Raw genomic sequence first — 72,089 nt, forward strand, 5'->3', positions numbered from 1 at the left:
AATATAAAGAAGAGATGAGATGTATAATCTATTGCAAAAGATTTTAAATCATTCTATAGATTTTATATTGAATTATACAAGTCAAAAGAGAAGTAGGTTAGATTAGATATAAGTTAAGATTTGATTGATAATTTAGTAAAAAATTAATGCAAGTGAAGATTTGGTTGATAATTTAGTACAAATAAGTGCAAAAGAAAAGATAAAATCTTATTAAGACATACATTAACAACAAAGATCTCCACAAGAAGAAACTTTGTGCTTTCTTGGACCAACAAAAAACTTCTTGACATCGTGATCTATACAATCATTATCCTTTTTTTTTTTCTTTGAATATAAAATTTTCATATTTAATATTATTTTTACTTGTAATATCCAATGTTTGAGTATTATCTAAATTAACAATAAAATAGGTTTTACCCACATTCTCAATGATATTCTTATTGAGATCTCCTAACATGAAGCTACAATAAAGTTCTCTAAAGTGATACACAATAGACTTGTTGATGTATTCTTCTTTGTGCAAGGTGCACTATAACTTCTTTATCTGTAATCAAACAACAATGTTGTATTTTTTTATGAGTTTTTGAACTTAATAGATAGTGATTTTCAATAAATTCAAGTTACTATCTATATCTTTGTAATAAGCTCTATATTTACTTATCAACTTAATGATTAAATCTTGTGCTAGTAATTCTAAAAAGAAATAGAAAAATTTATGCTAATTTTGCACAAATAAAGAAATTTAATCAACAACTCATTATGTACACAAACAATTCTAAGGCAAGTTTTGCAATTATAATCCTTGCATACTTTTATGTTGCATCTTCTATACTTGAAGTATTGAATCCTTTGAAGTGATTTGGATGCCATACTTTCTATAAATTTTAAGTATAACTTCTATTAATAAACTACCTTTTAATTATTAGCCTTATATTTTTATTAAATTAGATACAAAAATTAAAACATAGCCTTAGTATGGATATATTTTTGATTATTTATAGTAGCATTATTTTCTATCCATATCAATACTTCAATGTACTTTCTCAATAATACAATTGGTTAAAAATTCTTTTTGTAAGATGCATCACTTGTAACTTCTATCTCATCTTTTGCAATCCATTCTTCTTCTATAAATTTTTCTACTACTTAATTAGTCTCTTTCTTCTTATTATTAGTATTACAATGATTACATGAAAATATTGCCATGATGGATAATATTAATAAAAAATTATATATCATTAAACTTGGAAAAAATATTGTAAGATTATTGTGTTAAAAAGTATCAAAGAGCCTAAATTTAGTCTTAATTTTATGCTTTAAGATATTATCTTAAACCTTGCTTAGAAGGTATTTTTTTAAATGCTATGGCACTTCTTTAAAAATCCTTTAGCTTCTATTCTTAAAGCCTTCATTTAAAACTTTGCTATAATATAAGAATTATAATATAAAGTACATATATTAAGAGATTGTTTTTTTTTATATATTGTTAAATATCACTCTATATGACAAGCTAAATTATAGTGCATAGAGAATGATAATAGCTATTATAAAGATGATTGCCTATTTTTTATGGATATACATATTTACTTTAATAATTACATAAATAATATGAATAGATATAAATAGATAAAAATAAATAAATTTGATAATATCCAATAGATAAGCTTCTAAGCAGCTTCATAGATGAGGTTTTGCTTTTATATGTATCTATGAGTAATTGAAAGATTGAAAATTTAGTCAACAAGTTTGCTAGTTGTACAAGTTAGACATGTGGAGTAGATATAGAAAGCTTGCCTTATAAGTTAGACATGTATCTTATAATTTAGACATGTATTAGAGGTCCTATAGAATATTGCCACAGAGCTCTTAGTTAAATAGTATCTATAAAGGTGAGAGTAAGGCCTTCCTTACTCTTGTCAATCCTCTCTTGCTTTTAGTCTAGTTTCAAGAGCTTCTAATTTCTTAATCTTTGACAATAGTCATTTCAATTTCTTCATAAAGGTACATATTTATTTATTCATTATTTATTTTACTTTTGCTATATTTTTTTTGACAAATGTCTCACTTGTTTATTTACATACTTTGAGTTATTATAATTGATACTATTATAAATTGCATCTAATTGACTTCACTATCCATAAGTTAGTACAGACCAAATTATTTGACTTAGCTATACAAAAATTAGTGGGAGTTGTATTATTTAATTTTTTTTAATCTATAATAATTATAGTTGTTGAAATAGCAAGATGAAGTTAAAGAAGGATTTTAGTTTTTGATTTTTTTTAATTTTGAATGTGATTTTGCAACTTATTTTTTACAAATATTTTTAATATTATAAGTGGTTATAAAATTTTAATCTATAAAAGTATCCTAGTTATTAAAAGCATTTGAGTTGCAATTAGGAGTCTTAATTTTGTCTAAAAACATATATATATATATATATATATATATATATATATATATATATATATATATATATATATTCTGTTCTTTTCTTTTCTTTTGATAATATTTTTATTTAAGAATTTTATTTTATAGATTTCTTTATTATGCATCTTATTAGGTATTATTTTTTAATTCTAAAGTATAAAGGATATAATTTTTTTTTATTAAATTTATAAGATTTTAATATAAATATTTTTTATTTTATTAAAATAAGGCTATCAATATAATTATTTAGCTACTATAATTTGACATAATAAGTTTATTATTTTTATTTCATTATTTTTTAATGCTTTATCATCTATTATAAATTAATCATAGTTTTGATGGTGTTTTATTTGTATTATTTTATATTTAAATCCTAAATTTTTAAAATATATTTTAATTATTATTAAAATAATTTCGTTTTTTAAAATATAAATAAATAAATAATTAAAAAAATATCTTCATGTTAATATGTCAATTTTCTCAAGTCTATCAAAAAAATTACTCTAATTATAATAAAGCCATAAATCATATAAGATAGTAAAATCCAATTAAGACCATTAAAGTGAATTTGAACTAAAATATATTATTAGTAGTTTTTTTTGTCTATTTATAATGATTTGTTACAATAAATTATATGCATATATATAATTCAATTAATTTTTAAAATTTTTGCCATCATATTTTGAATAATGTTTTCTAATTTTTTTTATATTATTTTATGTTATTTTAATATTATATTGTTAAGACATCATATAGAATTGTAATTTACGATCACTAATTTTTAAAATAATTTATTGAATTTTTTTCTACTAAGTACACTTCTTTTATGATTTTCAAACTGATAAGCATTTTATTTGGTTCACATGTTTTATATTAAACTTAAAAACTTGATGTTGGTAGTGAATTTTTTTATTCTTTATCTTTCATATTTTACAACTATAGCTTTTTTCTTAAAAAAATTAAAGTTTTAAAGTAACTTTAAGTCTAATAATAAATTATTTTCACTTTAAGATTTTAACTTTTATTTTGTTTTTTTTTTAATACTTATATTCTTTGTCTTTTTATTTCAAAATTCAATCTTTTGCCTTTTAGTATTATATATATATATATATATATATATATATACGCTTATTTTTGTATTGCAACAAATAATTTATTAAATTTTTTGATAAAATTCACAAAATATAAATAGACAATCTAATTAGTTTGCATTTTTTATGAGGCAAGTGCAACTATGTTGTTAGATATTGTTAAAAAAATTGGAATTAAGTTGAATTCCCTAAGTTAACCACCTGAATAGTAAAAATTCAAGAGTACCTTCACCAATTTCAACTTTTTTGATGCAATTAAGAGTTTTAAACGTTTTCTGAGACAACAAAAATTTAGTTTCACTTTATATTTGAGGCAAGTGATAAACATCACCTGCTTAAATTGCTGGGATATAGTTTATTCATTTCTGGATAAGTAATCACGTAGATTATGATCTCAAATTCTGATCACCAGAAATCTGTATCTGTTATCATAATGAAATGTGTGTGTAGACAATCAATGAGGTTTGGCTTGAAAGAAGCCTTATTGGATGATGCTCTAGGAAGAAGATACCCTGCTCACCTGAAATACACATATTATCCTGAGTTAATTAGAGAGAAACACAATAATCAATTGAGTTTTCATGTACTTTTGAAGTATAATAAACCCAATTCTATCCATTTCATCATCACCTTTTAGAAAAAGGTTAAGAGTGGTTAGATTAAAATAAGAACGGCAAGATTCCAAAACAACAAAACCGTGTTGTTTTTGTGTTTGTTTACCAATTATAGTAGTAAATGTGTCTACAGTTGATGCTGCTGTGACTACAGCGGTGCAGCAAATCAGAGTCCAGCTATTATTGTTTATGACAAGCAAATCCAGCATTGGGGTCAAGGTCCACGCAATCCAAGGGGGTTTCTAGGAGGCATAGCTGGCTTTGCTATTATGTAAATGTTTGTTTCCTCTGACACGCAACAAAGTGAACCTCTTTGCGGTAGAATTGTTTTAGGTGATTTTAATATATTCCAAAGCCTTCGTCTAAAGTCTGGAAGGGAGCATGTAGTACAAACCTTTTGAGGTGTAGAGTAGTTTCATCTCATTCGCTCTCTCTGATCCACATGTCTGCAAACTCCTCAAAATATTGCTCCCCTTTCAGAGGTTGTGTGGATTTTTCCTGTTATTTTATACCAACGGGCTTTATTCGGTAAAACATTGCCAGATCAATTGTTCAACTTTAAAGTCAGACCAAATTTCCTCTTAAATTTTGGCTGCTGACGATAATATTTTCATTAATAAAATTGGTGTCGGAGGATGTTTTGATGTGGTGGGCATCTGCACCTCTACAGCTCAAGCCTATGTTGCGTTTTCTGTACTGGAAGTCCATCAGTGAAGCTTTCCAGGTCCGAGCATGGAGCGCTGACGTGATGTACCAGGGAGTCGATGGGTGTGCTTGGGTTTGTACATGGGCTTCTTTGATGCAGCGGGAGGGCACCACCATGGTTATCGTCATGTTGGCTGTCATCGCCGTGATTGAAGGACATCTTGCTAGAACAGGCAAGAATAAAAAACTGAGTACCTCGGTGATGAGGTTGTATGATTCTCCTACTCCAAATGTGGAGCGTGCTATTCTGACCTTCTTCCAGGTAGTGGTAAGAACTTCAGCTTGAGTTACCGAACAAGCAGTTTCCTCAGTCGAGTGAAATGGTAACTGGTGTTTAATTTGTATCCAAATTGGAGTCTATATACGTTGCAGTAACTATCTGTATACGTTGAATCTGTTTTAAATGATGGCATTTTTGTGGAGGTTTTGAAGGCCGATGAACAACTAGAGCTGGTGGCAGTGGACTTGATGTCTCAGCAACACAAGCAACCCAACCAACCTATGTACACTTTGAAGCATGTAAGCTTGATTGCCTACTTTACTGTTAACAATAACCCCACTCTTGAGGTTCTGTATTTGAAGTACTAAGGAACATTACTTTGAAATGTATACAAGAGGTTCACATGTTAAGAATGAACAAGTGTCTTTTTGTGACAATGAACTATTATTGGATGACATCCATTGATGGTGAGAGCACAAAGCCAACACCTCTTCTTACTCTTGACATCATTTTTCTATCCAACAATGTCATAAGTACAACTTTTGTTGACTAATTTTTTCAACAAATTGTGTGTGCAAATTCATGTGTTTATACTAGCATATACACATATCAACCTAATATTTTAATTTGATTTGATTATATGTAATTATCTCCAATATTCTAACATGTTGCCATATTGATTTAAGTATGAGGTTGCATTGTTGGATCTATGGTTACTTGTAACTATTGTACAAGCTTCTAGGAAGTTCTACTATAAAATATTATCAAATCTATTTACATTTACCTTCTACATTATACTTTTTATCTACATAATCATATAAGTCTGTGACATTACTCCCTCCATCTAAATACAAGTTCTACAAGGAATAATGTTCACATGTTGGAAAAATCTAAGATGTAATAAATTTTATTTATAACATATTCTTATCTTTATTTTCTTTGAAGATAGTTGATATGTTTTCTCAACTATTGATAGTATCTTATATCAAGCTATTAAGACCACCATAATATTTGATTATTATTAAAACATTTGTAATTTCTTCAAATAAAATATTACAATCACCATCAAAGGTGGTTCTTATTTCAAATAATATTCAATAATATTAAAAGTCTCTTCTAAGATTATAATATCAAATGCATTGCATCTTACCATTTATTTGAAGAAGAATATGTTATTCTTGAGGATCTTCATCTTTATCACATTGTTTTAAATGCTGCAATAATCTCAATATGTTATATAATAACATAGCAAACAATAGCTCTTCAGTTGAATCTATTGATTGTTAATTTTCCATCTTCTAAGTGAAAAAATACCATAGACAAAGATAAAAAAAAATAGAATGTAATTTTCACTAAACCTTATTTTTTTTATGGCAAAGAATTCTTTGATTCTTCATGTTAGTTTTAAATAATATTTTTGATAAAAAGAATCAACCTTCTTTGCTACATTTGCAAGATTATTGGCTAGTTTTCATATACATTTATTAATATCATATTTGTATCAATATTCAAGATATTTCAATCTATTTAGGCATTGCCTTAAGTCTTAGACTTCTTTGATTTAAAATTCTTGGTTATTGTTTACTTCTTTAAAAAGAGGTGATATTTATTTTTTCTAATATATCTATTGTCTTGTATGGCTCAAGAAGAGATATTTTTAATACAAGATAAATCTTCATAGACTTTGGTAGGTATAATCAATAAGTAACTGGATTAATTTATTCACAAATAAGAAATGGTTGAAATCTACAATAATTTAACTTATTATAAAAGTAGCTAGTTTTGATATTACAACAAAAGAATTATATCTTATTGCCAATATAAAATTGAGATTATTTTATTTATAGGCATCTTTATTAATCTGTTGTTTTTTTTAGGTTCTTTTAATTACGTCTTTATTATTGCATATAGCCTTAATAAATAATTTATCAAATTTTAGCCATAAGATTATTAACTTTTAAAAAGTCTAAAGTATGAAGTTATGGATGATAATTAATAAAAAAATATATTTTTTGAGTAGAAAAATAAACCATATTATTATTATCAAACTTTGCTAATGGAAAAAAGAATTTTTAAATCATCTTAATGATACTTGATGGTATATCTCAAATACTACTTTAAAACTTGATTTATTTGTTTTGTTTGTCTATTTATCTAAGGATGAAAAGTTGAAGATATTTTTATGTCTACTTTCAAAATCTCAAAAAGGATTCTATAAAATCTTCATACAAATTGAATTCTTCTATTTAATATAATATTTCTTAAAAATCCATGGTAGCAATAAGTATTATTAAAAAAAATATTAATTTATTTACATGTGATTTTTTTATATATAGTACAAAATATATATATATATTGATGAAATTATTTATTATCATAAATATAGAATTATAAAAACTTAAGATAAAAAAAATCCATCATAAAATCCATAGAAACAAAATACCATAGTTGATTTAATATAGATAATGGTTGAAAAAATCCATAGGATTGATGATGTAGATTTTTTAATCTTGAAATTTTTTTACATAACTATACAAAGTCTTTAATTGCCTTCTATATTTGAGACCACTAAGAATCTCTAAATATTAGATCAAAATTTTTATTTTATCTAAAATATCATATAATTGAGAAGTCCTAGTAAGCTTTAAGAGTACATAATTATGCTTTATTTTTTAGAATATATTAGCATCTCTCAAAATAGAATAGATTATTTCAAAACTTAAAGGTAGAAATATCATAAGATTTTGATATATTATTCTTAATATCATGAATAAAAAGATCTAAAGACATATTTAAATAAAGTTGGTTAAGAAAAATAAAATAAATAGCTAATGCTAATTTTATTATTCAAATTTAGAAGTACTTTAGCTTCAAAAGAATCAATTTTTGTTGATCAAAACTTACATTTTTTTCTTTTAATAAAAGATAAAAATATCTAAAAATAATATGAGTGTCAAATTCACTCTTCAATCTAAATTACAAGATGGCCTCAATTAAAAGCTACTTGTTATTGGTGGTGTGAAGCAGAAGTAATAAGAATTTAAGAGATCAAGAATTTGAGCCTCACCAAGGCTTACAAGTAGTGTATATGGATCTCTAAGAGAGGCCACGGGGCCTTAGTCTTATCCTCCTAACTACCTTCAAGATGCTACAATCCATATAGAACTTGTGTACCTTCCTTTTTACAAGGACTATACTAATTACTAATCCTCCTATTTTCTATTAGTAAAAACAATAATTTTATATTTTTGAATTTACCATGGTATTTAAAAACACCTTATTAGCTTAGGGACCTTGTGCGGCCTACAAATCTTACTCCATTTCTTCATAATGGCTTCTAAAGTGATAAAACTCATTTTTACCAAAGTCTTCAAAATTGCTCTAAAAATTCTTAAAATATTCCAAATAAAATCTAATTAAATTCTAAAAATTCTTATAGTATTTTTATAATATTAGAATAAATTATAATATATGCTTTAGTAATTTTTATAGTAATAAAACCAATTTAAATCTATTATAAATCCTACTTTTTATATAATTCATTAAAAAGATATGAAGTTTTTTTTCATATTTCTTCTAACTAATAACAACAATACTGGTTTTTTTTACAAATAAAACTTATAGATATAAGGCCAATGTAAATATTGATATTAATAAATAATCCTTAATAATCAATAATAAGTAAAAATACTAAATCAACTAAAATAATTGTATCAAAGACTTACTAAGATACCATTTCTACAACTAACATTCTAATTTTCTATTTTTCTAACTATTTATATAATACTCAGCATATATTGTGATTTTAAGTACTTTAAATACATCTTTTTATCCTAAAATAACTAGTGAGTCGATTTAATAACTTACAAATATCATTTGATAAACATTTTTTTTTTTTTTGCTAATAAATGAACTTATAATCAAATCTTTATAAATACGTACTTCAAAAGGCTTGAAAATAATTTAAAACATATTCTAATATAAAATATTTGAAATTTTTTTAATCTATATACATGGTGTTGTATAGTAACAAGACTATATGGTAAAAATATAATTAAAAATAATTTCTAATTAATATCTAATTAACTTGATTTAATAATAATTCAAGTTATTTAAACATGACTTCTATAAAATCCTCTTAGTTTGTTTTCTTGTCTTAATAGCTAGTAGATTAAAAGTTGGTTAGTAATTTTATCTTTTAAGCTATATAAATTCTTTTATTGTCTTAGAAATGCCATAAATTAATATAAACAAGATAGATGAGATAAATTATTAATATGGTTGATATTAAGATTAAGTTGAAGGTAGGTTCAAGCTAGAAAATTACTAGAATAGGTTGGATTGATATGCAAGAATCAACCATTGTAAGACAAGGTCGAAATCAAATCTTTAGCCACTAAAATAATTACCTATGACAAAATGTAGAGGCATTTGGAGATTGGCAATTAGAATTAAAGAGTTAACTTCAAGTTTGTTCTAAAAGCATAAGGCTTATTTTTATAGGATTTGAAATGAATTTGTATTTATTATTCAAAGTCAAGGTTTATATTGGAGACTTTGGATTTATGCAATACAATTAGGACTTACACTCTTGACTAGTTTGTGCAATTGGTGTCACATCTATAGTTAAAAATTTGATAATACTTGGTTGAATAGATGTACTAAGTGTGCATAAAATTTTGTATTAATCTAATATTGCAATTGAGAGATATTTAGATTTTGGTACAAGAAGGTATCAAAAATTGGCAATCTAGGATCAGATAGGATTTCTATGATATCTAAAGATTTATTAATTGAAAAAAAAAGTTAAATTTGGCATGGTATTAGAAGACTTAAAGATTAATATATATAAAAATTTCGAATTGAATTTAATGATTAGGGAAGAAGAAATTACTACAAGATCATTTGCATTAACTTTTGGGTTGATAGCCAAGTAACATCAGTGTAAGTTTTTTGAATGTTTTCTCACTCTTTATAAGTTGGATTAAATTGAATTTTTAAAATATATAAAATACATAAAATACTTATAATTGAATTTATATGAATTTTTTTGCATTAAATGGATGGCCAATTAAAAATTATAGCTTATTCACTAGAATTAGGGCTTACAAACAGAAATCAAAATTACATAATTATGAAAGTAATTATATAATTGGAGTTTGTGTATAGTTAAGGTTATTAAAAAGAATATTTTTGAATTCTTTGTATTGGATGTAAGAACTTTTGAATTAAAATTTGAATTGCATTTTTTTTTTATGAATGAAACCTATTAGGATTTCTTGAATACTTATAGAATATAATTTTATTTTTTACAATACATAATATAATATAAATAGTGAATCCAACATAAAATTTTGAGGTAGAAGGTATTAGATTGTATTTGTGATTATTTAGAATTAATGGCGTATTAAGGAAAAAAGATTGAATTTGAAGTTTTTGATGGAATTTGTGATGGAGCGTCAAGTAAATCTTCAAGTGGATTTTCTACTAGTGGACAAGATATATACTTTGATCCAAGTACTACAAATATGTTTCAAGTATTTACATTATTTATGAAACAACAACAAGGCAATGACTGCAAAGAGGCTTTAGCAACCAAAGTATTACAAGCAATGATTAACAAAATTGAACAATTTAGTGGAAGCAATATTTCAAAGTATTTGAGATGTTATGTATAAAAAATAGAATTAAATTTGATTTCCAAGAAGAAGATGATTGAGTTATTTGGACTTGCAACAATATCAAAAATAAAAAAATATGTTAAATCAATTATAGAGCATTTTCGAGATTCATGGAAGACATTTTCACATTCATCAAAAGAAAAATATTTTTTAGAAGATATTGATCAAATTTTCAAGAAATCATTTTTGAAATGGATTGAGCGGCCTAACAAGAATTTATAAGCTATAGAGCTTTTAAAAGAGTTTGAGAGGTAATATTTTTAATTATTAAAGATGAAAAAAATAATTATTAAGCTAAATAAAATTGGATTTTTTTTGAGTAACTAATAGAAAATTATAAGAGAAGTTGGAAATTCTTTTTGAAGATAAAAAAGAAGATAAAGGATTGACAAAAAAATAAAAAGAAGTTGAAGATGCTATAGGATTACTTGCAAAGAGGAAAAATAAAAATGATAGAATTAAAATTTAAAGAATTGGAGAAGTACTTAAAATTCAAGTACCTACTTCAGAATTGACAATACATATTGTCCAACCTCCAATGACTATATCAAAAAAAGAAGATATGGAACTTGAGGAGATTATACATGGGATATAAGATCTTCAAATCAAACTTGCAAGGCTTGAGGAGAAGACTTCTACAATAAGTTCAAAGGTTATTTTTAAGTAAGGATACATGTTAAAATATATTTGATGTAATGATGATTTTTATTCTTAAAAATATTATAGTGAATTCAATGAAATGGTGTAATAAGGTATTATTTTCTAAAAAGATAGAAAGATGGCATTGAAAAATACTGATAATCTTTTTCAAACCAACTTTGATAAAAGAGGTATGAAAGTATTAATTTAAGATTATTTGCTTGCATATGAAGTTGTAGCAATAGAAGTTACAAGTTATGGTACTAAGTTAGATGATGATAGCAAATAAGAATTTTTTGGAAATATTATATTAAGTAGACGTTGATCTTCTATTAATTCTACAATGCAAAAAAAGAAGATGCCGTAGGAAGTATTATTGAGGACTACTACTACAATTTGTGGACCTACAAGTTGAGAGGATTTTATGGAAGTTTTGTTAGTGCATGCCTATATTCCTAAAAATCAACATGAAGCTTTAATAGAAGAAAAGAAAACATAAGATTTTGAAGATTTAAGTAAAATTAGTACTTCTAAGAGATAAATTTGAGCACACAAGGTTTGTGAGATGGTTTCACAAGAATGATCAATGGAAGATGCTTCAATAACATTGAAAAAATAAAATAAAAGACATAAAAGATAAAGTCAGTAACTTATAAATTACTCTGTCATATTGAGTCAGCAACAAATTTAAAGAGAGTGCTTGAAAAATATGTGTTTAATACTAAGGTTGAGTTCACATTGAAGGAAATTTTTAAAATTACCAATAAAGAATTCTATGATTTCATTATTAATAGTATTAAGTAGAAGAGGTAATCAAAAGATGAAGCTAGATTGAATCATGTTATTGATGTATGCATATGTGAAGATAAAGAAGATAAATTTAGTAATTATTGCAAACAATCAACAAGTGAAGGAAGGAGTCATAATCAAAGAATATATTTTAATAATCAAAGTAATAAGGATAAAGAGATTTCAAGTCATTATACTCAAAAACGTTGGGCTAGAATAATTACAAAGGTATTGGTGAAGGTTGGAGATATAGATGAGTTGATTGTTGCTTTGATTGACTATGGTTTAGAGATAAATCTTATATCCAACGATCTTCTCATGAAGTAAAGGTGGCTAATTAATATGGAATATGGATGGATAATATAGGTAGCTAATAATACACAAGGTAAGTTATATAGTACTTATTTAAATATAAAAATTTGAATTGATGATATTACAATGGAGCAAAAATAATTTTGTTCAAGATACAATATCTTATCTTTTTATTTTGGTGCAAACATATATTATTGCAACTTGGATGGAAATAAAGGTACTTAATGATGGTTCAACTTTTGCACAAATTTGTAATGAGGATTAAAAAAAAAAAAAAAAAAAAAAAAAACACTACAATTTTTGGCTGTGCTTCCAAATCATAAGAAAAATTAAGACAAATTGAAAGAAAATCCATTGCCAAGGGTTGTTGAAGAATTCAAGGATTTTTAGAAAATACCACTATAAAGCAAAATTATAGAGATATAAAAGGGGAAGTATTCTTATAAGATGTAGGTGTCCTTGATGCAAGATTTAATGGCATTTTTTACAATAAAAGTATTATATATAAGAGGATTGAAGATTTTAAAATTAAAAATAAATAAATAAATAAATACATATATTGAAAAAGAATTATATGTATTAAAAATATTAAAAGATAATAAAAATATTATTAGTATTTATGAAAAAAATAGATTGAAAGACCTTTTGAAATTAATTGTATGTATTAGATTAAATGACATTGATAAAGTTATATAAACTCATTCAAAAAAAAATTATGATATGATTGAATCTTTTCAAGTATAAGAAGTTATGATTGAAACAAAATAAAAGACAACTCATAAGAAGGTAAAACATATTGTTGGACCTTTGCCAAAAGATTCTAAAGAAAAGATAGAAGAAGTATCAAGAAAAAAGAGCTTTAAGAATCTAAAGAATATTAGGTACAAATTCACTAAAGAAACTTTTGAAGAATTGAAGATTAATTTTGATGGTTCTTTGTTATAAAAAGAAATTATATACTTCAAAGAAATATTTGCAAAACAATATAATCATTTGCTTTTGAATTTCATAAAATTAGATGTATGGATCTAAATATTATAATGCCTATGGTTATTTTCATTGTACCACATGTACCTTGGAATTTGAAGCCAATTTCAATGTGAAAGACACATTTATCAAGCTTCATGGAATTATTAAAAAAGAAGATGAAGATGAAGATTTTGGAGCCCTTTTTTATACTATATTTAAGTCAGTGGTTTAAAATGACTAAAAAAATAGATCATTATAATTTATTTGAAAATATATAGCCAATGAATGTAGTGACTATCAAAAATATAGAAATTAGGCCAATAGTAGATGAATTTGCTGAAGCATTTTTATGAAGGACAATCTATTCAATTGGTGATTTGTATTTAGGCTATCACTAATTTCAACTTGCAAAAGAGAATAGAGATATGACAACAATGAAAAAACTACTTGGGTTGATTAAAATATATATTCTTCTTCAAGGTGTTATTAATTCAATTGCATATATAATGAACAAGATGAATTAGGTGTTAAGAAATTTTATTTTTAAGAAAACTATGGCTTTTTTAAATGATGTTCTTATTAAAGGATCCAAAAAAGTAAATAAGGATGAAACTTTAAATAAGAAGAGGTGTGATAAGTATATTGTTGATGATATATAAGATCGTAACAAAATATTGACTTGGCTTAAGAAAGTTCATCTTACATTATTGAATGCAAAATCTAAATTTGGAATAAAAAATATTGTAATTATAAGATATTTATATGGATTTTATAGAAAAAAAATTAGATTCAACTAAGGTTTATACAATTGAAAGAATGAAAGAGGATTGTAATTTTTTAACAAAAGTGCATAGGTTTTTGGATGCATGTATATTTTATTATATTTGAATTCGTTATTATACTCATATAATAGATTTATTATATAAATTTTTATATAAAGGTTATCAATTTAAATGGAAAAAAAATATATTAAATTAATTCAAAGATTGAAGAAATTATTGACATCACTTCTAGTATTGAAAAAATTTAATTATAAGTGTAATAGACTGATGATTCTTATAGTGGATATTATTTTGATTGCCATTAGATGGGTTGTAGGTCAAGATGTTTCAAATGGATACAAATTTTCAGTTTGATTTAAAGCTAAGGTTTTAAATACTTTCCAATGCTTATATTCATAGATGAAAAAGAAAATTATAGGGAGTTGTTTCAATTATGAAAGCTGAAAAAGATTATTTGATTTGGACAATGGTATTAATTGAAATAGATTGTTTGTCTTTATTTGAAATGATTACTAATTATACAATACCAGATATTTCAATATTGAGATGGATTTCTTATATTAAGTCATTAAATATAAAATTTAGATATATTGCAAGAAAAACCAATTTGATAGCAGATATATTATTTTGAACAAAATATGATGGAAAAAATAAAATGATTGAAGATACTAATGATATGAGTACAAAATTTTATTTGATTTCATAATTAAACAAGAAAGATAAATCATTTCATGAAAAAAATTATATAAAAGAGTTATTGGATAGTGGATATTATTTCAGTACATTAATTAAGCATGTTAATATGGTTAAAGCTTGTAAAGGAAGAGTAAACAAATAGCCTCAACTTCTATCTTATGCATTATGGACTAATCAAATAATACATAGTTCAATAATAGCATTTATGCCAATGGAACTTATAATAAGTCAAAAACCTATTATGCCAATTGAAGAACATGTGCTAACTTAGAATATGCTACCTTGGAAAGATGGATTGACAAGAGAAGAGTTATTGGCTATCAAAATTTGGCAACTTGAACAAAGATCAAAAGATGTGGAGCTAGCATTGAGAAGATTACAAAATATTAGATTAAAGAATAAGGCTTGGTTGAATAAACAACATCAATTGAGGCCTAGAGCAATTGAAAAAGATGATTAGATACTTATTTATGACAACAATTTGGATAACCAATATAGTACTTTGCAGAAGTTTTTTAAAAGTTAATTTGGACTATATATCAAGGACAAGAACTCGATGAAAGCTAAAGAATAAGTGAGACTTTTCTCAAAAAGAAATAGGACAAAATAGAAATATGTATATTAAGAAAGAAACTGGAATGGCTATTGCCAAAATACAAGAAAAACTAGAGACCCTTGAAACTAGACTAGAAGCAAGAAAGGAGTTGACAAGAGTGAAGAGGGCTTCACTCTTGCCTCTATATATACTATCTAACTAGAAGCCACGTGGCGATGTTCTATAAGACCTCCAATATATGTTGACTTTCTAGGCCACATGCCTTTGCTTGCAAGGCAAGTTTTCTATGGATGGACCACGTAGTTAGCTTGTTCTTTAAGCTTCCAACATGTGTGGCACATGGCTAACTTGTTGACCAAGTTTTTAACCTAAAAGTCAACTATAGACTCCTATAAAGTCAAAGCAGCGTCTATGAAGCTTCTAAGAAGCTTCTCTAGAAGATATTACACAATTAACCTACTTTTATCTACTTTTACATACTTTTATCTACTTTTACATACTTTTATCTATTCATATAGGTAATTATATGTATGTCCGTGACATTACCCCCCCTTCTAGGGACGAGTTCCACGAGGAGCGGTGATTATATATTGAGAAGATGTAATATGCGGCGAATTGTATTTGCTACATACTCTGATCTTTGTTCTCTTCGAAGATAGTTGATGGGTCCTCTTAGCCATCGATAGTGTCCCATTCCAGGGCGAGAAGACCACCCTGTTATTTGATCACTGTTGAGGCCTTCATAACTTCCTTCAAATAATACATTTGAAACACCATCAGGAGTCGTTCCTATCTCCAATAATATCACCAAACATCGAGAATCTCTTCCAAGGTCGTGATACCAAACACGTTGTATCTCACCATCTATTCGAGGAAGAACATGTCGTTCTGGAGGGTCTTTATCTCGGTTGCGTCGTCTTGAAGGTTGTGACAATCGCAATGTCTCATCCGGTAAGTCAGCAAACGAAGGTTCTTGAGTTGAATCCGCTGGTTGTTGGCTCTCCATCTAATTAGCGTCACAAAATGCAAAGAAGTTACAAACAAGGATAGGAGATTGAATGTTATCTTGCCTCAATCTGGTCTCTTTTATAAGAGAGGTTTTCATCTTGGTTTTGATGGATGTCATTGATGAAAAACTTTGACTTTAGCTGATGCATTTGCTAGATTCCTGGATGGCTCCCATGTGCGTTCACTAATATCATATCCGCACCAATGAACAAGATATTCCAGCTTATTTTGGCGCCGCCTTGAGTCTAATATCTCTTCCACCTCAAATTCTTCATTATTATCTACTTCTATAGGAGGCGGTGGCATTTGTCTTCTTCCTTGTATATCCACTGTCTTATATGGTTCAAGAAGAGACACGTGGAATACAGGATGGATCTTCATTGACTCCGGTAGATGTAACCGATATGCAACTGGGTTGATCTGTTCAGAAACAGAAAAAGGGCCAAGCCTACGATAGTCCAATTTATCACAAGGTCGAGTGGTCTTGATATTGCGACGAAGTAGCCATACCTTATCACCCACGTTGAGTTGTGGTTGCTCTTTACGATATACATCTGCATTTATCTTTTGTCGTTCTTGAGCTTTCTTCAACTGCGCCTTCATTATTGCATGTAACTCTGACAACCGATTTGCCATATCTTCTGCTGCAGAATTATCAACTTTTGAAAAATCAAAAGTATCAAGTCGTGGATGATAGCCATAATTGGCAAAGAAAGGTGTTTGTTGCGTGGAGGAATGTACCGTATTATTATAAGCAAACTCTGCCAATGGCAGAAGGTTTGTCCAATCATCTTGTTGGTAGTTGATGGTACACCTTAAATACTGTTCCAAGACTTGGTTTACGCGCTCTGTTTGTCCATCAGTTTGAGGATGGAAAGCTGAAGATAGCTTTATGTCCACTTTTAAAATCTTGAAAAGAGTCCTCCAGAATCTCGACACAAATTGAGTTCCCCTATCTGATATGATATCTTTAGGTAATCCATGATAGCGATAGATATTATCAATGAAAAGCTTAGCTGTTTCTTCACCTGTGATAGATTTTGTACATGGCATAAAATGTGCCATCTTGGTGAAACGATCTACTATCACAAATATAGAATCATAAGATCTTGAGTTTGGAAGATCTGTGATGAAATCCATAGAAACAGAAGACCATGGTTGTTCTGGTATAGGTAATGGCTGAAGAAGTCCGTAAGGTCGATGTCGAGGAATTTTTGATCTTGAACAAATATCACATGATTGTACAAAGTCTTTGACTGACTTCCACATTTGTGGCCACCAAAAATCTCTTGATATGAGTTTCAGAGTCTTATTATATCCAAAGTGCCCTGCTGCTGGAAAGTCATGACGTGCTTGAAGAACACGCAAACGTGCTTTTCCTTCTGGAACATATAGGCGTCCTTCAAAATATAATAGATTATTCTTGAACTCGAACTTAGAAGAATCATGAGACTTGAAAGAATTATTCTCGATATCATGAACAAGAGGGTCTGAGGACATACTGGACTGGATTTGCTTGAGAAAAGTTGAATCAACAGTCAATGTTGATTTCATTGCTCGGAGATGAAATTGCTCCGGTTTCAAGAGGACCGTTCTTTGTTGCTCAAAAGCTGCATCTCCTTCTTTTGGTGCAAAATAAGAACGTCTAGATAGGGCATCGGACAAACCTTGTTGTTTTCCTGGCCGATAAGTGATAATGAAGTCGAATCTTGACAAAGACATACTCCAACGAGCTTGACGACGATTCAACACGCGTGCTGACATGAAATACTCGAGGTTCTTGTGATCTGTATATACAGTGACTGGACTAGAAGCACCTTCTAGATAATGACGCCATTCTTGAAAGGAATCCACGATTGCAAGAAGTTCTTTATCGTGGATCTCATAATTGATCTCGGCTGCTGAGAATTTTCTTGAATGAAAAGCTATCGAATGAAGTTTGTCATCTGTTCCCATTTGTGATAAAACTGCACCCAAGGCAAAATCCGATGCGTCTATTTCCATAAAAAATGCCTTGGAAAAGTCAACACGATATAAGACTGGTGCAGAGACAAACGATGTCTTCAAGGCTTCAAATGCTGCTTCCGCTTCTTGATTCCATTGGAATTTATCTTTACTAGTCAAGCGTGTAAGTGGAGCTGCAACTCGTGAGAAGTCTTTGATGAAGATCCGATAGTAATTGGCAAATCCCAAGAAACATTGGACATCTCTTACAGTCTTTGGAATCTTCCAATCCATGATTGTTTGGACTTTCTTAGAATCCATCATAAGACCATCATTTGAAATGATGTATCCTAAAAAGTCAACTTGAGTAGTGTGAAATACACACTTTTCCATCTTGGCGTACAATCCTACATCTCTAAGTTTTTGTAATACTTGACGAACATGTATTTCATGTTCTTCAACATTCTTAGAATAAATCAGGATATCGTCTAGGTAGCAGACGACAAAATTGTCTAAGAATTCACGAAATACATCATTCATGAGATGTTGAAAAGCAGCTGGTGCATTCGTGAGTCCAAAAGGCATGACATTATATTCAAAATGCCCGTACCTGGTTCGAAACGCAGTCTTCTATTCATCTCCTTCTTTGATCCGTACTAGATTATATGCTCCTCTTAGATCTATTTTTGTATAGATCTTAGCTTGATTTAACTGGTCAAGGAGTCCTGATATCAAAGGTAATGGATACCTGTTCTTGATTGTGATCTTGTTGAGTCCTCGATAGTCAACACACATTCGTAAAGATCCATCTTTTTTCTTTACGAATAAAATTGGAGCTCCTGCTGGAGATTTTGAATGGCGTATGAAATTCTTCGCTAAATTCTCGTCAATATATGTCTTGAGTTCAGCCAACTCATCTTGCGATAAACTGTAAATTGGTCCAAATGGTGGCTGAGTTCCTTCCTTGAGATCGATTGAACAATCGTATGGGCGATGCTCAGGAAGAATATCTGCATTCTTTTTCTCAAAAACGTCTTGATAATCCTGATATTGACTTGGAATGCCACTTGAAGTCTTTACGCTTTCAGAAATAGGTGCAGCATAAATAGCAAAAGTTGATCCTTCTTTTGCTGCGTGTATAAATGCTTTTGCACCTATAAGTGCGAGTTTTACTATACTAGACTCATGGTTTTTTACTTGATTAATAGAACCGTTACTAATGCTCTGAGGAAAATCAAGTTTACGAGAAATCCAACCTATTCGAGGATTATACTTTTCTAACCATGATAAGCCTAAAATTACTGGATTAGAGGGAGATCTAATTATATTAAAAATTACGCAACTACTATGACCATTTATTACTACATCTACAGGAAGTGTTTCGTGAGTTACATCTCCAGAAGACAACGGACGACCATCTATGACTTCTACGTGTACAGGTTTAGTTTTTTGTATTAATGATATTCTATGACATCTAGCAAATTCTTCATCTAAAAAACAAGATGAGGCTCCTGAATCTACTAAGGCAGAGGCTTTGTAATTATTAGGTCCTAAACGCACATCTATTATAAAACAAGGAGATGGTTCTGAGGAGAGGATAGGACCTTCATTAGAAGTTGTACAAGATTCCAGCCGCACGATCCCTATTGTAGCTGGACGTACTCGTTTTTCGACATACTGTCTTCTTTGACAGCCGTACTCCTCATTTTGTAGTTATGTCGCTTCTTTGGACAATGTTGAGCAGTGTGCTTAGGTTCTCCACAATATAAGCACAATCCTTCTTGTCGACGACGAGACTTTTCTTGTTCAGTAAGAGGTTTGAAACGTACCGCATCAATTTGCATATCCTCTACTTCTGAAGGTATGTGTTGAGGAGACGTCGGTGTTGCCATTGAATTGTAGTAACGTTGAGGCCCACTTGTGCGACTCTCGGATCGAAATTCAAAAAGTCGATTGGCGCACTTCACAGCAAAGTCAATTGCTTGACTCAATGTTTGAGGATCAGGTAAATTAAGCATCAATTTCTTTACCTCATATTGTAATCCGTAGAGAAATTGACTCACAAGTGCGGCATCATCCCACTTGATATCAGTTGCAAGTTGTCGAAATTGCGAAGCATATAATGTTACTGATCGATTGCCTTGTCGCAAAATATGGATCTTGTTGGTTGCAACACGAATTGCATCATGTTCTCCAAACATGGATCGAAACTCCGCCAAAAAAGCCTCCAGATTATCCAATATTGGATCTCGTCGTTCAAGAAAAGATGAAAACCATGACAATGCTGAACCTGAAAGAAGTGTACCAATGAATCTAACTTGTGACCCTGGAGTTGGATAGCTCTGGGGTTGAAGTTCAATCACTAGTTGGACCTGATTAATGAATCCTCGAAACTTGGATCTGGTACCATCAAACTTCTCGGGCAAGGCAACTCTCGGTTCTCTAACACTCGAAGGGTGTTCCATTCTGGGAGAAGAGACATGGTTTGGTGCAGATGTTGAAGCAGCCCCAATCATCTCTATATCTTCACTTCCTACCATTCTTGTTGCTCCTTGTGGTGGTAAATTGAGTTGATGCATCGCAAGCATTAACTCCCTCAATTGTTCTTGCATCTGTGCCATTGCACTCTTCATTTCAACAAGCTCTGCCATAGTAGCACTTAGAAAAGAGAAGATGTCTAATAACGCTCAAAACAAATAGAAGAGAGGAATTGATAACAAAGAAAATACTAAGAACAATATCAGTTTAAAAGAGGGTAATCCGCAACTTCTAATGCGCTTATGTCTTATCAAGAAAAAAGGGGTAATCCACTCTTAATCAAGAAAAGACAAAGCTCTGATATTGTAAGTGTACTCTTGTCAATCTGTCAAGGACAAGAACTCGATGAAAGCTAAAGAGTAAGTGAGACTTTTCTCAAAAAGAAATAGGACAAAATAGAAATATGTATATTAAGAAAGAAACTGGAATGGCTATTGCCAAAATACAAGAAAAACTAGAGACCCTTGAAACTAGACTAGAAGCAAGAAAGGAGTTGACAAGAGTGAAGAGGGCTTCACTCTTGCCTCTATATATACTATCTAACTAGAAGCCACGTGGCGATGTTCTATAAGACCTCCAATATATGTTGACTTTCTAGGCCACATGCCTTTGCTTGCAAGGCAAGTTTTCTATGGATGGACCACGTAGTTAGCTTGTTCTTTAAGCTTCCAACATGTGTGGCACATGGCTAACTTGTTGACCAAGTTTTTAACCTAAAAGTCAACTATAGACTCCTATAAAGTCAAAGCAGCGTCTATGAAGCTTCTAAGAAGCTTCTCTAGAAGATATTACACAATTAACCTACTTTTATCTACTTTTACATACTTTTATCTATTCATATAGGTAATTATATGTATGTCCGTGACACTATATAGTGATAACAATTTATCATAATGTCACATATTCATTGAAGGAATTAGATGATACAAGATTGAAGATACCTATTGCTGAAAAAGAAGTGAAGTTTTTCAAAAGACAAGATAGAAAATCAATGTAGAGGATCATGTTAAAGATATCAATATTTTTAAAGAAGGTAGTTGTATTGAAATATATGATGGAAATAATAATGAAGGATTTGATATAAAAAATAAAAAAAATGGTGTGATGCCAATTATGACATATGATTCATTTAGCACATATTAGAAGATGTGCAGATTCAAAGGCGGTAGATGTTATATTATAATACGACTATATGATAAAATTATAATCAAAAATAAAATTTTAATTAATAACTAATTATTTTTATTCAATAATAATTTAAGATATTCAAACAAGGCTTCTATAAAAGCTTCTTAGTTTATTTTTTTGTCTTAATAGCTAGTAGATTAAAGATTTGTTAGTAATTTTATTTTTTAGGCTGTAAAAATTCTATTACTGTATTAAAAAGGCCATAAATTTATAAAAATAAATTAAAAGAGATAAATAATTAATATGGTTAATACTAGGATTAAATTGAAAATAGGATTGGGCTAAAAATTTCCTAAGATAGGTTGGATTAATACCTATTTATCGACCATTTGTTTGACAAGATTAAAATTAGATATTCAACTAGTAAAATAATCGCCTACGAAAAAATATGGAAGTATTTGGAGATTGGAAATTAGAATTATAGAGCTAACTTCAAGCTTGTTGTAAAGGCATAAGGCTTATTTTTATAGGATTTGGAATGACTTTGTATTTATTATTGAAAGTTAAGGTTTGTATTGGTGTCTTTGGATTTATGTAATATAATTAGAATTAGTACTCTTAGCTAGTTTGTATAATTGGTGTCACATCTACAATTCAAATTTTGATAATATTTGGTTGATTAGGTATGTTAAGTGTGTGTAAAATTTTATATTAATCAAATAGTGCACTTGAGAGATATCTAATTTTTGATATAAGAAGGTATTAGAAATTGACAATTTGAGATCAAATATAATTTCTAAGACATCTAAAGATCTACTTATCAAAATAAAGTGAAATTTGGCATGGTATTAGAAGACTTGAAGATCAAGCTATATACTAATTTTGAATTAAAATTAATAATTGAAAAAAAAATTGCTATTAGAACATCTACATCAACTTTTGAGTTGGAAGCTAAGTCACATCAATGTAGTTTTTTGAATTTTTTTTCACCATTTGTAAGTTAGATTAGTCTGATTTATTTTAAGAATATAAGAGACTCATAGTGGCATTTTTATGTAAAATTATGCACTAAATGGATAATCAAATTAGGATTTATAGCTTGATGAAGCTTACTAATAAGAATTAGGGCTTATAAATAGAAATCAAAATTACCTAATTATGAAAGTAATAAGGCAATTTGAATTTGTATATAATTGAGGTTACTAAAAAGAGTATTTTTGAGCACTTTATATTGGCTATAAGTACTTTTGAATTGAAATTCGAATTACATTCTTTTTCTTTAGGTAAAATCTAAGTTTTTGTAATATATAAAAAATATAAAATTTATATTTTTATATTTTTAGAGTGACTTTAAAATATCATCTAAATAATAGATAATAAAATAACTTAAAATTTCTTAAAAAATATCATTTATAAATTTTTAAAAATTAACTTATGTATTTGAAAATTCAAAAAAGATGATATTATATTCAAAATGTCTATACTTGATTCAAAATGCACTCCTTAATTCATCTTTTTTTAACATATATTAAATTATATATTCTTTATAAATCTATTTTTTATAGATCTTAGCTTGATTTATTTGATCAAAAAGTCTTGATAGCAAAGATAGAAGATAGCTATTTTTTATAGTGATCTTATTGAGTTTTTAATTATATATATATATATATATATAATAATCCATCTTTTTTTTCATAAATAAAATAAGAACTTTTAGTAGAAATTTTGAATAGAATATAAAGTTCTTAGCTAGATTCTTATCAGTGTATTCTTCTCAAACACATTTTGATGATCTTAATACTACCTTAGAATGCTACGTGAAGTCTTTTCACTATCAAAAATGTGTGTGACATAAATAAAAAAAAATTGAATCTTCTTTTATAACATGTACAAAAGCTCTTACTCCTATCAGTAATGATTTAGTTATATTAGACATATGATTTTTTTATTTCAATAGTAAAAGCCAATGTTATACTATTAAAAAATTAAGATTATAAGAAATTCTATCTATTTAAAGATTATACATCTTTAATTATAATAAATCTAAAATAAATTATTTTAAATAAAAACATCTTAATATTAAATATTACTAAGTTATTATAATTATTAGTTGTTATATCTAAAATAATAATTTCATGGATAACATCTCCAAAAGACAATAAATAACCATCTATAACTTCTACATGCATATATTTAGTTTTCTTGACTAAGTATATTTCTTCTTTTTTTAAAAAAAATGGCTTTTATAAAAACAAGCTAAGACTCTTGAATCTAATTAGAAAAAGGCTTTGTATTTTGTGATCTTATAAAAAAATCTTTTGTAAAGCAAGGTGAAAGATTTCAAGATAAAATAAGATCTTTATTAGGTATTGCACAAGATTTTAATTGCACGATTTCTATTATAACTAAATAAACTTATTTTTTGATATATTATCTTCTTTGGCAACCATACTCCTCATTCTGTAATTGTATTGCTTCTTTAAATAATATTGAGCAATGTATATAGGTTCTCTACAATATAAGTACAATTTGTTTTAATGACATTGGATCTTTTTTTGCTCAATAAGATATTTAAAATATGTTGTATGAATTTGTGTTGATTTTGGCCTTAATATAAAAGTTTCTACAAACTTAGAAGTTGTTGCCATGACTTGATTTATAAGTCTCTAATCAAGACTTTATTCTTAACATCTTTCAAAAAGTTGATTGTAGCATATAATGGCTTGAATAATAAATTATTCTAATAAATCTACTTTTAATATTGTCAACAATAAGTCTTTTATATTATCTTTGAATTCATCTCAATGTTGATTGATAAGGGTTTTATTTTTCTAATCTATTTCACAAGTAAGATTTTGGACTTCAGCAACATATATGGTGGTTAAATATTATTTTTGTTGTAAAGATAGGAATTTGGTCTTTGCTACTCTTTTTGAATTAATTTTTTAAAATATGGCTGTAAATACTTCTAAGAATGTATTTAGATCAAAAAGAAGTTATGAATTATTTTTCATTAAAATTAGATTTTTTTAAAAAAATACTTCCAAATAAAACTACGCTTATGAATTTGACTTAAATAAATCTCTTACAATATTAAGAAACAAAAAAAATAATAAAATAAAATAAAATAAAACTTAAATAAAACTTTACTTATTATTGCAATCCTCAAAATTTTAATCTTGTTCTACCAAACTTCTCTAGTATAATTATCTTTATTTTCTTCATACTTGTAATATTAAGGTTTTTGGGATTTAATTGTAAACTTGATCTACCTACTTCTTTCAATTAAATAATTTCTTGGTATAGATTTTAAACTTCATTGTTAACTTCTTTCAAAGGTGTAGGAATAATACTTCCATAATTGATGTTGCTAATATATGAGATTTCCTCCCTAAAAGTATTGACAAGCTCATGAAGATCTATAATAGTTGTAAATCTATTTTCACTTCCATTGAGTGCAGCATCTATAATTTTTCTTTCATATCTATAACATATGATTTTAATAAATCCATAAATCAAATTAGATGGAAATAATTTGCAACCCCAAATATTAAATGAAAATATCTTTAAAGAAAGATCGTACATTTATTTTTTTAAAATTAATATTAGAAAATAAAAATATATTTATCTAAAAATAGATAATTTATAATCTTTAAAGCACAAAAAAAATAAGATAATCTTTTCACTTTTAAAACAAAAAAAATAATAATTAATATTCTTATAAATTATCAAAAATATGAATTTTGAACAATAAAAACCTCAATATATTCTTGTGTCACTCAAAAAAAGTAATACATTAGAACTAAAATGGCTATTGTAAAAGATTAGAGACTCTTAAAAACAAGACTAAAAACAAGAAAGACGTTGACAAGAATAAAGAAAGCTTTACTTTTACTTCCATATATATATTATTTAACTAAAAATTATGTAGTAATATTCTATAGAATCTCCAATACGTATCTAATCTACAAGATACATATCTAATTTGTAAGAGAAGTTTCCTATATGTGTACTATATGGCCAACTTGTACTACAAGCCTCCATTATATGTAATATATAGCCAAGTTATTGGTCAAGTTTTTAACCTACTAATCAACTATCAATACATTATCTACTATCTAATACTTCTTATTTAGATGAATATGTATATTTATGATAGTATATAATTTTTTAAAAAAAATAATATATATATATATATTATTTTTTAATACTAGAAAATTTAAAATTGATTTTTATAAATTTTATTGAATTAAAAATCCAAATTTTTTTATAAAATTAAAAAAATACATAAGATAAATTTAAATATAAAATTAATATATTTTTAATAATATTATTTAATAAAAATAAATATTTTATTATTAGATTTAAATAGATGACTACCAGAAGTATACATTTATTGTAATTATTACGTAGGTAATATAAATAGATAGAAGTAAATAAAAGTAGATCAATTTCATAATATTTTTTAAGAAAGCTTCCTAGAAGCTTCATAGATAGTGCTTTGACTTTATATGTATTTGTAATTGATTGATAGATTAAAAACTTGGTCAATAAGTTAATCACATACCACACGTATTGATAGCTTGTGGAATGAGCTAAATATGTGGTGCCCATATAGAAAACTTGCCTTGCAAGTTAAGATATGTGTCATTCAAAGTCAACATGTTTTGGAGGTCCTATAGAACATTGCTACGTAGCTCCTAAGTAGATAATATATATAAAGGCAAGAATGAAGCCTTCTTCACTCTTGTCAATTCTTTTCGTGCTTCTAGTGTAGTTTCAAGAAGTTTTTAGTTTTCTTGTCTTTTGGCAATAGCCATTCTAGTTTCTTTTCAATATATATACTTCTTTATTTCTATTTTGTCATACTTCTTTGAGAAAGTCTCACTTGTTTATTTGCTTTCATCAAGTTCGTTTCCTTGACAATGACTTCATAAATAAATAGATGGCATTTTGAAAAGATGTACACAAATAGTCACTATTGCATTATATATATATATATATATATATATATATATATATATATATATTTATTTATACATATATATCTTCTAAATTATTTTTATTTTTTATTTTTTTTAAAAAAATATTTATTGATAGACTAAATAAGATTTATCAAGGATTTTGTAATAGTATTGAAATGAGCAATTATTCTTAAAATTCAAAATTGAAATAAAATTATATTATTTATTATAATTACTTTAATAATATAAAATATTTAGATAAAATACATAAATTATTTTTTGTAATAAAAATACAATAAATCATTAAATTATAATATAATACATATTTAATAGTTTTTATTTATTTTATATACATATTAATAAAAAATATAGACTATTCAAAAAAAATCTTACATATTCTTAAATTTCCTAAATATTTTTATATTTTTTAAAATTAATTATAATATTCTATTGCTAAAATTATAAAGAAGTTTTTTTACAATTCCTTGTATTTATATGACTAATAGCTTAATATAAGTCTCTAACTACAAATTGTGTTCTTTAACACATGCATAACAATGCCAAACTAATACTTCAAGTATTTTCAACCACATACTTCATAATTATATTAACTATTGAGTTTTGGCTTGAATCACTTGTAAAATGTTGCTAATTAAAAACTTATAAACAATGCCCAATTATACACTATGAATGTATGTTTATTCTAATAACAATTTGTTATTATTAGCTTTAGATTATAGAATCTAATATAAAACAATATATTTTAAAAACTCATCATTTGTGATCCAAATATCTTTTTATCTATGTGTTTAAATTTTGTTGTTATTTAGTTTATTAAAAGTTGTATAAAACTATTTGTCATGTTCTTTTGTAGTCTTAAAGTACAGTAGAATATTATCAGCGTGGATGATTACATTTATCTATTTTACACACGCAAATGTTATGTGGTAATATTGTGAATTTTGAAAGGGTAATGACAAGGAATTCTTAAAAATTATACCTTGAGAATCATGTGGCACAGATTTATTCAACTATTAAGTATAAAACTGAACTTCTATATAAATGCATGTGTGGAAATGAATTTTAAAAAACATTGATTAAAAGATTCTCTACATCTAAAGTGGCAACAGTAGGAAAGATGTGTGTAGAGTTTAATTCCATCTAAGCTACAAACCATGTCATGTCAAAAAAGACCTTGCCCACACGTGTCCCCTGCCATCCTTGTTTCTGATAAACATCTGAGCAAGTAGAAAACCTAACAAAAGCAGGAAGCAACAAGACCAAGTCCCCCCAACCTTATTTCATCGTATTATTATAATTATTTTTCATAAGGAAAAAGCAGAGTTTTACACGCAAAGTTACAAGAAATAGGATTCATCATTGATTGTGAAATCAATACCAGGAATTAAATTTTTTTTCTTATTAAATCGATGAATGGAGAAATGTTTAATTGGTTCCAGGTAAGACTGAAATTCTGTTCAACTTTAGACTGTTCTTTGTGGGTCCAAAGCCCAAAAATTTAGCTTACAATAAAGGTCAGGGAATAAAACATTCCGACCGTTCGATTGAGATCGCAACGTCGGCAGGGAATTCTGACTGCCAGAACAGAGCATCCGTCCAGGTGGAGAACATCCATCCGTTGTGAACAATCATCAGGAGATGTATCAACAGGATATCGTCAAAAGTGGATGAAATGTGTCCAACGATCGAGATGACCCGCCTTGAAGGACTTGTTGCTTCTCCAGCGGCCATGGCTGGACGTCAGACCCCCCAGGTCGTTGCGGTTGATCATCAGAGCTCGGCTCAGATCGGAGTGGCGATGGCTGCGTCTGCGATATCTGCGTTTTTTTACGGCGTTTGTGCGGATAGACGTGTTTCTAGTTGTTATTTTTCGTATCTTTGGGGGGCGTGATTCGAAGCAGGATTGCGACAGATATAGGCGTTTGAATCTGCCGTACCTCACGTCCGTTGTTGTTTGTTGGCAAGAGGTGTACCAGGATGGAGGCCTGTGCTGTTGGTGATAGAATGCATGGCAAGTCGTTCCTGAAAGCAGTAGGTGTCGAGGTTTTTATTATTGCGTCGTTGTGATGAAGTGCGGGAGAGTGATTCGGAGTGCGCGTTTAGCTTGTGGAACATGGGAAGCGTGGGAAGCGTGTGGGAAGTTCCGGGAATGAGGATTGGTTATTTTGCAGGAATAGTGTGGGCATGAATGCTGGTTTGGAAGGGAATCTGCTCGGATTCACTCGAGGGAGAAGGCGCAGACCCGTGTAAGAACTTGTGTGTGTATGTGTGTTTTTTTTTTTTTTTTTTTTTTTTTTTTGTAATATATTTTTCCCCCCCTTCCTGTGAACCATCCGCCGGTGTAGTTGAGAGATTGTGGATTTTGTTCGATACTATACGAGCAGTCGTAATCTTAGACACGGTGATTGTGCGGGAACTTCGACGAAGCATGAAGCAGTGGAGACACTTGAGGTACCTGATTATTCGTCATTCTCAGTATGTGCGTCGTGGAAAATACTCTGTAATAGAGCGTCGCATTATTGTGCATAGTGGAGAGGCAGCTCGAAAGAACTGTGAAGTTACACATCGATTGTGAGAAGTTACAAGCTGTGCATTATCAGGGTCAGTGTCATGGTTGTCACCGCTGTCGTTGAAACGAGCTGAAGACGTGTTCATATAGTTGTCTACTATTACGTGGATAAAATATCCCTGACTCTTCTGTCTGGTGCTCCGATCAGCCGCTTGTTCTGCAGATAGTTCAGACACAAATACGAAGACAGTTTGCTTTGAAGGTCCAAAGTGGAGAGCTATTATTCTTATTTCACCAGGAAAACTGTTAGAAAAATGATAGCGACAAAAAGAATTATGCACTCGCTCTCTCGAGGGTTCTGTGAATCAGAACTTGGCGAGGAAGTATCTGATCGTTAAATTTTCTATGGCCATTCCATTCATCATGTGGTGATAAGTGATTTCGATGATTGTACAACTACTTAGCCTTTGGTCATCCATGCTCAAGATAAATTCTCACCTTCTTACTGTTCCATCTTCACTTCTTTCCCCCACATACACTCCAGATAATGATTTGCGTAGAAGTCTGGGTTAAGTATCAAGATGAATTCCTTTATATACCAGGATTTTGGGCCCATTTAATATCTGTTCTATTCTAAAATCATTAGCATGGCGCAGATTCAATCACCGGGAGTAGGTGGGCGCACAAAATTTGAACCATGGGGCGTTCAGTGATCATATGGTGTTTATGTTCATTTCTTCTCTTTTCTCTTGCGGTCTCCGTCAAAGCAGTGCGCTCCCCGAGATCAGTTCCATTGAGTACATTGTATAATTTAAGTCCGGGTACTAGTCCACGTTTTCCTCAAGGCCAAGCTGAACGCCTCATCAAATCCTTAGGTCTCCTGCCAGGAGCAGCCGTAGAAAGTTCTGGTCCAGTCAATGGACCCGGCTTACACGAGAGAAAAATACAGCTAGATATTTTTACCAATTCAACATCGGCATCAGCTTCACGACATGCTGCACATTATGCGGGTTACTTCACGCTAAAGCGTAGTCATACTGCCAAGTAAGCTCTGGTTCTTTGATCTGTTTGCTAATGTCTTTTATTTCTATATTTACTTTATTTTATCTGAGACTTTTGCAGAGTTGCTTTTCCATGACCTGGTTTCGTTGTGCCTTATTTTAATTGAAAACCTTGTTCTTCTTCTGGTTTATATGGAGCTAAATAACCACCAGATCTGTGTTACTTATTGGACTAAACCGTGATAACTCATTTTGCGTACATCTCATTGTGGCAGCATGTTCTATACTTTTTTTGAGTCTAGAGGCAATAAAGGCATGGATCCTTTAGTGCTTTTGATGACTGGAGGCCCAGCCTGCGCTAGTGAAGTGGCTATGTTCTACGAGAATGGCCCTTTTAAGATTCAGGACAATATAGAAAACCTTACTCTGATTTGGAACAAGTTTGGTTGGGACCAGGTAATTTCTCACTAGTTTGAGTGTTGTCACTTACACAGTTTGTGTATGTTCACTGCTTACCAGTGCATTCTCAGGTTTATCTATTTATTTAACTGCTTCCCATTGTTGGCAGGAGGCCAGCATTATATATATAGATCTTCCAGTAGGAACGGGCTTTAGCTACAGCACAAATTCAGGAGATATACGTCATGACGCGGAAGGAGTGAGTGAGGATATATTCGACTTCTTTCAGGTCGATATCTGACCAAGACTTGCTTGGTTTAATATGTCAATATTTATTTTCTGATCTCATAGATACGATGATCGTCACGAGACTTTGTTGTTCTCTTTACAATTTGTGTGAATGGACTGAAATATCCAAGCCTGAACAGGTCTGTCTTGTTAGGTGAAATGGAACTTATCGAGTACTCAGCAAACCTTGAAATCATTGGTTAACATATATGGTCAAGGGTTGTTAGAACTTAAATAAGTTCTACATTGTGAATGTGTATATATTCGCAAGCCCCAACTTAGCTTTTTATTTTTCAGGCTTTTTTTACAGCACATCCTGAGTTTGCCGAAAACGATTTGTATGTGATGGGAGAATCCTTCGGCAGCCACTACGTCCCAGCTGTGGCTGCTCGTCTGCATGAAGAGAAAAAATTGAAACAGGGACTACCCATTAATTTGAAGGTTAGTACTCATCATACATCGCGTCATTCCTTTGAATCGATATTCCTCCTCAAATCAGTTGGTTGTAAGATTATTATCTAATTTTTAAAATTCTATTCTGGTCGTTGTGAAACAGGGGTTTGCAATTGGAAGTGGTCTTACACATCCAAATATTCGATATGAGTCATATGCCGATTATGCTCTGAGCATGGCACTGATTGCTGATGATGACCACAAAAGACTTAGCAAAGTGTTTCCGGCTTGTGCTACGGCTATTGAATTGTGTGGTATGTGTGTATGCTCCATTCGAACTGTGGTTTGATGCAGGTCTATATTAAGCCAGTTTGAATCCTCGCGGAATATAAAAATAATTCATTTATATTGATGCACAGTTAGGTTATCCTTCCTTCTGACTGCATGCTTTTATCCTCCTCAACTGATTCAAGTTTAATGTTTACTCTAGGAATTTTAATGCTGTGAAAGTTTTGTTTGCCCAGTTTGCTGGATTTCGTAAAGGTGCATTTCATCGTCATTTGTTTCTAAAATTTCTGTGGTTGGAATTTAACCGCAGGAACCAAAGGAACTGTCACTTGCATTGCAGCATACCTCGTCTGTCAGAGTATTTTCAATACTATCTTGGCTATTTCTGGAAATATCAACGTATGTTCTTATATTCGTAGGACTGGTCAGTCTTAGGTGCATTAGGAGATGCAGTAGTTCTCATATTATTTGTTGGGGTACAAAAGATCATGAGCTCTATCTGACGTTATGAGATTGCGAGTTATTGTGCGATTTTTAAGTGATCGCCAGGTTTTCTTTGTTCTATATTCTGTCCTGATAGGAGCCATTAATTTTGTTGGATCTGATTCAAGCTCTTCATGTTCATGGTTAGACAATTTCTGTGAGGCATCCAAAGGCATCCTTTCAGTTTCACACGTTGCATTGAGTAGACCTGCAAAGATGATGTAACTCATCATTCTCCGCGTTTTGTACTGCACAGTCCTCAGCACTTCTTTAGTGTCCAAATTATTAATCCCATTTCAAATTGGTGGTGCTAAGATTATTGTATGTTCTCTATGTTTCAGTCATTTGATATCCGAAAAGAATGTAACGAAGATATCTGTTACGACTTCTCCAATCTTGAGATCTACTTGAATCAAACAAAAGTTCGAGAGGCTTTGGGTGTCGGCAATCAGAAGTTTCTTTCCTGCAGTCCTCTGGTCTATGAAGCGATTCTTATGGACTGGATGGAGAGCAAGGAAAACAAGATAGCTCGCCTTCTGGAGGATGGTATCCAGATACTGGTTTATGCTGGAGAATTTGATCTGATATGCAATTGGTTAGGTGATTACCTGCTCCCATTTCATCAAATAGCGGTAGTTCTTGAAAGATATGTCTATTGTATCCTGGAATAATTTTGTTTCCATTTGCTAGTTTAGGTGCCAATGTGCATTACGCAACTAATTCGAGTCTATATTTTATGGATCTTTCTAGTGTGCTCCATTTCGTTGATGGCTCTTCTTTCAATTTCAGGCAATTCAATGTGGACAGCTGCTCTTCCCTGGTCAGGCCAAATAGAGTACGCCAGAGCACCTTGGAAGAAGTTTGAAGTGAACGGAATTGAAGCTGGGCTAGTCACTGGTTTCAAAAATCTAAATTTTGTTAAGGTGTGCAAATTGACGAATTTCTAGTTTTGTGTATTTGAGGCTGTGGCGCTTTCTTCTTTTTCTTCTTTTTACTTTGCTTTTCTTTACTTTTCTTTTCTAGCTTATTTTTACTTTGTATATTTAGTCACCAACAACAGGCATAGCCCCTGGATGATTACGAATCACACGACGACCTTCAAGCTTCGTTTGTATTTCAGGTTCTTTCTAGTTGTCTGTGTATGAACATTTATTAGACTTGAGGTCAAATCAAATCACCTTGTGAATTAGCGGAGAAAGAAATCTCGCCTTACAATATCGTTTTGTGAAAACTTTCACAGGTCCAAGATGCAGGGCATATGGTAGCCATGGACCAGCCAAGGATTGCTTTAGAAATGTTTCGTCGTTGGACAAGAGGAATTCCTCTAGGAAACAGAATAAAGTTAGAGTATTAGTTTTTACGAAAGTGACCACAGATACTTCGTCAGCTCACCTCATCAATGTAATGGATTGTGACATGGGGATGCACATGGATTTGAAATTGCCCATTTTATGGGCTTGTGCCTCCACGATGTGCTCGTCGTCATAAAGTAAGCATGTACTGGATGCACAAGTTCTGGATCTTTTTGTGCTAGATCTGCACGGGAGGAATAAACTCGTTCTTCGATACTGAATTTTATTTGTTATTATTTTGATTTAACACTACCAATTTTGGTCTGCAGCATTTTGTTTATTTCGTTTTTATTTTTATTGTATTTTATTTTTTGCATGAAATTGAGCTCTCACGTATGCAGTATGATATGAATTTTCGTTTAAACTTTCTATTAAAAAATTCAGAAGGTTTTTAGAATATTTGAATAAGGATTTTTAAGAACATTTAAAAAAGGGTGGGAAGGTTTTAAAAGAATATAGAAGTCTATGAATGTCATTTTTTTAGTAACAAAGTTTAAAATATGATTTTCCCTTCAAAGATTATAAATGTATGTGTGAATATATAAATACATATATACAAATGAAAATGTGTAAGTCATCAAAACTATTGATTATTGCTGATGTTATAACTAGACAACAACTTGTAAATTTGGTAGCATTAGTGACTTTGTAAATGACTTCAAACTTGAGATCCACCTACATTCATATAGTTTACTATCATTAACATACACAAATAAAGAAAAAAAAAGTTGAAAAAAATAATGGTTTATTTAGGACCATATGTACATCCCTCCTCTATCCACTAATCTGACAACAATCATTGCAAAAATGTCTTGTCGTTCAACAAGTGATCGCGGTTCAACCCGCCACAAACGACCAGAGGCGAGTTCTCCATCAACAGGGAGTCGACCTCTTTCGATCCGGTGAGGTTTCCGAACGGATGGAGTTACATTAGGTCAATTGAAGTAGATTCGGATGAATTAGGTTATTATAAGTTTAGGTTAAATTGGATGAAATGTTATTGGATGGAAATTAATAAAGTGAATGAGAATTAAGCAAAGGATGAAGTATTTAATCATGGATGAAATTTAATAGTGGATGATAACTTATAATTGGATGAATTTTTGAATGGATGAATTTTAATTAAATAAAAAAATATTAAAAAATATTAAAATTTTAACAATTAAGAGAAGGAATTTGTTTGCATGCATTTTTAAGTAATTTAATATTATAAGTATGAGTTAATGGTAGAAGTTGGGCTTGATTAATTAGTGGTTTAAGAAGAATAAAGAGTGATTTGATTAGGATTTAAATTAGAGCCACAACTTATAAAATTTGCATAGTTATTTCAATTGTTGTGAATTAGAATAAAATTCCAATTGGTGGAGATTTATTTTAACTCACATTACCTTTGATATCAACATTCTCATCAAGGTTCCGATGTTCTACTAGTTGGAAAATAAAAATCAACCTTTCAATAAAAGCACAATTCTCTATCTATTCAATAGTATGCTATGCTACCACCTACATCAAATTAACAAGGCTTCATCACTTCATGATAAATGCCTAGTAAGGCTTTTGCAATAAAAAAAGTGGATTTTATTGGCCAATTTTTATATTTGGCAAAACGACCTTTGCATCATATATTAGGCATGTTCAATCCACTGCACTCCAATAATTAGGATATGGAATATAAGAATTATAATGTCTTTAGATTATACAATATTCTCTTGTCTTTTTAGGAAGAACAAGCTTATTTTTGCCCAACAATTTGGCAATATATTAAAAATAGCTTCTTAAAAAAAGGCTTTACAATGCTCACAAAGATGTATCAGCTTGTGGATGATGTACTTTTGCACAACTATTAGAACACACATCCAATCAAACCAACACTAAAAGCAAACATTTATCATATTGCTAATTCTTCCTAAACTTGAAAAACTTGTTGTGCCAAGAGCACTAGCAAGCGCAATAAATCTATGCATCTAAGTCTTTTCCAATATTAAAGGATTTATGTCAACCATGATATCTATAAAATTAGAAACAATCCATTTGTAGAACCAAATGGCTATGATACTTCCTATTATAAGCACATCATTACTTGCCACTATTAGAGACTTACTTTCAATGCTCCCTGAATAATTTGTAGCAATGATGCTCTAATAAATAGCCAAATTCTTATTTCAAGACCAAGTGTTGTACATGGTTTGTTCCATCATGGCAAGAATTAATAGCATGTTGCTCTCAAGATCCTCAATAATTACCACCTCTACACCATTAATCAAACCAACCATAGCCATCTACATTAAGTATGCTCTTAAAGTACGTGCCAACCTTGGCAAACTATTTGCACTCTTTTTTAGAAAATTTTCTTTAGAAAATAACTACTTAGCTTTCGTTTGAGATTTTACCATCATTGTAGATGCATAAAACGCCCTAGACATATATTATGTCTTGTAATTTTGTACTTCTTTGATAGAAGATGTATGAGGTATATTTCAATCTTATCTTCACCTATATCTACTCTACCTACCTAGACAATGGTACAATAGTTGGCTAAAATATTATTTATTCTTGTGGACATTACAATCTAATATGAGACTATCTAAACAACATCAAGTATCATTATAATAAAAACTTGAATCAACACATGCTGAAATATGATAATAGTATTATTAGCCACTACAAAACTCCTAAATATTTATATTATAGCCATTGATATTCATATTACTATTATTGATAATAATATTTGTTATTCCATAGATATAGTCTCTAAAATTATTAATATTATTGAGATCATTGTTATGATAGATGCCATTATTAGCATCGATAATAAGGTCCTACTTGGTCTCAATTTGATGATTTAAACATCAGGTTTACTAGATGTCATCTATCAATGCATGACAATCAATTTATCCAATGTTGCTCTATATGTAATCTTGTTTTCTATAGTGACCATGACTTTAAAAGCAATTGCTTTTCCTACCTCACTTTTCTTATTTGTTATCAAACATAACCTTTATAACTGATCCACCTTTCTTAGTTTTTGCCTACTTGACAGCAATATCTATGTTTGAATACATCCAAATTAAGGCCAAAAGATATAGTTCTAATACTAGTTCAACAACTATCTACTCTTGTTTGCATAAACACTACTTTTATAGTGCTCTTATTCTCACAACATGAGTACCATAACAACATTGTCATTACTTTTCAAAGTTAAAACCATAGCAATGTCTCTCCAAACAAAGTTGTATTTTAGTGGCTCATGGGATATATAATAGTTTCTATCACAAAAAAATCACCACTTTGGTAGTCAATCCTTTGGTTGCTCCAATCTTTAATCATATACATCAAGTCTTGGCTTGCTTTATAGCCATTTTGAAAAAAATAGTCAACCAACTCTCTCTCACCACTCATACTTCTATTGGATTAAACAAAGTACCATAATCCAACATCACTATGGCCCCACCAAAGACACAATTCCAACCAATATACATCTAATCAATTTACTAGCAAAAATTTCTTATAAGGATGCATGAGATCTAGCTTGATGCTAATCTAATAGTCAAGTGGAAACAACATGTCACTTGACTAATTCATGAAAATCTTGATATCTTTACTATCATTCATATTGATGTTGGCAAAACCATCTTGATCAATTGTGACATTGTGACTAGATTTCTATCCATTTGGCAATTTAACTATTAAAAAAAACATGAAGAAATAAGAAGTGATCAAATATGAGGTATAAAAACTATTTAATACCAATATTGTTAGTCTTTTCCTCTCTCTATGGGTATTGCTTATTATTTTGATGGAAAAGAAGAAAAATAATACTTATTTTTGTATCTACTACCAATGGTTGAATTCCATTACAAAAAAAGATACCTATCATATTCTATGTATTGACAGCATCTTAAACAAGCTTCAAGAGGTCACTATCTTATTGTCTATTGATTTGACTAGTGGATTTTGACAAGTTCCACTTTCCAATGCTGCCAAAGAAAAAATTTCCTTCATTTATTCACAAAGCTTGTTCTAATTCAATACTATGCTTGTGAAACTGTGTATTGCTATGCCCACTTTTCAACAACTCATGGATTTGGTATTGGAAAAATTCCAATGAAAATGTATCCTAATATATGTTGATAATATTCACATTTATTCTAGAAACTTTGATTCACATCTGGACAATCTTCAATACATCTTTACTTGCATGCAAAACAGTAGAATCATAAGTAAAAAAATATATCATTGAGTTGTACAAGCTTACATATCTTTGCACCGTTGTTTTTGTTATGAAAGTATGGCCTGATTTTGACAAAATACAAGCAATTTCTTAATTTTTATTTCATCTTAAACTCAAATGTATCTAATCTTTCATTGAGTTGATCAATCACTACCAAAAATTTGTTTGCAACTTTTCTATTACTATTAGACTCTTTTATGGATTAATGAAGAAAGGCATGGCCTTTGTCTAGGATCAAGCCAAGTAGTCCACTTTTGATAAATTCAAGACCGACCTATATATTGTTCTTCTTCTTATTTTTTTCCATTTCTACTTACCATTTATTCTAAAAACTAATGCCATCCATGATGTGTTATGTGTTATTTTGAGTCAAAAGATTGATCATAGAAAATAGGTTGTAGCTTATGTTTTATGAAAAATTTCTAAAGTCAATAAGAACTATGGAATCAATGACAAAGAAGCCCTTGTTTTTATTTTTTTGTAAATCACTTCTAGCCATATCTTCACAACTCAAAATTTTTGATCAAAATTGATCATGCTCCTACTTGCATCCTAATAAAATCAAAAAACTTGACAAGATGATTGGCACATTAGGTTCTAATCCTTCAATTCTATAGTTGTACCATTATCTACAAGTTGAGATGGCTATATATTAATATTAATATATTAACCTAGATTGATCTCATGGCACAAGAATCCTATTCTACTTTCTAAGATTTGGATTTGATTCAACAGTTATTTTTTTTCACCACCACTAAGGCAACCAATGGATCATAGCTTCTTGTTACATGATCCTAACACATTACCTACTCCCAAGCAAGATATAAGCAAAGTTATCTCTTGTTCTAATTTTTTTAATTAATATGAGCTTGAAATAGTAAATTCTATATTTATTGTATATATTTTTTTTATTGATGATCCAAGTTTACTTGAGCACATATACAAAGCTTGTGGAATTCTAAAATTTAATAACATGCCACACTAGAAGAAATTGTCATATATTTTATTTTTAAAAAACTTTAAGATTATGATTAAAATATAACAAGTTTTATTGTTATGATAGCCATTTAGGATACTTAAAAGTGAAGTTCACAAAGGCAAGTACTTTCAATCTAATACTCAAAATAAGAAGTTGCTCAATATACAATGTATGTATCCATTATAGAAGCAATGTTATTTGATGTACTCATAGAAGCTTGTTGGATTAGCTCAATTGCTACTAGCCTAGACAAGACTTTGGCCAAAAAGATGAGATACCATCTTCCTAAATACCTCACGTAAGATGGGACTTTTTTTTACAAAAAGATAGTTCCAAAAGGCATTTGTATCTTGTAGGTTGCCAAAGCTTCAAATTTCTTTTAAATCCTAAAACTATTCTATGTGATATACATGTCAAGATACTTTGCAATACAAAGAAAACTTAAACATCTTCAAGAAATATATCATTGGATTGACATGATAGGCAATATAACCAACTTTATTAAAAATTGCCTACTATGTTAAATGTAGCAAACATATGACAAGAGTATCAAATTATACATGTTGACTTCTATTCCCATTTTTGAGCCCTTTACATGGGTAGATAGGACCTCATGGGACCATTAACAAAAACTACCTCTTGTCACAAATATGTGATTGTTGCTACTTGTTATTTCACCAAATGAAACAGAAGTACAAGTATTAGAGTTAAAAGATTGTGAGAGTATTGGTCAATTTTTCTTTGACTTTGTTATGATACAATATATTAGTCTTGTTGAAATATCAACCAACAATGGGAGTAAATTTTGTAATGCACTAATGGACATCTCAACCATTGTTTTGTGCACAAAACACACAATCACTTCATTTTACCATCTTCAGTGCAATAGATTGTTGGAGAGGTTCAATCAAATATTGTACTTATTTATCATAAAGAATAGAAAATATGATGAGTATTGGCATACCATGCTGCCAATGATCATCTTTGTCTATTGTAAAAGTGTATTTTTGAACACAAGATTCTTCAAATTTGAAATGCTTTATGGCCATAAATCACAAATATCCATAGTGCCTCTTAATTTGGCCTCAACAATGATAGAATCAATAGACATACATATATGGTTGCACAAACTACTACAACATTGGAGCCATCTCCAAGCACATGCCCATAATAACATCAACAAAACTCAACAGTTCCAAAAAAAATGCCATGTTCAAAAAAAAAATAACATACACTAGGAAATTTGTCATCAACAATGTCATCTTGTATTGCAAGGAAAACCATTGTGAAAAACAAGGCAAATTTTAAGCCAAATTCATCTACCTTTATTATATTACTACCATTGATGAAGAAAAACATCAATTATGCTTTAAGTCAATTTGGCCAAAAATTGCATCCATATTATTTCTATTACTAAGATTTGACTTAATACATTGTAATTTACATTTTAATCTCAGCAATATCAATTTGGTTGGCCGCAATGTACAATATTCACAAAATTGTTCTAAGAATAACACTACTATAGCCCAATATCTCCTAATATCTCCTAGGGGGAAGTCCTTCTATATGTGTAGAGATAAAGAATGGGCTCAACACAAATCGTGTGCTTCTCAATAAGAACTTAGCAAAGCCTACCTACCTTGTAGAACTAGTGAGAATGCTTTTCTTGCACCATTTTTAATACAAAAAACCACTTAGCACAACAGCGTCGGCATGTATTGGGGTGTGTATTATTTGCCCCATCTACATGCTTGCATCTCGTCTGGATGACTTTCATCTAAGTATCCTCCTCGTATCGTCGCTTTGTATCGTCACTATAACCTGAGCTCATGGTGGTGGGAGACCGGATTATAATCGGTCACACCAGATTGGCTGAGATAGAAATCACGACTAGCTAGTTCTTTCCCTCTACAGGGCAAGGCAAGGCAAGGCAGTAAAGGCGTGACTCTGCAGGTATGAACTGCAGGATTGCTCACTGTCTAATGTGGTTTTTTCGGTCATACTTGATAGTTGATTACTTGTCTCATTTACATATCCCTAGTTTCATGAAAGGACTCCTCTCTTTCACTGAGCATTCCCTTCCCTAAACTCTCCGAATTGACAGTTATTTTCATCCTAATTTCACCTGAAGACTTCACTTCAAAGATTAGCATACATCTGTACTCTATTTTGCTCTGTGCACAAGCCCACAAGCTGACTGGTGGTTGTCATCGGACCAGTATTGGAGCAACCCATGTTGCAGAAAACGCAGGGCAAGTCTCACAAGAGTTGGATTCCAGTTCGTTTTGATTCTAGACTGGATTCTCAAGGCCCAGAGACACCATTTTGCATTTCAATCCTGCATGGAATGGTTTCTCTCCTCCATAGGACATTGACATAATGGGAGTTAAGAATGAGTGAAAAGGTATTGCTTTGGCGAGCACACAGAGTTTGCTTGGCCGGTATACAATCTCCCACCACAGCAGATTATTTCAACAGAGGCTGTTGAAAATAAGCAAAAGTAGTAGTCAAGTGCAATAATTATGGACCTACCACATAGGAGCAAGGGCATTAATGATAACGTTGATGCTGCGTGATGATAATCCTTATCATGAACCTCAACTTTCATACAAGTTACCAGTTCATTGGAAATTTTCAAGGGTTTAATCATTCAGGGTGATAAGGATCCACTGCAGTCAGTGAAACTTCAGAAACTGTCAAATATAACCATGACGTTATCTGGCGAACTAGAGTAGTAAGTCAGCAAACTCGTATGCGTTCTCACAGACTTCAAGTCGTCGCCACTAAAATCACAAATTGCAGTTCTTCAGAACACTAGCTCATGGGGTTTGACACCGGACTTCAAACTAAATCTGGCAGCAAGGTAACTTTTCAACTCTGGTACTGCTTCAATAAGAGGGATCAGCTTAGCATCAATTGCCTTTTGGTCCTCCTTCTTCTCCTCGGGTATAGTTTGGGCTTCGTTCTGTGTTCACATAGATCACGGTATAAATTTTACCGACTGCATAATACAAAGAAAAGGCTACACAAACACACTGCTGAAAACGTTAAAGTCAGTCATGCTGCTCCAATCGGAACCGATAAGAATGATGGTGAATATTTTGCTCTGATGCACAGTGATGATAGTGAATACTTACAGCTTTCTCAGCTTCAAAAAACTCAGACTCCCCTTTGGTTTTCTTGGCAACTTCCCTCTTGAAGTAGGAGTCGGAGAACTTGGCAACATCGACAGATGAAATATCCACCTTAGTTGATGTTGCAATAACGTAAGCCTGGTTCACTCTTCGCAGTGGGACACCATTCACCTTGAATGGTCCTGAACAATATTCAAACATCAAATTAAAATCCTATACTGTGCATCAAGGCTATGAATGAAAAACGAGTGCGAAAGCACTCACCTAGTTGGATAAACAGTCCTTGACCAAATGGTGCATAAGCAGACATCGTCGCACTACAAATTTACTAAAAAGGAAAACTGCACCACATTTGCTCTGGTAATCCCTTGAGAGAACAAATTGGTCACCACAACTAGCATTCATACTAAGTTATGTAAAAAAGAATCGGAATTAGCCAAAGCGTAATCAAAACGACAGTGGATATTAATCGCTTTAGGACAAGCCTGATGATGACACATTCGTTTTGTGTACCACAGCCCTCGGTGACCACTAGACTCGAACATCGAAGGCACTACCAGAACCATAAGAACCCTAATGAGACAATATGCCAAGAGAATTACGCACCAGTGACCAAAAGAAGCCCGGATTCCAACTGCTTCAAGAACACTACACGTTTTCCCTTGAAGTGACCCGCCAACAAAATCAGAACGGTCCCAGGAGTAATGCTCGACCTGCAAGACCAAGCGGGAATCAAATCGCAAAACAGCAGACATTTCGAAGTTTAATCCCACAGAGTACTTCAATTGCTCGTGGTAACGGAGAAAGGACATGACACATCCAGCTCCCATCCTCACTCTAAAACATACCCCTATCAGAAATATAGCCGCCTACAGCGGAACGGACGGTGAGCACACTCAACTGCGCAAGATGAGACCGAATCATCAAAAGACAAAACTACCATACACAACCTCCAAGAGAATAAATAGCTAGATAGGTAATCAATTCTCCGTCCAGACCCAAAACGACTGAAACGCTCCAACCTAAATACCTACGTCTAGTCAAGTCCCCGCAGTGTCCCCTTCCACTCTTCGACGGGGACAGAAGAGAATGAAAAAAAGTACGATACCCACAATCCTCAACGAGCTCCGGCACTTACCTCAACCTAGGGGCATTGACGACCTTGTTCTTGTGCAGGGGCTTGGGGACATCATCAGCGGGATAGAACTTAGGAGCGCGGACAGCCGGAGCCGCAGCAACTGCCTTCTTCTCGTGCGAGGGGAACTTGCCTCCATTCTTCGCCTTGATGGCCCACAAGCCGCGCTTGTGATAGGTCTTCGACCTCCCGTTGCGGCCAATGCCCCGCACTAGCTCCTTGCTGCGAGTCGCTTTGGGCGCCATCGGTACACTGAGAAAAGAGAAAGGGGAAGGAACCGAACAGACGCAAACCCTAACAACTCCTGCTGCAACAACGCAGCTCGATTCCGCGCGAGGGACGTAGGACGATTAGAAGAGACCTCGGCGCGTGAAGCTCCGCAGCCTTCAAGGCCCGAGTGCGAAGCCCTAATGGATGAAACGCATCCCTTTTGCAAACATCATCCCATAATGAACAGCGGAATGTTTCAGCTATCATCCGTTCTGTTCAGTTTGAACTCCCTTCGGAACAAGAATTTGTCCCGGCGATCCATGAATTGCCAAAACTGCAGATTCAAATGCGTCGCTCTGCTAATGGAAACGTACTCGATTTGAGAGGTTGATGCGCATGGACAGTCGATTAATTGACTCCTCGAAGACGGGCGGAATGAAATCTTTGCGCGAAAGCTTTGAACGGTTATAAGTTCACGAGGTGGAGCGAGAAAAAAAATTCCAAACTTGCGCGAAGAGAAATTTGTGAGAAGGATTTTGTGGGTGTGCGGGGGAGAGAGAGAGAGAGAGAGAGAGAGAGTGAAAGGAGGGAAGCATTGCGGAAATCGATGGAAGGGATTTTGAGGTAGAGACATTCGAAGGAGGGGAATGGCGAGAGGCAGGGGGGTCGGTTATGGCGTTAACGGGGAGTGGGGGGTAAGCATAGTTAGGACGAAGCCTCAGGACCGGGGCCATGTTAACCGTTCTTTCCCCTGTTCTAGCATCCGAGTGGTGCTGCTGGGTTAGCCACATCCGCCTCGTAGCCCTGTGCGAGCCTGATTCTGCGACCTCTTCCAGGCGCAGACTTTCAGTAGCTGAGAGAATTTATGTGGCTGTGCTATTGTTTGGAATGCGTGACATGCGCTTGATAGGGGTGAAGAGGACGCAGAGTTGGAGAAGAATGTCGAGGATATGTGTCCGCGACCTCGCAACAGGGTTGAGAGGAAATGGAATTTACGCGCCGCGGTTGGATGTGGCTTTGGTGGGAAACGAAGCAGCATTTTCTGCGGCGTGAACCGCCTGAATTAACTGGGGTGTGTAGGGAAAATGATAGGGAACGTAGTGATGAGTGGTTTTGTGATCCGGTGTAAATTTGGTGACAAATGGTTTACACAATGAGTAATGCGCTCTTGCCATGAGTTGGATATGTGCGAGATGGCGATGGCGAGAGGGATGGCTGCTCTAATAGTATAAGGGCTTCACCTCTCATTGTACTTCAAAATCACGGCGTGCGCAGGTACATCAGAATCTCTTCTTGTGCGAGTCTATCACAAAGGACTGCACAAATCTATAAAAGAGTCGGCGTAAGTCGAAGTGCAATCCTTCTGCCAACAAAAAAGCACCTTAGACTGGTGCCACGCTACAATGATCATCGCAACCATTCCTGTACTCGATGTTATCCGGTTCTACTAACACTTGGAAGCACCTTCAGTTTCGGTTGTGACCGTTCTAGGCTCAATCCGTTTTTCTAAAGTTCACTTGAAGCAGCACCTTAAAATTACTTCAGTTTGTGGGGTCATGAGTCTTGGACATGCTTACGGGATGGGGTCTCTCTAGGTAAATTTTACTCATCACAGTGCCTTCGTGATAAAGGTCGGGGCAATTCCATGAGATTGTCAACAATGTACTACAGCTGTCTTCTTTCGACAAACAGTTCGCAGTAGTCTTCTCCTGCCTCTGACAGGCAAGAGGGCAAATTCTTGAACAAGACCTTCGTCTTAGCACAATGAAGCACTGCACCTTCCATGAGTCCTACACCAATAGCCACTCATAAATTCTTGAAAGACGTTCATTCCCTTTCATGAATGACAAGTGACCCAGTGCACCTGAATACATGGGAATACAATTCAAAGGCATACCTAGTTCTTAAACTTTGTTTGTTTCCGATCTATAGCTAAAGGTTTATGACGATTGCTGTCCTCGTTGTACGTTAGACTTTGACACTTGGTCTGTCCAGTAAGTCAACTTCAGCTTCGTAATCGTAAATGTGGCAAATTGCAGGTATTGCTTGACGAATTAAATAGGTATTGGCAAGTGCGTTCCAGAGATCGTATGCGCAGCATTTCTTCGACCATATCAACAATTGCAAGCAGCAGGAACAATCCAAGCCGGCTCCGTGCCCCGCAAGCTTTTCAGGAATTAAGCTGGACCTGCACAGGTATGATCCCAAAAACAACTCTGTCCGAAAAACCTCACCAAAGTGGGTGCTCGACCTAGAATGCAGCAGCCTTCATTCAAACCTCCGTTAACTCCCAATTCCCAATTCTCAGCTGCCATGTCAAGCCCCCGTAAGTACTCGACCCCCAAGTCCTCCCTCCCTCTTGGCCACTGCCTACAATCAGCATCACAAAAACTACAGATTACGCTGATGGAAAATTACTCTGCCTGCAACAGAGAACAGATGCAGGCATCCGGTGGACGAGGTTTCCAGACCCCCAGCGGCCGAGGTGGCCCTTTCATCAGCAACTACATGGCTACCTCCTCCGCCATGATGTCCACCAGGCCAAGCACATCTTCCACCTCCCCTGGCCAACAACAACACACCAGCACCAACACCTTCAGAAACGGGCCTGGTGCTGGGCATGGCTCCGCACTGGGTACCAGCAACGGGGGGAGCACCGCAGGAGGAGGAGGTGGAGGAGGTGGTATCAACATCAACAGCAAGAGCGTTGTGTTCAGCAACAAAACCTCGCCCATGGACCCGCGGTCGCCGACCGCCAGTACGAATCCGGGCGCCGGCCGCGGAGTGGGTGGACAGGGTCATCCCGGCGTCCCGCTCACGTTACGCGGCGGCGCCGTCGGGCCGCGACTGCGCGCGGAGGGTTTGATGGTGCCGCCGGCGTCGGACGCAGCCACGCTGCGGCGGCAAGTGGCGGCCTTGCAGCTGGACTTGGAGGCGCATATTGACGGCGAGATGCGGCTCCAAAGCATCAACAATGAGCTGCGTGAAAGGTTTTTCTCCGTTCATCCGACCTTTTATCCCTCCATCGTCGCGTGTTCATTCATCCTTCATCCATCCATAGTATCGTCCTATTCATATTGACTCATCTTTTTAGAAATTTAATAATAATTTGACTTCATTTTGTTTGTATTATAGGTTAGAATTGTACATGAAACAAAACCATGAAAATGTTGAAAGGGCAGAAAATGAACTGAACACCCTTCATGAAGATATGGAACAAACTTTGGAGCTTCAGCGTCGATTAGCACAAAGGTTTGTGTACATTATTAGTGAATACCTTAAAATATGAGTTGTAGTTATATATAAATCTATATAACTCCACAAATATATATATATATATATATATATATATATAAAAACTTTGCCAATTATTTATATTTTGAGATTTAAAAGTTGTGTTAAACTTTTGGGTTGATCCAAATAGGGCTCAAGCACTTGAAAAAGAAAAGAAAGATATGGAGGCTGTACTGACAAGAGCTGCCGACTCATATGAAACAGAACGAGCAATCTTAAACAATCGATTAGCTGAAATGAGTGTTGAAGTAGGTGACAAAGCAAATGCTGAGGCCAAAATTGCATTTCTGGAGGTTTTAAGCTTTTTCACATCTTCAATATTACAAGTATATATGTGTGTGTGTGTGTGTGTGCATATATATATATACATATACATATATATGTTCACAGTCAAGAAAATAAAGACATATTTAACTATAAAAAGCTGAAGTATCCTTGTACATTATATGTTGTAAAGATATTAATAAAAAAGGAATTTAGAATCTTCTTTGAAAAAAATTATTAAGGTATAAAAAAATAATAATTTGATTTAAGAATGTGATCTCATTCTGTACAGTTGTGAATTTTGATATGATTTTGAATATGAGTACAATGTGTTTGTATAGGCAGAATTATCAACTTCTACGAATTTGAAAGATAAATTAGAAGAGAGGTTGCAAATTATAACCGATGAGGTTTTATTTCTAAAAGCAAAACAAGAAGAGTACACTGAAGAAATGCATAATTTAAGTAAAAAGGTAACAATATTTTATAGCAACAAAACAACTGAGTTTTTTTTTTTTTTTTTTTTTTTTTTTTCCATCATATGCTCGTGAATGAATTATACGTTGATGATTTTTTAATAATCATTTTATTTCAACAATTATTTTAGAGTAATTGAAATTGGAAAATGTACATTAAGATCAGGTGTTTTATGATATCAAAATTGCAGTTTATACTAAATATATTAAACAAATTATTATGATATATACTTGAATGATTTATAACCTGATTTATTTTATCATTTTATATTTTAACAGGATGAAATAGAAAAGAAAATTAGGTCCATGGCCAATTTTTGTATTTTACGACGGAATTTTTTTTATTTAAAAGAGGCAGTTAGGGACATTTGCATAGGACGTGCACATAATATGAAAGCTCGCAAACACTATGATTCAAAGTTACTCTTCATTGGTTGGCGTTTCTTTCACTTGGCATGTGGACGATCAAAGTTAATCAAAAAAAAAGTTATTGAATTAAACCATGTATGGTTATCTATAAACAACATATAATGTATTCATATTTGTGTTAAATATTTATGTAAATTTTGTACCGTTTCCTTCCAATGCTTTTAAGTAACATGTGGTTTTAGTCACATATTTTTTACATCATTTTATAAGAGTATGCACATGGTACAAAATCATTTTGAAATTTAAAAAAAAAAGAAAAAAAAAAGTGCAAATTTTCAATAGATAAAAAATATTAAATAAAAAAATACTTAAAAATATTCCTAATATGTTCATAAAATTGTAATCTGATGATATTGCTTTTTTATATTTGTTACTCATATTTTAAAATCTGATACTAGAACTTTATAAAAATAAATCCCAACAGTATTAGTTTATTTCTTCAAACAATAAAATGCTAAAAATAGCACATTAGAATTATTTTCGTTTTAATTTAAATTCTGAACTATTTTTCCAGCGTATACTGGTCAACTGCTTTTTTGCTTGGGTAAAAATGGTACAAACAAGCATAATGCATAAACGAAATCAAATTCGTCAAATAAAAGAGCGCCTTCAACGTGTTTTATATTCATGGGAGGAATATTCAATGTTGGTGCAATCAAAACCAAGGAAAAATCATGTGGCAACTCAACACTATTCTCTTCATGCTCGTGGCAAAGTTTTCAGAAGTTGGAAAATGGTAATAAAATCATGGAGCTTGAGCAAAGAAGTAGAAGAAAAACTTTCATTAGCTGCCCAAATTCATTATGAAGTCCATTGCAAAAGGAAGATAGTTCATCATTGGAAAAATTGGTTGAAATATCATGTTCGGCCACAGAGAAAAAAATTGTTGAAGATACAAACCCATATTAATAAAATGACCATGAAACAAGCAATATCTGCGTGGCAATGTATTATGCGTATCCGTTGGATGACACGTATTAAATATGATGAAGCAAGAAATTTTGAAAAAAGATGGATTTACCTAAGAACTTTATCAAGGTAACTATTTGTTTTTATATTATTGATAGAATCTTGATATTGTAGCATATCAACCCAAAATAAAACACACCACTCAATTTTAATTATTATTATACAATGATTATTTTACAATGAATTTCAACTATTCTAAATATTGTATTGACATTCAAAAATTAACCTAATGCAAGTTCTCTTTATAAAGAATCTATCTTTCTCTTTTTATTTTTATATAGATTCAAAGATGCACTTCGAGTGATAAATTTTGAAAGGAGAATCAAAATCCAAGCTTCTCAATTTAGAAAAAAGAGAAAAGCAATAGAAGTTGTGAAACGATGGCGGCTTTTGGTACAAGAGAAACAAAATCTAAGACTTTACCACCAAGTTGCATTGCAGTTTTATGCAAATCAACTTTCCAAAAAGGTCTTATGCCTGTTCAAATTTATGATTTTATTCGAGCTTCCAAATTTTTTCTTAATAATTTGGAATATTTACTTTGAATATGTATATGCCTGTGATTATGATAGTGATATTATTTTTTAGAATTAAACAAGTAAGAACATTTTAAAATACAACATATTTTACCTGAATACAGAGTCTTAGAGCGTGGACCAATGCTATTACTATATTTAAAACAGAAAAAAGAGCAATTAGAGAAGTTAATCAATGTTTAACTCGAGCAGCAATGGTTTTATGGCGAGACTACCATGTCTACCATGCACTCAAGTGATACATTTTATACTAACACTGTTATAATAATTAAATTAAAATCAGATGGCATTTTTATTTTTATTTTTTTTTAACACTACTTTCCATTTATGACTTATGTAAAGATTTGGTAAAAATGCATGTGTGCACATGAGTTAAGAAATATGAGTCACTATTATATAATAACACGAACTATTCTATGCTATTTCAATAAACTTTTAATAGGAAAAAAAAATCTACCAAAGCAAAAACATTCAGAAAACGAAAATCCTTACAAATGGCAAGAAATTGTTTGAGTAATTGGTGGGATCTAATGGCTTGGAAGAGAAGAGCTAACCAGTTGAATATTTTAATGTCACAACGACTACGCCGCAATCTTTTACAAAATAGCTTGCATAGCTGGATGAATGTCACCTTTGATGGCCTTATAGTTGCCAATGCCAAGTTCCAAGATGATTTAATACAAGCCCAAGTATGATCATGTATTTGATCTTAATTTACACTAAATACACACATGCATATTTTAAAAAATAATGTTCAAGCCTCCATAATTACCAGCAACATTTATTACCTTCCATTTATATATAAACAATCAAAAAAACATTATTTTTTTTATTATTTTGAAATTCCATTTGATTGATTTTGAAATAAATGCAGACACACATGTGAGTGTATATATATTTATAAAAAATTATCAGTCATAAAATTTATTATTGTATTTCACATTTAATTGTAGTCACAATGTAAAGAACAAAAACATCAAGTTTCAACAGTGGATGTGGAGAACCTGCAACTCATTGACCGCTTGCACAACATGGCATCTGAGATTGCATATTTGAAAACAACTATAAATGAAAGATCTCAAGAAATTCACGAGTTACATAGGGCCATTGAAGATGCGGCAATGGTAGAAAGCTCAATGCGAGATGAGATAGAGCAACAACAAGCCCGCATTGAAGACCTACAAAATGCTAATGTCATCCTTCAGGTTGGTTTAGTTCACACCCACAAAAAACTTACTTACCCATGTGTTGATTTATCATAATAACAATATCCATTGACAATGAACCATGCACTTTTTTCATTGCTGTTATTATATTGAAAAAAACATTATTTGGCAATACTGAATCATGGATTTGATTTTAGGATGGTTTGAACTTTTTTTTATTTTTCTTTTATTTTTATTTTTTTGTATAGAATATGTTTTTAAAGATATAATACTTTCTTTGGTTAGAAATTTTGAAATTGTAAATGAAAACAAATTGATGTGGAAATGAAACTGTGTGAATTGATGCAGAGGAGGATTCAAACAAAGAATGTGGAGGATACTACTGGAGAGGTTCATCATACACTAGAGCTTCAAAATATGGAACATAATTTACAGCAATTGCACATACAACTGGCAGAGCAAACTTCTCAGTTGGATTCTTATGAAAAAGTAATCTCCAATCCTTTTGTATATATATATATATATAAAGTTTTGAATGTGATAACTCCGAAATTGGTAAATACCATACACTTAAGTTGATAGAAATTTTAACATCATTTTAAGTGATGCTTCTCTACTGACTACATGTTCTCATACCTAGAATATTTTTGAAACTCCTACTATGTTGATATATCCAAGAACATAAATCACCTAATTTTTTTACATTTAATTATATATTTTTTGAAAATTATATATGTTGTGCAAATTCTGCACAACTTTTCAAAATTATTAAAATAATAATAATAATAATAATATTCTTAGACTTGTACAATGTTTCTGTTTATTTATTTTTTTTGTTTTTTGTTTTTTTTGTTTTTTCTTTTTGCGTAAAGGATTAAGTTGTTATGATTATTTTCATTGTTATTTTTGCTAATTTTTTATTTCAGTTTATGAAGATTGGATACAAACAAATTTTAAAAACCAATCACTCTGTATTCAAACTAAGTATTTGGAAAAGCATAGAGAAGAAATTTAATCACGTCATAGTTGATGACCATTTATTTTCAGTGTGTATGTAAGCAATATTTAATTTGATTTTTGTGACTTGTGAAGGCACTCAAAGAAACAGCTGAAAAACTAGAAGGGGCATCTGATGAGTCTCAAGAAAAATTAACAAGTGCTTTTGAAATTGCCGGATCATTACGCAAATTGTTAGAAGACCGTGAACAACAGTACGCTTGTTTAGAAGGAAGCTCTCGGGTACCATTCCCCTACATCATTCACCCTCTTATAATAACTCTGATCCCTCATTCCAGCCTTTTTCTTTTCCCCTTGTTTATTATCAATCAATTCACTGAAATTTGGGGCCAATACTCAAAAAACATGTGCATTCTTGAAGCACATGATTTAAAAAATAATAATTTAATGACCTGTGCAGAGACGAGAACTAGAATTGGGAGAGGTTCAAAGAAAATTGGCTGCTGCAAATTGCACATTGTGTGAGACAGTGGAAGTGCGTGATGCTCGGATAGAAGAACTGGAAAACATCCTCTCTCGAAAACAATCTGAGGTAACGTTTTTGTATTTTGAGATGGAAGTATTCTATGTAATAATACTATTTTCATTTTTATTCTTTCTACTCAGTGCCTACTACGGTTTTACATTCATTCAAGCACTACCATTTTATTGCTTGATGGAAAAAAATAAAAAATAAAAAATAAAATAACAGTAACAATATTGTTTAGGTTTCTTTAAATATGATTTTCTAATGGGTTACTACTTTCTTTTTAAAAATGGTGGAATACCTCATCAGATTCTCGATATACAATCCCATCTCCAAGATTTGGAGGTAGCATTGGATTCAAAAGAAAGCCATGTCCGCAAATTAGAATATGAAATCCAATTGATGTCTGGTAATTTCTCGTCCCTGCACCATTGATCCTATTGTCTTTGTCCATCTAACAACCTCACAACATGACCTTTTTTTTTTTTTCTCTTTCTACATATATTGATGTGTGTATGTATGTATATATATATATATATATATATAAAAGGGAATATTTAAGTATTTACTAAATCAACCTACCCATGATGAAGAATATGACAATCATGATGAATGCGGTTGGTTTTCTTTGGTTTTAGATCCAATAGTAGAGAAATGATTCTAGAGGTCTTTTTTTTTTTTTTTTTTTTTTTTTTTGTTTTTCAAGATGATTAAGATAGGTTAGTCAATTTAGTAAAAGCCTAGGTCTATTTAACATCCACATATGTGTGTATATATATTCATAAATCTATTTTAGAAAGAGGTGTCATTAGTGATAAGTTGTGCAAAGATTATAGCTTTGCTTTGATTTCGTTTGATTTTTTCATTTTCACTTTAATAAGTAATCAAGTAAACAAATAAGTATGGTGGTATGCAGAGCCCCACGCGGCAAAAGCCTACAAGTTCATGTCAAGCATGAGCTCGTGTGCCGCAACACCGACGAGGCTGAGGCCGCACCCCAACGCCCACGCCCAAGGCGGGGGGCCATCATCGATCCCGCCCCAAGCCCAACAAGCCTCCACCTCCGCCGCCGCAGCCCCACCAGACAGTCCTCACCCGAATCCAATGCCTCTGTCGCGTCGTCCCTCCCACGGCGGAGCCATCCCCGCGGCGATGGAGTCGTCGTCTCGCGTGCCAGCAGCAGCCATCCCCGTGCAAGCGTCGTCGTCGTCGTTGCGTGAATCATTGCAAGCGGACACCATCAAGCCAACCCCTGCTCTTCAAAGCCCCCCTCCACACCACGCTGACGGAACCACCGAATTGCGATCGTCGCCTTCCGGTTAGTTACCGTCGCTCGCTACCCTCCTCCTACCTCCGTTGTCCGGTTCATTCTAGGGTTTCAGTGTGTGTAAGGTTATGGGTTCGACACGACGAATGAAACCCGCCGCGTTGTTTGTTTGTTTGTTCATCCAGAGGTTCAGTCACCGCGGGAGCTGCAGATGGGCTCGACGAGCAAGGTGCTACATTCATCTGTCCGGGGCTTGCAAAGGATGGCCGCGTGCCTGCCCATGGGCAACGAACGAATCCCGCAGGAGATGAGGGGCCAGGAGGCCGGAACGCGAAGCGATGGCTTCGTGGTGCGCGTCTCCGATGACCAGAGCGTTGTGGATAGCTTGCACTTCGAAATCCAGCGCTTGCAGGCCAGGATTATGAGTCGATTGCGAGACCCTGTTACCCCTGGATCGGCGGCGCCTGGGTCCAGTTCTCAGGTTGGAGTTCCATCTTGTTTGTAGTCACCTTTTTAGGTCGTTTTTTGATGAAAATATGTATATTTATTTAATGTTGTTTTAGAGGGCCTTTTTGCACAGGAGAGATGGTTGATTGAGTGGTTGTTTGATTGTTTTGTTGTGTTCAGGAAAGGTTATCGGATACAGGATGTGAGCAGAGACTTATGAGTGGCGATCCCACTACTTCGGCGTCAAGAGGGACCTCGCCGGGATACTGATTCTTTGACGGAGATTGGTGCAATTTCTTGTGAGGTTCTTTTTATTGAGCTTTAGCCACGGCGCCATGGCGGGTAGGTCATAGTACCGCATGTAGATGTTGTAATTAAATCGAGCATGGTTTTTGTATGGAAATAAACGAAAGGGGCAAGATGAAGTATGATGAAGATGGTGTTACAATGCCGCAAATGGTTTGCAGCCTCCTGTGCACCTCTTTTGGCCAAGAGATTAGCAGAATTGCACTGTGGCACATGTGTGATCGATTGGAGATCAAACTCAAATGACATGAAGATTGCAGGCCATCTTGTTTCGAGTCTCGTTCGATTTCAGAAGTGTTTTCAAGCAAATCAACTTCGAAGATGTACAGCCTGCACCGTGTGTGAAACTCGAAGATTTCAAGAAGGTGGGATGCTAAGCCTGCAGCCAGCTAAACAAAGGTCATGGAAACAATGTGGCCATGTATGAGAGCCTTAGGTACAACGAATGAACTTGGCTCGAAAGTAGGAGGATGGTGAAGACTAAGTGAAGCTTAATGAACGCTGGTTGCTCCTCCAGTGTGGTTGACTTGCCGTCGTAAACTTAGATCTCAGCTTGGTGGTGCTGCAGGTTCTAACTCATACTGTTGCTCTTTATGATGTATCAATCCAAGTATCTCTCGAAACCCAATGACTTAGAGTTACTATTTATACCATTCCAGACAAACCATGAGAAGATTCGGATCGGGTTTTGTACAGATCCGAATGTGTAGGTACTTATCTTGAACGAAGTAACCCCGTACCTCACCAGGTAATTCCAAGGATTGTTTGGAAACATTTCACTGCAATAATTCAAACAGTAAGCAATGAAATACGTAGTCCTTGAACGTTAAGTTGATCAGACATTGTATTGGAAGCCTTATGATTTGAAGGTGTAAAAATCAATGTGCTTGAGCTAAGTCAATCTTCCTTTAGCAACAGAGTTGCTGGTGTCATGCTCATGATGAGTAGAGCAGTTGTGTGAATTGGAGTATTCCAAAGTTTGATAATTAATTCGCAGCAACCTTCGTCTCCTTGTACTTGCGGCGCCCCGAAGGCACCACACGCCTGCAAGAACTCGAAAATAAGCTTCCCGACTACCTTGCGAGCATTCTAACCTTACAATGGCGGCAAGATGCAACAAAATATTTCCACAGTATTTCTGTTCACGCGGTGCTTGCAGTAATTGCTCCCCTCGTAACCCAACTCGTAGAAGTGGTGAAATCATTCCAGCCTGCAATATCGGGCACAATCCGTGCCGAACTCAATAATCCTTCGTGTCTTCTCTCTAGATGCACTAATCAGCGCTACGTTGGCCGTTGAAGACTTTACCACTGATTTGATCGAAAATTCCTTGTATTCTCTTCAAGTCCAGAGTCTCATCTGCTACTTTTTCAGTTTTACATGGAACCAATTCAAATATGCCTACCAATCCTGAACATTTCTACGTAGTACCAGCTCTAAGACATCAAGTTTTGTTAGGACCCAGTCATATTTTCGTGATGCTCAATTAATTGGTGAATCTCACTCCTCCGCTTAATGTTGCATCCTTGAGGAATTTGTGACATTACGGTACTTTCATTGCTTCCACATCTTGTACAGATGATATTACCATGATATTACCATCTGTACTTGCCTGGCTCATTACAATGTTCCAAACAATCGTATTCAGAGGCTCTGCAGATGCCGTCATTTTTCTTCAACATTCTCAAAATTTGTCATGCACGGGTAGCCTACAGTTCCTCCGCGTTCCGCTGGAACACGAAGCCTTTATTTTCAATCCAAGGTAATTTGCAATTGTTGACCATCATTGATTGAATGTTCGGAGAGTACTAAATCAACGTCTGTACATAATTGTTATAGTAGTCCACCCGATGGTGTATAGTCTTGCAATCCGAGTGTATGCTTTGCTTTGTATAGAAGTGGAAGTAAAGTCGTCAAGGACAAAACTTCGGGATACTGAGAGAGCACGTTCAAGTGATGGAGCTTCTCCGAGGGCTGAATGATGCGACTCTGCTCCCTTTACTTGCAAGGATGTTGGTGGTTGGGGCGTTCGTGGGTCGCGGTTATCACAGGCGGGAGGCAATTATAGGGGTTTGCTTGGATAGAAATGCCTGGGCTGCGGCAACACCACTGCCAAAGATTACGGGATATCCAACCTCGAGGAGCACGAGCTCCACTCCCGCCAAAGCTCCTAGTAATTGTAGCTGCACACACAGTGCTCCGGGGATTCAAGAAGTCAAGAATGCATCGTGTCAACACGTTGCAACAAAATTTGAACCTGAGATTCTATACAAAATTTTCAGGCTGAAAAGAGGAATTTTGGCCACTGCAATTCACCTCATTCACATAGCCTAGATGTCCAATGCGAAACACCTTTCCGTTCACTTCGCCGAGACCGAGACCAAGGCTGAGATTGTACTTCTTCCATGCAATCTTGATCACGTCGTTGCTGTCTAATGAAGACGGCACCACCACTCCTGTCACGACCGCGCTGTCCCACTGGGGCTTCCTTGCGCAGACGGTAAGTCCCCAAGCTCTCACAGCTCTCCTGCATTTCAGTCGAGAACCTTGCAAACTTAGATCTCGGGAGATACAAGCATCGCAATTTGAGAGTTCTGCAACAGCAGTCGTTTTAGGGGAACTTTCGTTTCAAGCACCTGGTTGCTTCAGCAAGACGCAGATGCCGGGCTATGACATTTTCCAGTCCCTCTTGTTTGAGGATAATGTCAAGGGAGGCACGCAGCCCGTAGAGCAGTTGGACGGACGGAGTGTAGGGGGAATACGTCCCTGCCTTGTAGCTTTTTAGATATTCTGCCCAGTCGAAGTAGCCCCGTGGGTATTTTGCTTGCTTGGAAGTTTCAATAGCTTTGAGGCTGGCGCAAAGGATACCTAGACCGGTTGGAAGAGATAGGGCTTTCTGGGATCCGGTGAGGGCCACGTCCACTCCCCAGTCGTCCATTCGAAAATCCATGGCGCCAACCGACGAGACTCCATCCACGAGTAGCAATGCAGGATGTCTTGCCTCGTCTGTCCAGGTACGGATTCGTGAGAATCTAAACAATGATAAGAAAGAGACGATGTGTTCGGACATCATGGTTGCCGATTTTCGACGACCTAACAGACTGAAATGCGTATTCTACTGATTGGAATCATGTGTACTGATTTGACGCACGAGGAATTGGAGGTGAAGAGTTAGGTACCAAGGGCTTTGCGAACGGCACTTAAGTCGTTAGTCACGCCCGTGGAGGTTTCGTTGTGCACCACGCAGACTGCCTTCACAGCATGAGTATGATCTGACTGCAGCTTCTGCTTGAGGATCTCCAGATCGATGCCCTCGCCCCACTCGCACTCGATCACATCCACGTTGAAGTGGAGACGGGTCATGAGGTTGATCCAGAGGACACAGAATTGGCCCATCCTCGGGACGATGATCCTGTCACCTGGTGACATCGTGTTGGTTAGCGCACTCTCCCATGCTCCTGTACCTGCAATAACAGTGATCGGACAGCATTTGGAATCATCAAAATGGTTGAGTCATGGAATTGAGAATGCGCCACGCATCCAACCATTGTCCCCAGCATTGGCACTGTGAGAATGAGAAATTTCAAAGTATTAGCCTGTTGTATAAATGAAATTGATTTGAAGTCCCCAACCAGGAAGCAAATCGATGCAATTTTACTTAAATGAGTTTATAGTAGATGCAACCGATTGCTGGCTGAGTTAGAACTTTGCCAAAGAGATTCAGGGCTTGAGAGCTGCATTCCGCAGGATCTCACAGATTTGCGTGGTACCTGAGGAAGGGAAGATGAAGGGGGTGCCAGTCTGTGTGCGGAACAGCAGCTTGACGTCCTCAAGAACGGACTTAGCCAGTGCGGGAAAAGTCGGCGATCGGTGATCCTCATTGTTGCGGTTCATGGCCTGCAGCACTCTGTCTGGAATGTTGGTAGGCCCCGGCACAAACAAGTGGTTTCTCCCTGGCGCTGGAAACAACTCCATCTCACCTGCTGGCTTGAACTCGTTCTCACAACCACCACTACTCTCCAGTCAACCAAACCGAGTTTCAGCAAATCTCACGAGAAAACTTCCTCCAGCTCCTTCGAATCAAGCAGCAACCGCTCATCTGTTATGAAATTCTCCAACTGCGTTGAATCACTGTAAACAAAGTTCTTGACAGCTTAATACCTTCCCACACCTTCACGCTGAGAGCCCGATTCAGCTTTTGAGACACACAAGACCTTGACTCCGTCAGCCCTATACTAGATCGTCTTTGACGTCTAATCAGCAACCAGCTACCTGAACATCAGCGTGATTGCCAGACAATCAGGCGAATGAGAACGACGATGCGGGATCCGCAGTGACGGGGTGGCTGATGATACACAACTCCTCCAACCATCACCTTCGATTCCAATGCAGGGGTGAAATTCGCCGTACAGGAACTAAGAAAACCCACCAATTCACTCCATTTAATACTACCAGCATTGTTATTATTTTTACTACTTTCAGTAAGTTGGAATCACAAAATCAGTAATGCCATGCACCCGCACTGAGCACCCAATCGAATGGTCCACGGAATTCCCCATCGGAAGCGATTGATTGCAGTTCCAATTTTGACGACAGGTGCAGTGAGCGTCTCGTGTTTTTAGCACTTACAGTGAGGAGGAATATTGTTTTACTGACAAACAACAGTGCCACAGAACACAAGGTCCTCTCGTTCCCACCCCCCTCCCAGTCGAATTCCAGTGACGGATCCAGTGGGCCCCAGGGAAACAGCCAAGATGCAACGGAGCAACTACAAATTTGAACAGTCAGCCGCCGAGGAGCGGGTTAATTGTGATTTACCCACGATAAGTCCATTACTGCCATGCAGTACGCAATAAGGACTTCGTCTAAGTTAGACAGATCGGGGCATGCGTGTGTATGTGTGAATGTGTATTATGAGTTTGGTGATTGTGTGGAAGAGTGGCATCAATAATGCTTGCATGATACGTGATCAGGGCCTGGGCAGGTCAGCGTGGAGCGGCGATGGAGGAGGAGGACGATAGAGAGAGCGCTTGCTTCACTGGCCATGGCGAAGCTGCCGCTGCAGGCCATGTCACGAGGGCTGCCTTTCCACCTCCTCACGGGGCCCTCTCCCGGTCCCTTTCGCAAGTGGGTCTCCCTGTGCCATGTCACCGTCTACGTGGCGTGGGGCTCGTTTCGACGTGGCGCGGACTGTGTATCTACGTGGCATGAGCGTGGGGTTTGGAGAACATGTGTGAGGAGATTTTAGTTTTACTTTGGTTTCAGTTATTAATAATCTCCACGAGGGGGTGAGAGTTTGGGACAATGCCTTAATGAGGTGTAACATGGCATTCCCAACACATAGCTTCATTATTTACTTATTTGTCTTCCCAAACAAAATATATAAATCCGGATGAGAATTACATTTTAAGAAAAAAATATCATGATGTCTAATATTATTGAAGTATATGATCATAGTCAAAAAAACAGTTTAAGTCCTTTGAGCATTTCAAATTACTTTTTTTGAAACATGAAAATTTAATCCTTCAGTTATTAATTGTATCTACCTAAAAACATGTTTTGTTTATTTTTTAATTAAGATATTTTTAGATGATTGTGCATCTATTAACATATATATATATATAGAGAGAGAGAGAGAGAGAGAGAGCAGTCATTTTAAGACTTTAGGATTGACACAAAAAAAAAACAAAAAACAAAAAACAAACAAACAAAACAAAATTGAATAAAACAAAACTATGAATATATAAAAGAGTAAATAAAACTATTGGTTAAAAAAAAATACATGTTCATTTAAAAAAGAAGAAACATAATAGAAGCTCAAATGATAATGATTTTAATGGTCCAGATTATGATAAGAATACCATTTACCTTGAAATTCAAAATTTAAAGCAATAATTATACACAGATTCAAGTATTGACAAGCAATGGCTATGAAGAGAATTTGACAAAATCTACAATGATCTTAAACTTTTATAAGAAGGCAGATTGCACCAAAATGTGTTTTTTTTTCATGGTTGACATTTCATAGGTTAGTAATGAAACCTCCCATCTTAGCTAATAGGCCCTAACCCAATACAATAAGATTATTTATGATCTTAAATTGTGTCCATAAAACAAATTAAAAAAAATAAACAATAAGTAAGGTTGTGGTGGTCAGCAGTGGGTCTCATGGTTGTGAGATGCCCATGTAAGTATGTGAGTGAGAGTGAGTGAGTGAGTGAGTGAGTGTGAGTGGTGTCAGCAGCACATATTCCTGTTGTTGTTGCATCACAACCATGATGGAGAAGAGAAGTGAGTGTGATTGTGGATTGCTTGGAATGGGATTTGGTGCAGTGTGTGTTTCTGTTTATCATGGAATTCAATATTTATTCTTGCAATGTTTCATGAATCAATGCAGAGAGAATGATGGGTTGCATTGGATGAGTAAGGAATTGGAGATTAGGGTTCAGAGAGGTTCTTACAATGAAGGGAAGAACCTTCCTTATTTAGTTGTGTATGTATATATATATATATATATATTGGAAAGAGAATTTTTGTTCTCCTCAAAGATGAGAAGTTTCTTTTTGGTTGTATATATATATATATATATACATGCTTTTTCCAAAAAGTTCCACAAACTTTGTGGAACAACTTTGTGATGTTTTGCATACAACTTTTTGGTGTATATATATATATATATATATATATATGATTTATTATTATTATTATTATTATTATTTATCTGGATTGATTAGTATTATAGTTTTGTTCCACAAAGTTGTATGCAAAACATATGTATACATTCTAGTACAATATGATTCTTACACATCAAAACTCCTTAAAATTTAATGTATATATATATACACATAAGTACATAAATGCATTTAATTTTTTAAAAATGATTTCTCATGGATCAGGAGTTATTTTTAATTATTTAATATTTAAAAATCATTGTATTTTATAAGTTTTTTATTTCTCCGAATTTTTTATATTTTTTATATTTGATATAATAAATATTTATAATTAAATTAAGAAATATTTGAATTTTTTTTGTTTTAGTTTTACTATAACATTATAAATTTTATTCTTATTATTATAATTTAATAGTTCTATTTTAATTTTTATTAAATTTAATTAATATTTTAAATTTTAAATTATTATATGATATTCTTGTTATGAATTTATTATACATTTTACTTTATATTTATTTGATTTTACTTTAAAATAGTATAATAAATAATATTTTAATTATAAAACATATACTATATATAACACATATTCTTTTATCAATTTTTATAAGATTTCATTGTATAATTTTATAATTTTATTAATGTTAAATTAATCTTAACTTTTATTAAATCCATGCATCTAATAAAACCATCATTACATCTTTCGTCCCTATCCATGTTCTCTCCATTTTAAGCACTTGTCTTCCATTCATGTTTCCTCCATTTCTAGCCTTGATGTACTTAACCAAGGTTAAAAATGGTTTAAAACCATTATCCTTGTTCTTAACCCCATTTTCTTGTCCAAACCCTCTCTCCCTCCTCTCCGCTCTCAGCTTTAGTTTCTTGTTCCCTTTAGTCTATGTCCTTATTCTTTATCTCCTTCCTTTTTTCCATCTCTTCTTTCATTCTCTACAAGACTATAATTCTATGATCTTGTAGAGATCCATTGTAATTGTCACGGATACAGAATACAGACTTGATATCTACCAAGAAGTTCAAGAAGAACTGGCAAGAACTAGATTAATCAGATGAATATAAGAACAACACCAGAGAGGTGAGCTAGAGCTCCAAGAGATGTGTTGTCGAGACTGAAGAACTCTTCAGCCTCGATCCCAATATATACTCCTATTTAGGAAGCTTCTCAAGCAACTTCTACCAACTAGGAAGCTTCTAGAAGGTTCTAGAGACTTGCTTCTAGAAGGTTCTAGAAACTTATCTCTAGATGGTTCTAAGGACTATGTCCCTAACATCTTCTACAAACTAAGAAGCTTCTAGAAGGTTCTAGAGACTTGCTTCTAGAAGGTTCCAGAAGCTTGTCTCTAAAAGGTTCTAGAAGCTTGTCTCTAGAAGGTTCTAGAAACTTGTCTCTAGAAGGTTCTAAGGACTATGTCCCTAACATCACCCCCTCCTTTAGCTTCGAGGTCTCTGAGAAGCAATGTTGTTGTCAATCAGTACCAACGTAAGAAAATGAAGATCTGTCACATAACGTCTGCTATGAACTCCAATTGTTGTTCACGAGGTAAGTGGTTCATCGGCCCTTGAAGCCAACGGTAGTAGCCTACTCCTTCAACTTTTGACCAAGCATGAACTTCCATGTCTTCATTGTGAAATTGTCCTGCAAATATGCCTTCTGGTTGACCATCGTAAGTAGGCTCGAACTCAAATACAATCACCAGTGATCGGTTACTTAGTATCCTTCATCGTCGTCGTGGTGCAAGTGGTTCTTCATCTCGAGGTCGCCTTCGTGAACTAGTTGGTTGAGATAATCTGATTGGCATAGTATCTATCTCTTGGCTATCCATATCAGAAGACCAAATTATGGCTACTGAAAAAAATTTATTTTATCTTGGAGAAAATAACTATATCAACTACAAATTTTGGTGGTCCTCTCTCCTTTTCTTATATTCTTGGGTGAACAAACTTCAGAAAGAAGCTATTGTTGAACCGGCTTAGGTTTATGAGGATGTTGTTGATGAAACTCCTGTACCTTTTGCGGCGCATTGGTGAGATTTTCAGCTGGCTCTCACGTTCGCTCATTAATGTCGTAGCCGCACCAATGAACAAGATACTCCAACTTGCCCCACCTTCGCCGAGAATCCAGCACCTTTTCAACCTCGTATTCCTCATGGTTCTCGATCTCAATACTAGGTGGCGGACATTGCACTCTTCCAGGAAAAGATGACTCTCGATAAGATTCCAACAAAGAAACATGAAAGACTGGATGTACTTTCATAGAAGCCGGTAATTCCAGACGGTACGCCACTAGATTGATTTATTTTTGGATGATAAATGGTCCCAATCTTCGATAGTCCAACTTATCACATGGTCGCTTGGTCTTGATATTCCGTCGAAGAAGCCATGCTTTATCTCCAATTTTGAAAGTAGGTGCTTGATTCCGAAATCTATCTGCAGACGCCTTGTAGGATTCTTGAGCAGATTGTAATTGAAGCTTCAACGTATTTTGAAGCTCTGATAGTTGTTTCGCAAATCCTTCAGCTGCTGGATTGTTATTTGTTGATGGACTCAATAAATCAAGCTTTGGATGATACTCATAGTTGGAAAAGAATGGTGTGTATTGAGTCGACGCATGGAGGGTGTTGTTATATGCAAACTCGGCTAGCGGTAGATATGTGGTCCAATCGTCTTGCTGATAATTGATGCTGCATCGTAAGTATTGTTCCAAGACTTGGTTCACCCGTTCCGTTTGACCGTCAGTTTGAGGATGAAAAGCCGAAGAAAGCTTGATATCCACCTTCAGTATCTCAAAGAGAGATCTCCAAAACTTTGATACAAATTGGGTTCCTCGATCTGATACGATATCATCTGGTAGTTCATGATATCGATACACATTATCGAGAAAGAGCCTTGCCTTGACTTCACTGGACGATGTCTCCTTGCAAGGGACAAAGTGTGCCATTTTTGTAAGACGATCTACCACAACAAAGATGCTGTCAAATGAGTTCGATGATGGCAGGTCCGTGATGAAGTCCATGGAAATTGAAGACCATGGTCGACGTGAAATCGGCAATGGCTGTAGGAGTCCATAAGGGCGATGTCGAGGATTCTTAGATCTTGAACAGATGTCGCAGGAGAGGACAAAATCTTTCACATCCTTCCACATTTGGGGCCACCAAAAATCTCGAGAAATAAGCTCCAAGGTCTTGTTGAATCCAAAATGTCCCGCAGTTGGAAAATCGTGGCGAGATTGAAGAACTCGGAGTCGTGCTGGTCCTTTTGGGATATATAACCGTTCTTCAAAGTATAAAAGATCTCCCTCCACCTTGAACTTGTCGTCATTGGCACGTTGCTTAATATCAATGACTATTGAATCTTCAATGGTTACGGCACGTACCTGATTCAGGAAGTCAGCGTCAATTGGCATAATAGTAGCGCAAAGCTGAAATTGCTCTGGCTTCAACAATGTCATACATTGTTGATCAAACGCTGCTTCTCCAGCCTTTGGTACAAGATACGATCTCCTCGATAAGGCATCAGATAGTCCTTGCTGCTTTCCAGGTCGATAAGTGATAATAAAATCGAACTTAGATAGCAACATACTCCATCGAGCTTGACGTCGATTTAGAACTCGAGCCGACATGAAATACTCCAAATTCTTGTGATCTGTGTATACGGTCACTGGATGTGCAGCTCCTTCAAGAAAGTGATGCCATTCTTGGAAAGAATCCACTATAACAAGAAGTTCCTTATCGCGGATCTCATAATTGATTTCAGCAGTAGAGAACTTTCGAGAATAGAATGCAACCGGATGGAGCTTCTTATCTTCTCCCATTTGTGAAAGTACAACTCCCAAAGCAAAATCTGAAGCATGAGTTTCTAAATAGAAGGCCTTTGTAAAGTCTGGATGTATCAAGATTGGAGCCGTAGTAAATGCGGTCTTCAGGTTTTGAAACGCCTTCTCTGCTAGAGGTCCCCATTCCAGCTTATCCTTGCATGTCAACCGAGTGAAAGGAGCAGCAACTTGAGAGTAATTCTTGATAAAGATCCGATAGAAGTTGGCAAAACCAAGAAAGCATTGTACATCTCTAACCGTCTTCGGAACCTCCCAGGACACGATTGCTTCCACCTTCTTGGGGACCATCTTCAAGCCTTCTGTAGTCGCAATGAACCCCAGAAACTCCATCTCTATTTGAAGAAATAAACACTTCACCAAATTGGCATATAGTCCTCGCTCACGTAGTTTCTCCAATACCAAACGAACGTGTTTTTCATGCACTTCCTCATTTTTGGAGAATATCAAAATATCATCCAAATAGATGACAACAAAATCATCAAGGTACTCTCGGAAAATGTCATTCATCATATGTTGAAAGACCGCTGGAGCATTGGTAAGACCAAAGGGCATGACATTATATTCAAAATGGCCATACCTTGTACGGAACGCTGTCTTCCACTCATCTCCTTCCTTGATTCGTATGAGGTTGTAAGCTCCTCTTAGATCAATTTTTGTAAAGATCCTTGCACGTCCAAGTTGTTCTAAGAGACCTGAAATCAAGGGTAACGGGTAACGATTCTTCTTTGTTACCTTGTTGAGGCCTCGATAGTCCACGCACATCCGCAACGAGCCATCTTTCTTCTTCACAAATAAGATGGGTGCTCCAGCTGACGATTTTGAATGACGGATGAAGTTCTTGGCTAGATTCTCGTCGATGTACTTCTGCAACTCCGCCAACTCCGTCTGTGATAGATTGTAGATTGGGCCAAAAGGCGGTTGTACTCGTTCCTGTAAGTCTATGGCGCAATCATATGGTCTGTATTCTGGTAGCATGTCGGCATTTTTTTTTTGGAACACGTCTTTAAAATCCTTATATTGCTCCGGTATACTTGCTGTCTAGATCTTCTCCCCGGTAGTTGGAGCCGCATAAATGACAAACGGTGTGCCTCCCTTGGACAGTCTTATAAATGCTCTTGCTCCAATAAATAAGGATTTCTCTATTCGGGGTTTTCTACTAGGCTTGCTCTTGGGTGGTTTTGTGGGAAAGGTCATCTTCCACAACTTCCAATCTATGGATGGGTTATGCTTTTCCAACCAGGAAAGACCAAGAATAACAGGATTTGATGGGGTTCTAATAATATTGAAAATAATATGACTACTATGGTCCTTAAACGTCACTTCTATAGGTTCTGATTCATGAGTGACACTACCAGACAATAAAGGTCGTCCATCTATGACCTCAACGTGAAGAGGTTTGGATTTTTGTACTAAAGGGATCTTATGACGCTTTGCAAACTCTTCGTCTAAAAAACAAGCAGATGCTCCTAAATCTAATAATGCTAAGGTTCTCAATTTCTGAGGGCCAATAAGCAAAGGGATTGTAAAACAAAGGGCAGGTTGAGAGGAAAGAAAGGAACTTGGTTGTTGTTGTGATATTTCATTGTTCAGTCGCACGGTTTCTATTGTGGCTGGGCATCCTTGTTTTCTTGAATAAACGCACCCCTAGTCTTGATAATACGTCGATTTTGCTTCTTGGGGCAGTTTCCAACTTTGTGGCCTTCTTCACCGCAATACAAGCATAGACCTTCTTCCATACGCCGCTTTTTTTTCTTCTAGAGTAAGAGATTTGACACGTACCACATCAATTTGCATGTCTTCTATCTCTGAATGTGAATTTACATTGCTTGCCGACATAGTTGGGGTGTGGCGAACCGTATGTTATCTTGAACGTTGGTCTTGGCGACGTTGGGATAGGCGGTTATCGTACTTCACAGCTTGGCTAATAGCTTCGTTGAGCGTTTGCGGATCAGGAAGAGTTAACAGCAAATCCTTCACATCGTCCTTTAAACTCCAATAGAATTGACTCATCAACGCTTCTTCATCCCAATTGATGTCGCATGCTAATTGCCTGAAGTCCGATGCATAGACTGATGTAGAACGCATCCCTTGTCATAGTGACCGGATCTTTGTTGTAGCCCATCGAACCTTGTCGTGTTCACCAAATTCTTCCACAAATGCCTCCAAAAAGGTTTCAAAGTTGTTTAGTATGGACTATCGTTTCTCAAACAAAGGAGCAAACCATGATAGAGCTTGTCCTGTAAGTAAGGTTCCAACAAGCCCAACACGTGACTCCTCCGTTGGATAGCGTTCGGGATGTAAAACTGTTATCAACTTGATTTGGTTGACGAATCCTCGAAACTTGGAACGCGTACCATCGAACTTATCCGGAAGGCTAACTCGAGGCTCCTTATGTTGTAGAACTAGTAGTACTTGTCGAACCTGAGGCAAAGTTGCTTCTCCAAGTACAGAAGTTTGAGGCTGGTGCAACCTAGATTGTGCCATCCCAGATGCTCCATCATTATGAAGCCTTGCCACGACTCCTTCAATCTCTGCAGTTCTTTGCGATAATGTAGCAAGGGCATTCATGATAGCATCCAACTTGGACTCCGAACTTTCCGTCATACTAATGTCTTGACCTCCGGCCATTCTAAGAGAAGGACAGAAATGACTCTACAAGAAGACAATATTGGTTTAGAGGAGGGTACTCTGCAACATCTAAAATGCCTTAAGAGCTTCAAGAAAAGGAGTAATCCACTCTCTTCAAGAAGAATAAGACTCCAATATTGTAACAAAAGAAGTATCAGTTTCGAGGAGGGTAATCCGCAACCTCTAAAGTGCTAGTACACTTCCAAGCAGAGGGATAATCCACACTCTAACGAGGAAGAAACTAGCTCTGATATCTGAGGTGAGTGAAGTCTCGACAAACTGTCACGGACACAGAATACAGACTTGATATCTACTTAGAAGTTCAAGAAGAACTAGATTAATCAGATGAATACAAGAACAACACCAGAGAGGTGAGTTAGAGCTCCAAGAGATGTGTTGTCGAGACTGAAGAACTCTTCAGCCTTGATCCCAATATATACTCCTATTTAGGAAGCTTCTCAAGCAACTTCTACCAACTAGGAAGCTTCTAGAAGGTTCCAGAGACTTGCTTCTAGAAGGTTCCAGAAGCTTGTCTCTAGAAGGTTCTAGAAGCTTGTCTCTAGAAGGTTCTAGAAACTTGTCTCTAGAAGGTTCTAAGGACTATGTCCCTAACAGTAATTAATCTTTATCAAAGCTAGTGATCTCCATCATTGTCATATCATCAACTTTATTTCCATTATTTTGAAGATATTGACTAAATATACTACAGGCTCCTACTGAAAGTGAGATCTTGTAAAAGTGATTAATAAGTTTATTTGCATCATATTTGAATTTAGTTTTAGAGGCTCTATTTCTCATTGCATATAAGCCAACAAAAATCACTTAAATCAACAAAATAAATTTTGAAACATGAATAAGATCTTGTTTCTTTCAACAATGCTTATAATATTACAAAGCTCTTTTTAGATGATTGATTAAATATGTGAGAAAATAGAATTAGTCATTATATTATGCCCAATTGGCTTTCGTTTTTTTTTTTGCTCTTGTGATACATCTTTTAGATCCTATAGAATAATCTAATTTCTATCTTCTTTTTTAGAATGTCCAAGAATTATAGTTTAAGTTTTAGTTAAGGTAAGCTAGAATGTAGACACAATATATGCAATTGAGTTGTGTATATATTACTATATTCATGTGTTAATTTTTGAACTATTATTTTTTGAATTGTGGTTTTTTTGGATTGGAGGTCTCATAAGCTCTTGAAGCTAAAAGTGAGAAGAGGAGATGAGAAGACATGAGAGACATACTCTTGATTGGTAGTTGAAGTAGATTATGGTTAGTGTTGTGGTGACAAAATATATAATCATATCTATTTGTCTTTATCAAAGTTGTAGAATAGCCGAGTTTTGTCTCTTTTGTATCCTTAGAGAGATTTTGTAGAGCCATAGTTGTTGGTGGAGCTTAAAAAGAAGCCCAAACATTTTATAATAGGTTTTAGCATTTTTTTTTTTTTTGAAAATTTAGAAAATTGAGAAATAAAAAGATATTTGTAGAAGGTTTTAAGGATTAAGGGATGGCAGTAATACTTCTCTTAGGAGGGCTATTGTTATATATTGGAGTGCAACGATAGGCTTCTTATCAAGAATTGCATGGAGATTTAATAGGTATATTTATAAGAAGATCATGTTGGATTAGTTTCTCATCTTTATCATCTCTTTATATAGCAAATGCTACATTCTTGATGCATCTAGAGTTAGGTGTAGCATTTAGGTTGAGAAAAAGAAAAAGAAATGTTAGTAGTCTCATTGTATCTTTATGACTATTTTACAACTTTTTAGTATTTTTATTAGCAAGGAACTTTCATAAATAATAAATTAAAATAGATCTATTATATAAAAATAAGAATAATATGAAAAGAAGGACAAGAACATAGAAAAAAAACAAAGAAAATGGAAGATGAAAACAAGAGGTAGAGGAAATGGCGAGTGCTTGGAACAAAGAAAAGGGGGATTGGATTAAAGGAGAGAGACTAAGAACATAAAGAACAAGGACAAGAGATAGAGAGGTATAGTGATGGGTTTTTTTAGGTGGATTGATTTAGAAAAAACCAATTAGTTATTATTATTATTATTATTATTATTATTTTCTAGTCTAGTTTCATATAAAGACATGATTTTTACTCAAAGATCAAAGTAAAATTTAAATACATCTATAATTAGAGTAGTTGTGATAATTTATATGTAATAAAAGTATGTCAAAGATTTTTTTAGTAAAAAATACAATTAAAGATTTTTTATTAGCATAATATTTATTTCTTGATATTTAAACTTGTGTTATTAAAGAATATTATTAAAACCATAAATTTTAAATTTATAATAAAATTTTCTAATTTATATATATATATATATATATATATATGAAATCTTAAACCTTAAATTCTGTAAAGAATATATTTCTATTATTTTTTTTATAATTAATTTTTTTATACTTATTTTTTAAAAAATTACTATATATCATTACAATTTGTTGGATATTAAAACTTCTATTTTTATGGATCACATGAACTTGAAGGATAACAAAACATAATGATTTTTTTTCTAATAACTTAAATAAATAAATAAAATTATTTGAACAATTAGAACAATTTTCATTTCACTTCAAAATCCTTGACCCTCATTGACAGTGGACAAGATTAGAGCTTTGTCACCAACCAAATTGGTTTTATCAGCCTAACAAGGTCTTGTTTGAGCTTGGGCTAGGCCTATTTGGAAGCAGGGAAGATGGACATGGGATGAATAAAATCCATAAATAATATGCAATTTAGGTTCTAATTCTCCCTCTCCTAGAGATCATGGTAGAAGTTGGAGAATAAGCCTTGTTGAAAAAGAAAAAAGACAAAACAACAAGAATGACACTTCTATAGATTGTGATTGTATAGGATTAGGACATGTTATTTATGGTTGACACTAGTAAAGGAGGAAGGTACATCCCATAAATAATAAAAACATCTAGATTAAAGTGTTAGATGGTGAATTGTTTATAAAAATTTCATACATTTTTTATTTTTATTATGTGTAATTATTTTGTTTAGATTTTTTAATATAGTACAATTTTGTTGTAAGAAGAATATGAGTAGTTAGTGCAATATTGCCAAAAAGGATTTGAACAAACTATTCTAGAGAATTATTGAAAAGAATTCTTAAGAAGATATCAATAGAATATCTATAGAAGAACAAAATCAATGTAAAAAATAAAATATTTTAGGAAATAGAAACCATAAATAGGTGATGGCAAGCATAGCATTTAAAGTTTTATTTCTTTCTTTCTTTCCTCCTCCTCGTCAAGAGTGAGTATTTGGGATGAACGAGATTTGGAGTGTGCAGCGACAAGTTTATGTAGTGCGGAATGCAATCAAGCATTACCACGAGAGAGCATTCTTTGCCAGAAGCAAACATCACAAGCGACAGGAGCAAGGCAAATAACGTGAGTAACAACGTCGCCACAGCGTGAACGACGGCAAGGAAGATGAGAAGTAACAGGGAACAGACACGAACAAACAAGAAGAAGAAGCAGAGGAAGTGTAGGCAGCAGCAGCAGCAGCAAGGGATCTACAAGGGCGAAGACGGAATTGGTGAATATTGGAACCAAGAGCGAGGCACAATCAAAACCAACAGCAGTGCAGCAAAGTGGCAGACCTATATAGTAAGAATCAACGTCGGGAAGAGGAAAACCAAACAAATGAGGTGAGAGGTGAAATTAGTGCGAAATTAGCAAAAGGGCAGCATTCTGTGGAAGAGCGATAAAAAAAAAAATAACAGCACGAAACAAAGGCAATCGAAGATCTGAGGGCAAGCGTTGGCAAATCGAGGGAAGAACTTTGTTTGTAACAGGATCAACTTAATCAAGCAACAATCCAGAAGCAACTAAACGATAGCAGCGCAAATAGGCGAAGTCGAAATCCAGATCTGAAGGGCGAGATTGACAATCCGTGCGGAAAAACAAAAGTAGAAGCGAGTGCAAAGTTCAGCAGTGCAGCCAAGAAGAGTAACGAAAAGAAAACAGCCATAACAATTTGTAAAGGCAGCCAATCGATAACACAGCAATCAAGGAAACTATGTGCCCAAAACAATTAGCAAACAAATTTGCTATGGGCAGGACACGGATTGAGCAAAACACAGATTGAGGAGGAATTAGGGTTCATATGCTTTAATTCTTGTTTTGTATTAGGGTTATGTTACAAGCACACCCCAAGTTGTTTTACATACATCTAAGAAAAGAAAGGCCCTCTAATTCTCTACTTGGTTGGTTTGCTAATTTGGTCAGAAATTGGCAAAGAAGAGAGAGAAGAGGTCTAGGATTTGCAATGGGACCAAGACTCATGTTGTGACAAGGAATTCATCTTCAAATCCATTTGTAGGAGATAAACAAAGCAACCAATTAGAGGCTCCAGGTGTGCATGTAGCAATTTGGGGGTGTAAATGTAATGTGAGCTATTGTATTAATACTTCATTGATACCAAATTTGGAGAATTCATATCATCCCAATAGAAAGAAAAATAGTCCAACAAGAAGGTGATCATGAAAGATGTAGTAGAAAGATGGGTTGACATTTAAATTACAATAGGAAACTATGTTTAAGCAAGTCAGAAAGATGTTAGAAGAGAGTTAGTAGTGCCAATGTGAATTGAGTGTGAATTAACTCTGAATCTAGAGCACAAAGAGCTCTTGAAAAAGAAGCTTATGAGCAAAGATCAAATTGAATGATTGAAATAAGGAGATTTTGAAGCTAGGTGAATTGAAGAATCTCAATGAAAGTTTAGGAAACTTGAAGAAAATCTATGTAGAATGAAAATAGAACTGAAAATGTGTATATATAGG

At 33.8% G+C, this 72,089-nt stretch overlaps 4 protein-coding genes across 8 annotated transcripts; 2 read left to right on the forward strand and 2 right to left on the reverse strand.

Moving 5' to 3' along the window:
- The first annotated feature begins 28,797 nt into the window (after window positions 1-28,797).
- On the forward strand, window positions 28,798-34,021 carry LOC112288380 (serine carboxypeptidase-like). 3 transcript variants are annotated; one of them, XM_024532500.3, is made up of 10 exons: window positions 28,798-29,333; window positions 30,253-30,640; window positions 30,873-31,053; window positions 31,166-31,285; window positions 31,582-31,725; window positions 31,841-31,991; window positions 32,276-32,364; window positions 32,790-33,048; window positions 33,238-33,371; window positions 33,689-34,021. In XM_024532500.3, exons 2-10 carry the CDS (start codon window positions 30,294-30,296, stop codon window positions 33,800-33,802), a joined length of 1,539 nt encoding a protein of 512 aa, XP_024388268.1. In that variant the 5' UTR covers window positions 28,798-29,333; window positions 30,253-30,293; the 3' UTR covers window positions 33,803-34,021. The 3 variants fall into 3 exon arrangements, with proteins under 3 accessions (XP_024388268.1, XP_090108077.1, XP_024388277.1); XM_090251951.1 differs by having other exon boundaries at window positions 29,099-29,538; window positions 29,805-30,640; XM_024532509.3 differs by having other exon boundaries at window positions 29,145-29,538.
- Window positions 34,022-41,576: 7,555 nt separating this feature from the next.
- LOC112289157 (large ribosomal subunit protein eL6) lies at window positions 41,577-43,625 on the reverse strand. Its single transcript, XM_024534116.3, has 4 exons — window positions 43,283-43,625; window positions 42,751-42,857; window positions 42,148-42,326; window positions 41,577-41,975 (listed from the first exon to the last, which is right to left on the reverse strand). Exons 1-4 carry the CDS (start codon window positions 43,522-43,524, stop codon window positions 41,817-41,819), a joined length of 687 nt encoding a protein of 228 aa, XP_024389884.1. The 5' UTR covers window positions 43,525-43,625; the 3' UTR covers window positions 41,577-41,816.
- Window positions 43,626-43,762: 137 nt separating this feature from the next.
- On the forward strand, window positions 43,763-55,022 carry LOC112290809 (uncharacterized). Of its 3 annotated transcripts, none has more exons than XM_090251962.1 (19): window positions 43,763-44,764; window positions 45,529-45,815; window positions 45,922-46,479; window positions 46,625-46,741; window positions 46,914-47,076; window positions 47,389-47,520; window positions 47,803-48,027; window positions 48,467-48,990; window positions 49,203-49,389; window positions 49,562-49,692; window positions 49,900-50,146; window positions 50,411-50,662; window positions 50,972-51,112; window positions 51,716-51,862; window positions 52,041-52,172; window positions 52,416-52,515; window positions 53,023-53,424; window positions 53,559-53,854; window positions 54,001-55,022. In XM_090251962.1, exons 3-19 carry the CDS (start codon window positions 45,929-45,931, stop codon window positions 54,088-54,090), a joined length of 3,837 nt encoding a protein of 1,278 aa, XP_090108088.1. In that variant the 5' UTR covers window positions 43,763-44,764; window positions 45,529-45,815; window positions 45,922-45,928; the 3' UTR covers window positions 54,091-55,022. The 3 variants fall into 3 exon arrangements, with proteins under 3 accessions (XP_090108088.1, XP_090108086.1, XP_024393330.2); XM_090251960.1 differs by having other exon boundaries at window positions 45,529-45,685; XM_024537562.3 differs by having other exon boundaries at window positions 45,529-46,479.
- An 809-nt stretch (window positions 55,023-55,831) lies between these two features.
- LOC112290862 (serine--glyoxylate aminotransferase) lies at window positions 55,832-58,538 on the reverse strand. The gene is made up of 5 exons (XM_024537696.3): window positions 57,897-58,538; window positions 57,306-57,590; window positions 56,763-57,132; window positions 56,443-56,653; window positions 55,832-56,309 (listed from the first exon to the last, which is right to left on the reverse strand). Exons 1-5 carry the CDS (start codon window positions 58,099-58,101, stop codon window positions 56,172-56,174), a joined length of 1,209 nt encoding a protein of 402 aa, XP_024393464.1. The 5' UTR covers window positions 58,102-58,538; the 3' UTR covers window positions 55,832-56,171.
- Between the last annotated feature and the right edge of the window lie 13,551 nt (window positions 58,539-72,089).

This window comes from Physcomitrium patens, chromosome 1 (genome assembly GCF_059467195.1).
Source record: "Physcomitrium patens ecotype Gransden chromosome 1, ASM5946719v1, whole genome shotgun sequence".
NCBI lineage: Eukaryota > Viridiplantae > Streptophyta > Bryopsida > Funariales > Funariaceae > Physcomitrium > Physcomitrium patens.

What these genes read in the sequence shown, in the direction of transcription:
- LOC112290862 (XM_024537696.3), bottom strand. Translation starts at nt 58,101, where the DNA reads ATGGAGTTGTTTCCAGCGCCAGGGAGAAACCACTTGTTTGTGCCGGGG. An exon ending in CTTCATCTTCCCTTCCTCAG is followed by an intron (nt 57,591 to 57,896) that starts GTACCACGCAAA and finishes CTGTTATTGCAG; the next exon opens with GTACAGGAGCATGGGAGAGT. An exon ending in ATCTAGGCTATGTGAATGAG is followed by an intron (nt 56,310 to 56,442) that starts GTGAATTGCAGT and finishes CTGTGTGTGCAG; the next exon opens with CTACAATTACTAGGAGCTTT.
- LOC112289157 (XM_024534116.3), bottom strand. Translation starts at nt 43,524, where the DNA reads ATGGCGCCCAAAGCGACTCGCAGCAAGGAGCTAGTGCGGGGCATTGGC. An exon ending in CGGGCTTCTTTTGGTCACTG is followed by an intron (nt 42,327 to 42,750) that starts GTGCGTAATTCT and finishes AATATTGTTCAG; the next exon opens with GACCATTCAAGGTGAATGGT. An exon ending in TTTTTGAAGCTGAGAAAGCT is followed by an intron (nt 41,976 to 42,147) that starts GTAAGTATTCAC and finishes ATGTGAACACAG; the next exon opens with AACGAAGCCCAAACTATACC.
- LOC112288380 (XM_024532500.3), top strand. Translation starts at nt 30,294, where the DNA reads ATGGGGCGTTCAGTGATCATATGGTGTTTATGTTCATTTCTTCTCTTT. An exon ending in ACAAGTTTGGTTGGGACCAG is followed by an intron (nt 31,054 to 31,165) that starts GTAATTTCTCAC and finishes CATTGTTGGCAG; the next exon opens with GAGGCCAGCATTATATATAT. An exon ending in TCTGATATGCAATTGGTTAG is followed by an intron (nt 33,049 to 33,237) that starts GTGATTACCTGC and finishes TTTCAATTTCAG; the next exon opens with GCAATTCAATGTGGACAGCT.
- LOC112290809 (XM_024537562.3), top strand. Translation starts at nt 45,746, where the DNA reads ATGCAGCAGCCTTCATTCAAACCTCCGTTAACTCCCAATTCCCAATTC. An exon ending in CATGTCTACCATGCACTCAA is followed by an intron (nt 49,693 to 49,899) that starts GTGATACATTTT and finishes AACTTTTAATAG; the next exon opens with GAAAAAAAAATCTACCAAAG. An exon ending in TCTCTCGAAAACAATCTGAG is followed by an intron (nt 52,173 to 52,415) that starts GTAACGTTTTTG and finishes ATACCTCATCAG; the next exon opens with ATTCTCGATATACAATCCCA.